The sequence below is a fragment of the Equus quagga genome, chromosome 2, assembly GCF_021613505.1.
Source record: "Equus quagga isolate Etosha38 chromosome 2, UCLA_HA_Equagga_1.0, whole genome shotgun sequence".
Taxonomy (NCBI): domain Eukaryota; kingdom Metazoa; phylum Chordata; class Mammalia; order Perissodactyla; family Equidae; genus Equus; species Equus quagga.
In genome coordinates, this window is record NC_060268.1 from 145,795,468 (window position 1) to 145,867,556 (window position 72,089).

Genomic DNA, 72,089 nt, shown 5'->3' on the forward strand with positions numbered 1-72,089 from the left:
GATGGCCAAGGTTTTAGGGCATCTCTGAAGAAGTAAGGGAAACAGAGGATGAGCAGTGTGCTTAAGTAAGCTGCAGGATGCTGAGCATAACCAGTATAAAGACCAGAATAGTGGTGTCTGGTGAACCGAAGAAGGGAAGCACTCTAGAGGCAAGGAGAGGTCAGAGCTGACTATTATAATCACTCTAATGTGTTGTCCCCGCTAGTCTGTAAAGTCCATGAAGGCAGGGACTGAGCTTATCCTGCTCTCTGGTATTCACAGGGCCTACCACAGTCAGTGGCACAAAGTAGGTACTCATAAATACTCGCTTAATTAAGGAAGATTGTGGGGATCCAGGCTTATGTTCAAAGGCCTCTTTCAAAGAAAGTGGAGTGGCCGGCCTCGTGGCGCAGCGGTTAAGTTCGCAAGTTCAACTTCTCGGTGGCCCAGGATTCGCCGGTTCGGATCCCGGGTGCAGACATGGCACCACTTGTCAAGCCATGCTGTGGTAGGCGTCCCACGTATAAAGTAGAGGAAAATAGGCACGGATGTCAGCTCAGGGCCAATCTTCCTCAGCAAAAAGAAGAGGATTGGTAGTAGTTAGCTCAGGGCTAATCTTCCTCAAAAAAGAGAATGAAAGTGGAAAATAATGTCCTTCTCTCAAACAACTTGCATTTCAGTTAGGAATGTGTGTCATGCCATACAAAGTCAAGTGCAGGCAATGCTAAGTAAGAGTAGGGTAGTTCAATTCCAAGTCAATAAAGATTTGTCTGAAGTGCAAATTTTTAAAAAGAGAGATAATTTTAACAAACTCCAAATAACAAAATCAGTCTCACTCACTCCTCAAAAGTGCTGAGACAGTTGTAAGTTTGGAAAGGTCGCGATGGGGTGAAGCAAGTCAGGGAAGGCTCTGAGTTTTTGATTTTGCCTTATATGGAAAGTGGGATTTGGATTGTCAAAGTGGACGAAGAGGGTCCTTTCACAGGGGCAGTTAGGTCCCTGAGAGATTTGGGACAGGGTGTCGGGAAGGCTGACTGCAAGGAAGTCAGCCTAGGCAAAGGCCAAAGACAAGACAGCACCAAAGAGGGAGTGGGGTCAGTTGACAGAGGGGTAAGTTAGGAGCCTCAAGACCTGTGTTCCAAACCCAGCTCTACCACACACACATGGGTTTGTGGTCACAGGAAAGTTACTTAAATTCAGCCAACGTAACATTCTTCATCCGTAAAATTAAGATAACATTAAATATTAAGATACACGAGGGTCAAAAGAGATTGGGCGTGCATAAAGCACTTTTCCAGTGCAGTTAAACCCTTGATAAATATTAGCAATGTGTTAATCATTGGGCTGGGAGAGGAATAGCTTTTTTTGGAAGGAATTGGCCAATACTTTATCCTTCATCATTGTGGTTTATGGACTTTTGCTATATTCATAACAAGAAAAGATAATAAATTTCATTTGAGGTGAGAGCTGGACTAGCATCCAAGGAAAAGAAAGCTAAATGAAGAGATGTGATCCTAGGGCGTGGGGAAGTACCAAAGGAAGGCAAGAAAGGGACATTTTCCAATTCGATGTAATGTCTACTTTGTTAACAGCACAACAAAGAGGTAGATGGGCAGGGGTGGGAGACAGGAAGAGGGAACTGTGAGTCAGGGGGAAGGAAAGGTGGAAGAAAGGGGGGAAAAAGTTAGGCAAGGTATTTAGACCCTTCCAGAAAGTGTCGCAGTCCCAGGTGGTATGTGTTGTAGGGTGTGCTCTGGGGAATACAAAGGTTTTAGATTGGCCCTCTATAAAAATAAAGCACTAGGCATAATGTCTCATTCACTAAAAAGGTAGGAGATATGAAGGTATTGTAAAGAACACAGGTTTTAGGGTCAGACAGAGCTGGGTCCATTACTTGCCTCAGGAACTTAATCCAGTTACCTATTTATGTGAATAAGAAAAGTTATTCTTTCCTCGTAGATGTGGGTATGAGAACTAAATGAGGTTGTACATGTAAAAGGGTCTGACACATAGTGAATCTCAACTAGCTAGTATATGCTGGTTCAGGAAGAGGGTGGCACATTGTTAAATGCAAGAAGCGATTGTTTGGTTCAAATATCAGCTCTACAACTTACTCACTATGTGACTAGTCCAAGATCCTTAACTACTTGGGGCCTCAGTTTTTGTATTTATATAGTGGGTACAAGAAGACTTACCTCATAGGATTTTTAAGAGCCTCAATGAAATCATGTTTTTTGTGGGGGTTTTTTCTTTTCTTTTTTTTTTTTGCTGAGCAAAATTTGGCCCAAGCTAACATCCTTGCCAATCTTCCTCTATTGTTTAGTATGTGGGCTGCCAGCACAGCACAGCATGGCCACTAACAGAGCAGTGTAGGTCCACACCCAGCACTGAACCCAGGCTGCTGAAGTGGAATGTGCTGAACTTAACCACTAGGCCACTGGGGCTGGCCCTGAAATCACATTTTTAAGGCCCTTAGAATAGTACCTAGCTCATCTTAAGTACTCTAAGTGTGTTGGATATCATTATTAAAAGGTAGTCAAAAGTTGCATGTGTATTCAGTTAATATAGTCTTTAACCTAAAAGACAATGGATTTTTAGATGAGCGATTCCACTGAACTTAAATTTTTCCTGAGAAGAAGAAAGTCAGACCGAAAAGGCAGAGTATGTACCACAGAACTGTAAGATACGTGTCCCCACGACAGAAATAAAGAAGGCAGAGATTCACTGAGGGGGGAATTCATGGACATTTATGGTCACGTTATTCTGATTGGCTGAGGGAATCAGCAGGCTTCTAGCCAGTTTTCTTTCTGTTCACCGAAATAAAAGCTCAGTGTGTTTGAAAATGAACTAAGTTTGCTTTTTCTTTTTCTTGATGGGAAGAATTTATTTATGTAGTCAAAACAGACTTGTTTCTGCAAAGTGAAAATTTGCCCTAAGTAGTATAATATTAAGCTAAATGGAAACTGGATAGAAATACGTTTATTATGACATTCTTTAGTTTGTTGATTTTTTTTACATTTCCCACTCAATACCACAGAGGAGATATTCAAATAATAATACAACTGGTCAAAATGTTAAAAGTAGAGTCAGCTCGTATTTATCTGCACAAGATCAAACTTGTTTGATGGATGGTTTCCTTGAGCTGGCTAGACCCTTACCAACTCAAGCATCCTTTCCAGACAGTGCCGTAGACATCACCTGGGAGAGTGTGAGAAATACAGAATCTCAGGCTCCTCTTCAGACCTACTGAGTCAGAATATGAATTTTAACAATATCTCCAGGTGATTTATCTCCATTTTAAGGTTTGGAAAGTACTGAGTTAGAGTGTGGAGTTATGGCCACACAATCTTAATTATTACAGTCTTTATTTCAATCCAATTTGCGTGGGCAAGAGCCATGATTCCTAGAAGGGAGAATGGATATAAACACAGCAAAATTTCTTAATAGAATTACTCAGTGCAATAAAAAGTTCCCTTAGCTCAAGAAATCTTAATAAACAAAGCCGGAAAGTTAAGAAAATAAAATGATAAAAAATATGACATTCATCAGTGGGAAACCATGTGTTCAACCGAACGACAAAACAATCAGGTTTTGTACTTCTTCAGGGAGTTTATGTTTTGATCCTAAGGCCGTTGATGTAACTTTCTTGAAGAGGAAGCAGATTCAGCATGAACTTCAGAAATTCACCTCTGCCACCTGGTAACCACCTGACTTTGGGCAAGTGGCTACAAGTTTCTCGTCTTTAAAATGGGATGGTAACAGGACCTACTTCATGGGGTAGCTAAGAGGCTTGGCTGAGTTAACAGGTGTGCAAAGAACACACAAATTCCCCCAGTACTGTATAAGCATTAGAGATTATTATTGATACTTTATTTTTGTCTGATTTCACAATTTCTATCTCCTTAAATGATTCCTCACAACGTATTTTCATGGTTTAAATAAAAATAAATTTGAAGAAAATGTTTAAAGAATTTTGATACACTCTTCGGATAACTTGGAAATTCCAAGCGGATTTCATGGCCAAGGGGGCGAGAAATGCCTGCTTTGTATCTCTCCTCAGTGTGGAGGCTGCTATGAAAGTCTCAATGTCCCCCAATTTACTATGGTCAGGGCGTCAGGCTGACTAGTTATCCTTGTCACCTGGATTAAAAAAAAAAACTCTTAAGATGCAGGTTTGTGAAGGGCTTGTGGGGTTTCCGATGGCAAAAATGTGTCTTCCAACCTAGGGTTGAGGAGAGCGTTACTATAGGCCATTATTCACAGGACTCTTCCAGTTCTGTTTATAAGTAGTGTTCTTTGCATAGCGGATGTTGAGTAAACACTTGTCAAACTACAGGAAGTTGTGACATCAGGGAAAACTTCTCACCAATGGAAAGTGTTCTAAAATGGAATGAGCCACTTTGGGAGGTAGTGGGAGCCCGCACTGGAAGACGATCTCAGGCTGGGGCTCGGCTCCTAGGGCTGTTGGAGAGCAGGCAGAGTCTGGTTTAAAGTGGGAGATGTTAATTCAGTGGTCCCAAAGTCTTTTCTACCCTAAGATTCAGTACTGTACATCAGGGGCTACGAGTAGTGGGTCAAAATGGCCCAGTCCTCACATCCATGAAGGACCTCAAATATCGATTTTTGACACCAGCCCCACATGAGATTCTGCATTGAAGTGTTAAGTGTTAAAAGTATCAATTTGCTAAATGAAGACACTTAGGACATCTCATAGTTTTTGCCAACCCAATTTGATATTTATGTTGATTTCCATTTGGCTTTAATGTACTAAAAAACCTTCAAAAGGTGGATGTGGCCCAAGTTCTCTGAGCCAAGTCTCTCTTGACCTCTGACAGGTCTTGCTGCAACTATACATAAATCTTTGGGGTCCACAGTCTCCTCACTCAAAGCTTCTGTTTGGCCTCTCCACCCTTCCACAAGAAATCCAATCCAACCAAGAGTATTGTGATTGTCCACAAAAAGAGGATCCGTCAAACAGGGCACAACACAGAGCATTTCTTCAGGAAAAAAAAAATTCCATCAGATGGGTCTTTCCTCAAGTCGTTCCTCCTGACCCCACATTGACATCACCTCCCCGGCTCCTGCCTTGACTCGCTCTGATGGCACCCAAAGATCCTCACCCCGGCTCTAAATCTCCCACCCCTTTCATATATGCAAAGCCTTTTTGCTCAGTCCCAGCCTCTCCAAACCAGCAGACTCATACCCACTCATGACCCTTAGGCATGTCTCCTAGAAGGTGGTGTGTATCTGGGAAGAGAGGATTCCTGCTTAGAAATTTAAAACAATTTAAAATCATATATCCACGCCATCCTCCCTTTTTTTGGCATTTCTCATTTTGGTTTTGAACTACTTTATAATCATTTAGGCACATCCCAAAGCAGGTTTTTAAGACCTTTGTTCTTTTCTTTGTCAATATCCATTTGGTGGAATTGAACCGGTAAATGAACCACAGATATAGCACAAACTGGCCAGGCAGTTTGCATTTAGTTACTCATGAAATCTTTGGGCCTGTCTAAATAACCAGTTCATGTACAAACAGAGAGAGAAACATCTCTTCACCTTCAGACCTGATCAGAGGCAATAACGGATGATCACTGAAATGAATAGCCTGATCCAATGATTCCTTTTAATTCTTTTCCAGTAAGTTTTAAAAATACTGCTTTCTTTGTGGAGAAGCCAAGACGATGGGCTGCAGGCAACGCTTACGCTCTCTAACCTAGCGAAGGAGGAAAGCAAGACAGATAAGTAAAAGGGCACTGATGTTGGCAACTATGGGCAGGGCCCACATAAATTATCACCTATGAAAGGTATGAGTGATTCATGTGGTCTTGAGGGGACCATTTGCAAATTGCAAAAATTAAATAAAATAAAATTACAAATTGCAAGACCAACTTCCAGGCAAATCATTATTACCAGGTGGGAAAATTGAGGCTGAGAGAGGTTAAACATTGTGCAAAGCTTCTCATAGCTAGTGAAGTAACTGAACTAAGATTTAAATCCAAGGGTCTATCCTTCTCCCTATTCTGTATTAGTTGACTAAGGCCATCTTCTGCAGAAGACCATCTACTTCTCCTTTCTATCCAAGAGCTCTGTGCTCTCAATTAGCCTCTGGCTCCCCTCCCCTCTCTCCTCCAATACCCGACTCCACATTCTCTCTCCAGCTCTGCAGGACTCACTGCAGTCCTCCCTGCTTCCCCGTCCGTCCATCCTCTCCCTTGAGCTGTGCCTCAGTCTGTCCTAATAGGGGAAGGCTGGTACCCTGGCAGGGGGTCCCCCTCAATCTCGGTCCTCCAGCCCTAGATGGGGCTTGAGAGACAATGACTGCCCCTCGCCTGGTGCTGGTCTGACATCTTCTCTTGCTCTTGCACATCAACTCCCTTCCAATCTCCCACGGAGGGCCTGAGGCCCAGGTTTGCTGGTCTTTTCTCCGGCAGTCATTTGCAGGCAGGGAGAAAGGCTAACACAGAGAGAAGGGGCTACTATGCCTTAAATCAACCTTTCCAGAAGTTCAGTACCCTTACCACTGATGGTCTGAAAAACAGTTTTTAGTGGTATGCAGGCAAATAGTTTGTTTCAATAGTTGTGTATTTTTATTTTTATGAATACCTTCTATCTTTGGTAAGGAATGCTGATTTTCCATTCATGGTTATAATGTAATGTTTTATTTTAAAAATAAAATTACTTAAGAAACAAAGTAAGTTGATTTAAAAATACATATTAGTTAAAAGGAAATACAAGTGGACCACAGAAACCGCAAAAGGGGGCCTGAGACTTAAGAAACATTGCCATTAACTAAGGCTTAAATCTCATCTGCCCCAGATCAGCCCTTCTTGAAAAGTGGTCTCTATCTTTTCACGCGTCAGTGCTGAACATCGGCAGTGCACACACTTCTCCTACGTGGATTCACAGAATATCTGTGCTTTCAGGGCTCTCAGAGGAGGAGTGCCCAGTCGGATTATGAAACCAGGGCCTACAGAAGAGCTGTTTTTTCCAGCCGCTTGCTGCCCAGAATGTCTCTGCCTCCTAGCTGCCACAGCCTACATGCACTTTAGTTCACTGTCTTCTCCAAGTTCTTGCTCAAGAGTAGGTTAGTATACCAGTTTTCACAGTGGGAGAAACTGAGAGATTGAATAACTTGTTCCACATCTCCACGGCCAAGCTTCCTGGCCTTCTTCAGCCAGGCTCCAAGCAATTTTCCTTAGGCTAGAACTTCAGGCACGTGAACACATTCATACGGGAAGTAGTACAGGAAAGGATTTGTAAGGTACTAAACTTGGCTTTCTTTCCACCTGACCTGGGACCTCAAATTAGCAACCTGTCCTGTGAAGGCACCTTATTCCGGGACAGTGATGCACAAGTAGTAACTAGTATTTATTGAGTGTGCTGGTTGCTTTGCATACCTCATTTCTTTAACCCTGTAAGAAATAACGTGTTCTCGGGGAGATAAAAATGTCTATCTGATCAGGCTCACAGATTATCCATCCAAATCAAAGCCCTCCCTCCTCTGTCTTCCCTTTCCCAAGAACCCAAATATTGTTCTAATTGACGTATTCAGTGTTGTCACTTAGCTGATGTGGTATTTGGTGCCCTCTAGTGATAGAAAAATTCTTTGGTGTCATGTGTCTATGTCTTGGGCCATCTCTACAGGCTTGTTTAAGTGATTATCCTTACTTGAGGCTGAAACTTTAATAGTTAATTTGTAACAACTAATTTTGATAACAGAGGATTTCTCACGCTGATCATAAGCTCTGATCATATATTAGTTAAGACTCTTTTAACTGTAAGAATCTGCCTTAAGCAAACATTGAGAATTTATTGACTTGGATGACTGTGGGTAGTCCAGGAATAGATTTCAGGACTAAATCAATCCAGGACTCAAGTGACACTACCAGGCTCTGCCTCTCTGCATGATTTCCTCTAGCTTGGGTTGATTCTGCCTTTGGGTCTTGCAGGCCCACAAGCTCTCTTTATGACCACATCAGTCCATACCTCACATATTCCCACTTCGAATCCAGTTGGAGAAGAAAACGAGTTTGTGTCCCACTGTTTCCAGTAAAGGTTGCAAGGTACTTCAGTTAAATGTAATGTGCTGATTGGCTTAAATAAGTGGAGTTCCTCATCTCCCTCCTCCTCCCACATACATACACACATAGGCCCTGAGATTGGTGTCAATGCCACTGTGATGGTTAATTTTATGTCAACTTGGCTAAACCATAGTACCCAAATATTTGGCATTATTCTAGATGTTTTTGTGAAGATATTTTTTGGATGGGATCAACATTTAAATCAGTAGAGTGTGAGTAAAGCAGTTGCCCTTTATAATGTGGGTGGGTCTTATCAAATCAGTTGAAGGCCTTAAGAATAAGATTGACCTCTCCTGAGAGAAAGGGAATTCTGCCAGCAGACTGCCTTTGGACTTGAATTGCAATTCTTCCTTGGGTCTCCAGCCTGCCAGCCTACACTGCAGATTTTGGATTTGCCAGCCTCCATAATCAGATAAACTAACTCCTTAAAATCTCTCTCTCTAGATATAGATTAGATAGATAGATAGATAGATAGATAGATAGATAGATAGATAATAGATAGATATAGCTACATCTACATACATTCTATTGGTTCTGTTTTTCTAGAGAACCTGTATTAATAGCCACCCACATCAAATAGTTAAGAAGAGGGAAAAGGAGCAATTTTTCCAAAAGCAACTTGGAAGTGCTATTACACGCAAGAAGAAGAAAAAATGGAGGATAAACAATTATGGATGCTCAGTATGGTTGGGAAACATTAAAATCAATTTATTGCTACTTAACAAGAGTAATTTGGTTGACAACAATTTTTAAAACATTAGGTCCATGGGGAGACGGAATAAAAGTAGTCTTGATGGTAAAAATGTATTGAAGGTTTTTTTCCTCTCAGCTTTTTACATAGTCAGATGGAGGGTTAAATGTTATACAGAATGAGATGTTCAGAGGCAAGGACATCTTTAAAGCAGAAGTAACAAGCTTTAACTTATATGGTATGGTTTGAGTGAAATCAGCGTGGTTGTCCAAAATACCTCCCCCATCTGGTAGACTGCCTGAAATTCTGTTATTAAAATTGTATTTTGGGGCTGGCCTGGTGGCGCACCGGTTAAGTGTGCATGTTCCACTTCAGTGGCCCGGGGTTCGCCCGTTCGGATCCCAGGTGCAGACATGGCACTTCTTGGCAAGCCATGCTGTGGTAGGCATCCCACATATAAAGTAGAGGAAGATGGGCACAGATATTAACCCAAGGCCAGTCTTCCTCAGCAAAAAGAGGAGGATTGGCAGCAGATGTTAGCTCAGGGCTAATCTTCCTCAAAAAAAAAAAAAAATTGTATTTCTTTGCCCTTGAAGGTTAGAGACTCTTAAGAATGTGTTGTTAAAATAAAAATAACCGTTAGAGATGTTTGAACTGTTTTCCCCAGAACACTAGCATTCATAAGGTGTTCATTAAATAGTTGTTGTTCAAAGGACTCCATAAAGAAGACAAAGAAATTTGGGGAACAGTATATATCACAGCCCCCTCTTAGATATTCACAATGCATATTAGCATATTAAAGCCTCTAAGAAGTCCCAGATTAAGAGATCTGATTAAATTAACTCATAATTTTCTAAAGTCGTTTGACCATGAAACACTTCTCTCCACAAAGCACCTATTACTATGTCATTGAACTTGAGGGTAATTAGGTGTTTGGGGGGCGAGGGGAGGTTAGAAAGAACAAGGGCTCAGGAGCAAGAATATCTAGATTTAATTCCTGCATCTGCTACTTAATAACTACCCAACTTTGTCAATACTGCTTAAACTTTTTGGGCTACAATTCTTTATTTGTAAAGTAAGTTCAATAATCTCCCACCTCACTGGGCTAAAATGATAAATATTAAGTAAGGAAGAACCATTTGTGAAAGTTGCTAGCTCATAATTCACACTCAAGAGATGCTGATTTTATCAATTATCCTCTCTCTCCCCTCCCCTTCTTCCCTTCCTGCATTCCTTCCCTTTTTTATGCTATTTTTTATTTCAATGAACTTTTTATTTTAGATTTACAGAAAAGTTGCAAAGATAATACACAGAACCCCCATATACCATCCCCCCTGCCCCTATTCACTTCTTTTTTTTCTATTGTGTGCCAGGAACGGTGGGAACAGGACTGGCACAGCTAGGGGCTTCTCCACAACGCTCTCTAACAATCTGCTGGAAGGTGAAGCAGAGACAAGCAAATCAGCACCCACAAGACAGGGCGATGGTGCAGTACAAAACACAAGGTGAGTGAAAGCACGCACTTAGGAGGGTGACCTAACCCTGACTTGGGGGCTTCCAGAAGAAAATGTCAACAAAGAGGGAGCCTGATGGATGAGCAGTGTGCCGGGTGAAGGGAGGAGCAGTGAGCCTTCCTAATGGGATGAAGCAAGCGAGGAAGGAAGAGGGGCAACAGAGTGAGGTGCAGAGCTTAGCGGAGGAAGCATCCACCTCCTCCAAAGAAATATCAACGACTTCACTGGTGCCCACCCTAGGAACTGCTTTCAGAATCATTAATGATGTCATTATACAAACTTCGCTCTTGTAACATTGTTGCAAATCTAAATAAATATCTACTTTTCCAAAACAACAGTGACTTTAAGCATAAGCAGTGTGAAAAAGAGCAGTAAAGAATTGTCTTTTTTTTTTCTTTTAAGACAATTGGCCAGGAAATAATGAGTCACAGGAGGGGAAGTAATTGTGAGCATATACTACAGCTGGAGCTGTGATCTGTCATGAGAGGTTAGCTTTGTTCTCTTCTTGAGAAATAAGAGCTATGGGGTCTTCCCTCTTCCAAATCCCTATAGCACAATATTGGAAACTTTTCGTTTGATAATTGTCACTTCATGCACTAGTCAGGGGCTCCCGTGAGCCTCTCATATCGCAGCCGCAATCTGGGGAGCTGAGGGAAGGCCAGCTCTTCCTTTGATTGTTCCCAGAAATTGTTCTGCACTCAGGCAGGACACGTAGACTTCCCAGCCTTCCCAGTTTGAATTACAGAAGCGCTTGGGAAGGACAGAGGCCCGCTCTCAGCGTCCTCGCCTGAACCGGGCATGCCACCGCCGCGGACACGCCCCGGCCTGGGGAATGCTCGTTTGCGCAGCAAACGCTGCCTCTCCCGCAAGTCTACCCGCCCCCGCCCGCGCAGGCCGAGTGGCTGATTTGAAGGCGGGCGTTCCCCAGCAAAACTTCCTCTCCCTCCCCTGGCCTCCAGGGCATATTGTCAGGTCGCCTCGAAACTGCTAGGCAAAGGTGTTCCAAGACGCTCTTAGAGAGGGAAGAAAGAGGCTTGAGAGTAATTTTTTGTGACCGCCCTTGGCGGGCCCGGGCGGGGAACCCGCTCCCAGGGGGCCGCAGATCGGGGAGGGGCCAGGCGGGGCTGTCACTCCTCCCCGGGTTGGGGCCGGCTCCGCTGGGAGTGGAGGCTCTTTAACCTCGCCGGATTGCTCCTCAGCCATGTCTAGGATGTGGCTTCTCCTGCTTCTGGTGAGTCCTCTGCTCCCCTGGAGGGGGTTTCTCCCGGCTCGGCCCCGGGGCAGGCGCTGCGGGAAGGGCGCCGGGCGCGCCCCGGGGCGGCCGCGGGGGATGCGCGCCGGGGGGCCCGGGGGCCGGGGGGCCGGGGGGCTGGAGGTCCAGGGGGCCGGGGCGGCCAGCCTTTGCCGGAGTGGCTCCCAGGGGCTCCAGGCAGGGTTAGGGAGCCGGGGAGCTCGTTTTCCTCGGGGCTCGACGTGCAGCGCCGAGCCCGCGCGGCAGGTGGAGTAGCTCCTGGCGCTCCCTGGGGACGGCTGTGCGCGCCGCAGGGAGAGGCGGGCGCTGGGGGCGAGCACTGGCCTTGGGGGTTTAAGGGTCGCTGGAGGGAGAGCCCGGCCGGCGAGGGAGGGGATCTTCCGGACAAGTCCTTACATGTCAAGCCCGGACTCCGCTTCTGCGCGTGGCTGTGCGCGCGCCCGAGCGCTGGGAGAACCTGCAGTCTGAATTTGGCACGTTTTCCCACAGTTCTCAAATTTAGGGAATAAATCAGCCCCGCGGCGGCAGTTAACCCTGAGGCTTCAGACCGCGCCGTCTCTTTCTTGAAAAAGTTATCTTGGGACTGGATGTGCCTCTAGAGGCTTGTTTGCCTTCTTATCGCTACACAGAAAAAGAAACTGTTTTGTTTCCCTTCCGGGAATTCCTTAAGACAGTAAGTGACTGTCTCAGGTGGGGGTTTTCTTCTTCTTTTTTTATTTCCTGCCCTCGATTTTTCTTGTTGTAATCTTTCTTAGCTTGCACTCCTACGGTAGTTTCTGAACTCTGGGGCGGAAGGGAACCCTGGCCTCGCTGCTCAGCGGTGGTACCTGCTCCCGCTGCGCATCCGGCCGCATGTACTTGGCGTAACCCCCCGCCCCGGAGCTGCAGCCACCTCGTTAGACTAGGAGAGTTCTTGTCTCAGAAATGTCAGCTGGATGATGGCTAATGGAAGAGACCTGGCCTCAAAGAGGTTCATTTGAGTTCCAAAGCCTCTGAAAGGCAATGGATTCTTATTTTGTTGGGCCCCACTGAAGTTCCAGGCACTATGACAGGAGTGTTTGTTTACAAATGTGATCTCAGTCATTTCTCAACAGCAGCTGTGTAGCGAGGAAGGCGCCCTCGTCTCCATTTTACAAATGGCGAAATGGGGTTCAGGAAGCTGAAGTAATTTAACTGAGCTCACACAGCTAGCAAGTGGCAGAGCTGGGATTTACCTTAGGTCCAATCCCAAAGCCCAGGCAGTTTGTTGATTGCACCTACTTTCAGATCACGCCAAGAGTTGAAAGGAAAAAGGCAGTGATGTCTGTAACCATCTTGTGATTGGGAAAAAAGTTCTCCTTGATCCTTTCAGAAATAATGTGCAATATTTGGGCTTTTTTAGAAACTTCCTTAGAGAAAATGTAATATTCAAAATTAAGAAACTATTTATACAACCTCAGACCACACTCTCCTCTTCCTTATCATTAACCACTGCATTATCGCAGTGGTGATTGCTTTGAAAATATCTCTTAGATCTTGGGACAGCAATACTAGTAAGTATAGCAAAGTTATCAAAGCCTGGAGCTATGCTTATTTGACTTTTATATTATAACATCTTTACCAGAGGTGCATATTTAAAGCACCAAGAAAACTTTGCTCTTCTGAAAGAATGCATTCACACCCATACACACGCGTGTGTATATATACATGCATTTATTTATATACACTTATTATGATGCTATCTCTAATATAAATTAAACATAATTTGTCTATCATATTTATGTATATTATATGGCCTAGGAAATTAAAGTTCATTAAATAAAATTTATAAATGCAGATGAGTAAAAAGAAGAAAATCTGACATAACTCTATCCCCTAGATAACCATTGTTCACATTATGTCGTATATGTTTTTCCTTTCTAACGTGACTCTTTTAAATTTAGTTACACAGTCCTGCCTTGCACTCACCACTTGCCCAACATCACATCTCTGTTCTTAAAGAAGTTTCCACAGTGTTGTGTCACCTTGTGTGTCTCCAGAAAATGCTTGATTTTATGCTTTTGCACGTAGTGGTGCTTACTTCGTAGGAGCAATAATGAATAAAATGGGGACGGGAATGCTGATTACGTGGAACACAGAAGCAGATTTTGTTAAATCACGTCAGTGGGTTGCAAGTAGATGGGAGGGATCTGCATTATTTTCTCTTTTCTTTCTTCCACTAGTCCTGTTGTCTCTATTGCTATCTATAGTCGGCAGAGATTCCCCATTCTTTATGTCTTTGCTTCTCTTCTCTTCTTTCCACCCTCTTGGAGTTAGTTTTTCTCTCCCCTAGTTTCTGGGTGTTGTTTCCATGGCACTTACAATAAATAAATTTGAAATCCCAAAACAATTTGCAGATATCCAAGAGGAACAGAAGAAGAGTGAAACTTGCTTTAGAAATTTGTGTGAGAAATAGCTGTGGGCACTGATTATTCTGGTTTGTTTTTTTTTTTAAATAGCACATGGCCATAGGTTTTGTCTTGCATTACTTAGATCTGTGTAATTTAGGACAATTGCTTGATAGCCGGCTACTTCTCCTGCATTTCTTTTCTTTTTTTTTTTTTAAAGATTTTATTTTTCCTTTTTCTCCCCAAAGCCCCCTGGTACATAGTTGTATATCTTAGTTGTGGGTCCTTCTAGTTGTGGCATGTGGGGCGCCGCCTCAGCATGGCCTGATGAGCGGTGCCACGTCCATGGCCGGGATCCAAACTGCTGAAACCCTGGGCCACCAAAATGGACTGCGAGAACTTAACCACTTGGCCACGGGGCCAGCCCCTTCTCCTGCATTTCTTAGAGCAGTTGTCTTAGAGCAAAATTATGGTTGAGGGAAAGGAAAGGGCATTTGAAAAAGAAACCAGCGTATTTATGTGTAATCATACAGAAGAATTTTGGCAAGAAAATAAAGAACAGTTGTTTAATTTGTAATTTAATAATTTTCCTTAAATCAACCTAATGTATTTCTATTTACTTTTGTTTTTAATGGGTGTTACTTATATCACAAAGGACTTAAAACTTTTTATGAAAAAAATTATGAAATGTAATTTATACATTAACAACCAGGATGGAAAAACACAAATTTATAAATGATGACAAGATTGGGAGGCAAAAATAAATTGATATATGGAGACCATCAGGGCCCCCACTGCTGTCTACCGTTAGATGAAGGAGAAATCTTATATTGTTTATCTCTGAAATACAATTACTATCCTTAGTGGCAAATTAGAGTTTAATTTAGAAAAGAAATTTTATTTCTTGCACTGAGGTTAGAGGACGGGAAGGTGAAATACTTAGAGACAAAGAGGACTCAGGATTTGCTTGTCGTCTCTGAGTAAGTCTCTTTGGGACACTAGGCAAGTAATTTACTTCTAAATAGTTCTGATAGAGGAAGTGTCAGTATTTCAAAGGAATCTCTCTGAAGGCTGCTGTAATTGTTTAGGGAAGCTGGGTCACTATAGCACACTGCCAGTTGGAGAGAATAACGGTTTCCTAAGAGGGTCAAAAACCTGAGTAAGGAAATCCCCCACTTGAAAACCCCTAGTGAATTAAGTGCCTTTGGGTAAATTATCTTGGGTCCCAAAAGTCCCTTGTTGAGCACATGTTTTGTATAGGTACTAAAGACTGTCTGTTGATGAGGAAAAATGACAAAAGGGCATAATTTAAATCTTGATCCATCAGACAAAAACAAGTGAACACCAAATTTAGGACACTGAATCCATCTCTTTCTTTTTAAATTGGTAGCTATCAAGAAATTGACTATATGATGTGAAACAAAAAGTAATTCTTGAAAAGATAAAGTCACTCATTATTTTAACATCCAATACAAGCGTTTTTTATTTTACCTTTAGCTTCCTAGCCTTGTCTACACACACACATAATTGCATGTTTATTCAGTGCTATTTATAGTCTGCTTTTTGTCACTTTTTTACATACACAAATCTTTTTCTACATAATCTTCATGTTGTAATTTTTATTAGGTGCATTATAGAGGGCTTTTATTAAATGACCCTGGATTACTATAATTCTTTTTATTTATTATTTTATTTATTACTTTTTTTATAATTTATTATTATAAAGAAAACATTTCTAAATGTACTGGGATCTATCTATCTTATTACCAAAAGATTATTTGTAGAACTATCGTAGGTACCTTAGTGTATAGTATTGTATTCTTTTTGTTATATGTGTGTATCTATTCACAGAAGCGGGAAAATAACAATTAACTACCTGATAAGTCCGTTTCATTTTTCTGGAAGACTCTTGCTTTAAAAAGAAAAATAAAGTGTCTTTAGCTCTTTAAATAGTTGGTCTCCTAACACCAATTAAGTATTTTCTGCGTTAAACAGGAACAAATAATTTGCCTGCCTTTATTTTCTTGGAAGTGAGAGTATGAGTAGTAAAGCCCAAATTAGAAAGAGGTTGATCATTGTAAGATGCTAACTTCACCTTCCCCAGAAGGAAATGAGCTAGTTCTCCCCTTTGATCTCAGCTCCCTTTCTGATTCGAAATGAACTTTGATGCAACCAACCCACTCCCACCTATGGGCGTTTTGAAACAACTGTCATAGCTATGTTGGACACCTGGCCTGAGTTCCACTAACTGGGGATGATAGTGAATTTATTGTGGAATTATGCATTTTGAGCAAGGCCACATCTGATACAAATTCACTCGGCAGATATACTCAGCCCAGCAGGTAAGCAAGCCTACTGTGGGTTTTGTTAAGCTGTGAACTGGGATAAACTTGCAAAATGAGAATAAACTTGGCATTGGAGTCATTAATGACAAGCTGTCCTTTAGTCAAGTCATGCAGCATTCTAGATTTATTCACCTCTGTGTTCTGGAACACCATGAAAATATAAGATGTGAGAAACATAAATACTTTTGATTTCTGAGGGCAAAGATCTTGGAAAAAGAGAGAGAAAGAGAATGAACTGAGAGCAAGTGCGTTAAGGCTCTTCCCCTTGCTGAGGGCTGAGCTTTGGCTTTTAGCCATTTTCACAAAGCTTTCTTGATCCCAGTAGACTGTTTTTTCACACGAGGGTCTGTATGCATTTAGGCCTGATTTCAAAAATCAGGGCCTACACCGCCTCCGTCTGTATTATGCTTATCCTGCGTGGTATTGACACATAGCGTATGTATGTATGTGTGTATATGTGTATGTATGTATTTTTAATATTAGTTGCCACCATTGGAATGTTGGAGAATTTTGGTTTCTCTTGAAAAATGAAAGATCTGGGCCCCACATACTGCATGGCCCCCACTCCCCTGGATCAGCGGCTGCCCCTTCGGTCCAAGTGGGCCTTTCCATTTTGACAAGTCCTTCCTACTCTTTGTTGTCTATTCCACCTGGATATTTTACTCCTGTGTTACCTCTGTGGCCCCTCTGGGCATTTAAGGCCCCTAGGGCTCTAGTTGAGAATTTTGTAGCCCTCCCATTATCTGTTTCCTCCACTGAAGATGACTTCTCTTATTTTCAGACTTATTTTTTGGAAGGGTCATTATTTCCCCATGAAAAGTAAAAATCTGATTTGCAAGTGCAGAACAAGATGCTGTTAGTCAATAAGACTCTTATCTTCTCACGTGTGTAAATATGGTAGCCTGCTGACCTCAGGTTTTGCTTTCTCCAGCCCAGTTGTTCTCCAGCTATGGTGAGCATCAATAACGGGGGTACTTGTTGAAGGAAATCATAAGGAGGGCCCCATTCTCAGAGATTCTGATTCTTTGGGTCTGTGTTGAGACCTAAGTATTATTACTTTTTAATGCATCACTACGTGATTCTGATGTTAGTCGGGATTTTGAGAACTATTTTTCTAACTGTAGCACTCGACTCAAAATGTAATCCCAGACGGAATTTTCTAAAGTTCCCTCATTTTATTTGATTCATTGCCTGATCAGTCAGGGGTCTAACCAGTCACTTACTCCTGCTGTCTCAACTCTCTCTCTCCTGATCTTCCCAGTAACTGTCCTTAACAAAGAAAAAACACATTACCAGGATAAGATTACCTTGTGTATTTTTATTTATACATTTTGAAAAAATAAGAACGAATGGAATCTTCGCTTATCTCTTTCATATAGAAAAATTTATTTTATTTATTTTTCAGTTTTTTAATAATGTACCTACTACGAAATGTCATTACTATTTCCTCGTTTTTTACATATTACATTACATCTTACAATACATTACCTATTTCCTCACTTTTTACATATTACATTACATTTTGCAATACATTACCTATTTCCTCATTTTTACATACATATATTAGAGATGCATTATATAACTGGAAATGGTGAACTGCTAATGGTCTTTTTAGAATTTCTTTCTTCTCAAGTGTTGATGAGTAACTAAAAGTCTGAAAAGCAAGTGAGCAGAATTAGTCAGCTGAGTTTCAGCTCTTGTTCAGTTTGTGTCCTCGGCTGCAGAGGACAGGGAGATTTTAACCCTCCCTAGTGGAGCCTGTGAGACTGAGAAGAAGCAGTTCAGGGGCCGATGGGAACCTTTAATTCCAGCTCTCAAGACCATTTGAAATCTCTTGTCTAAGTAGCTCAGTGATAGTTCAAGATGAACAATCTTCGTGTTCATTATGAGGGATCCCAAGTATGCGGGCATCACTGACATGCCTCAAAGGCGGAATCCGAGGGAATCAAGGGGCTGTAGTCTGGTCCTTTTATTCGTTTCCTGTGGCTGCGGTAACAAAGTGCCACAGACTGGGCGGCTTCAACAACCAAAATTTATTTTCTCACACTTCTGAAGGCTAGAAGTCTAAGATCAAGATGTCTTCAAGGTTAGTTTCTTCCCAGGGCCATGAGAGAAGGATCTGTCCCAGGCCTCTCTCCTTGACTTGCGGATGGCCTTCTCCTTGTATCTTCACATCCTTTTCCCTTTGTGTCTGTGTCTACATTTCCTCTTGTTATAGGAAGCGCAGTCATGTTGGATTAGGACACTCCCTACAGACTTCACTTTAACTTAATTACCTCTTTAAACCTCTATCTCCAAATTTGGTGACATTCCCGGACTCTCCAGGTTAGGACTTCAGCATAGGAATTTGGAGGTGGCGAGACACAATTCAGCCCATAACGGTCCTGAGTTAGCTGTAAGCCTTGGGCCAGTCACCACACCGGTTTGGGGCATAGCTTCTTCTATGAGATCAGATTTAGAGAATTTGGATTTCAACTACCTGAAAATTAGGTGTTAAATTGCCTGACTTTAAGAGGTCACTTCGTCTTCTGTGATCTTGTGAACTTTATTTCTCATTTTTCTGTGTCATCTTTGCCCACACTTTTACTGTTTCTCCTAGTTCAGCTCCATGGAGAGAAAATTTAGTTGTTCGGTAGTTGAGAAGTGCAACCACATATGGCTTTTTAGAGAATGAAAAAAAATCTCCAAACCCTGTGCCCACCTTCTAAACACACACACCCCCAAACGATCAGTCCTGTTTCTCTGGAAAACCGTGACTAATACACCTCACTTATGTATAAACTCTGAGAGCAGAGTCTTCCAGCTGTGCACTGCTCTGTTCCCAGGCATCTGTCTGCATATAGTAGGTACTCAACAAAGTATTTGTTCAATTAATTAGCTAACATTATTCCCTGCAGAATATGCAATTGAGGTCTCCTTGACTTTTTAATCTTTATGATGATGGAGATTTTAAATTATTTTTATTTCTCTCTTTTTTTTCCCCATTTTGTTCCCATTTACCTCAGTTTGTCCACATGTTGGACCTTTGATTTAACTCATTTTCTGACCTTTTCAGCTTTTCTGGAAAATTTTGAGTATTCAGATCATTTAGTTGTCTTTGGGTTTCCTGTCTTGTCACAGTCAAAATGCCCCAATTTCTGCCTGGAAAGTTTGGGTTAAATCTTTGCTTTCTACAAACGAGTTAATGCAAAAGTTCTTAAAAATACAAGCTTGTATGGAGTGCTGCCTATATCACATCATGTAAAAGTCACAACATGCTCTTCAGACCCATCTTTCTTTTTTCTCCTTGTCACAATTCTTTGATGCTGAACTAAGTAAGAAATGGTTCCAGAAATTCAACTCTGAAGCAGGTGTGATGAAGGATGAGATGAGGTTTCGTGCTGGTATCTGTGCTTCATGGCCAGAGGTATTTGTGCTTTCGCTGTTCTACTCCAGGTTTCACATTTTTCAAATTCTGAATGTATTTTGGACAGTGGATTTTGATTTCCACTCAAAACTTTCAAAACTAAAACAAAATGAATTAGAAAGTATATTTCTTTCAGACAGTTCCAAATAGTTGAATATACACACAGTTTTCCAGAAATAACACGAATGCAACAATCCAAAAATGTAAAATGTGCTGCTCCCCTGAGCACCTGATCCTTTAAACCAGGAAGTATAGACTTGCTCATAATATTGTCTCATGAATATTGGATGATATTAGCACACCAAGGAAGATAGCGCCCTATAGCCATAGGGGACACGCGCACACACACATACATACGTGCTATGGGGGATCATACTTTGAGTGCCTTTGATTTGTCACTTTTGACTAGCCCAGTCCCTATAGATCTCTTTGTGTTTAAATCTGTGTCATTTTTTTTCAGTTTCTGATGAGAAACCAGAATTGAAAGAGAAGGAGGGCAAGTAATATCTCACTGCTAGCTCCTTCCTCACAGCAGTGAAGGTGGCTGACAACAGAAAAGAACTGCTCCTACTCACTTGAGTTGCTTTGGTTCAGTTTTCCGTTATCTGTTGCAAACAAGACTTACTGATTTCTTCTAGCTCCAGAGAGATTTTTACGTTGGTTTGAAAACTTTCTTGTGCTGGCAATGTCTGGAATGTTAAATGGTTAGTGTATTTAATCCCTGACTGTCAAACAGAACAATGAAGTAGTTATAGAATAAGGATCCTAAACATTTGAATGATTTTCATTTGAAAGCTCTTCCCATCTTAGTAATTAACCCTTTGGTATGCTTTCAATCACATTATTATTTCCTAGAGTGCCCAATTCAGTTACTATTCATTAGCTATTGATTCTCTGATCTAGAAGAGGGACTAATTCTTTTCTTTTCTTTTCTTTTTTTTGGTGAGGAAGATTGGCCCTGAGCTAACATCTGTTGCCAATCTTCCTCTTTTTGCTTGAGGAAGATTGTCCCTGAGCTAACACCTGTGCCCGTCTTCCTCTATTTTGTATGTGGGATGCCACCACAGCATGGCTTGAGGAGCGATGTTTAGGTCCAGGCCCAGAATCCGAACCCATGAACCCCAGGCTGCCAAAACGGAGTGTGCAAACTTAATCACTACACCAGAGGGCCAGCTCCAAGAGGAACTCATATTAATAGGAGGACAGATGACATGTAGAGAAAGTAAGATGTAGGGAACTATCATCCTGAAAAGAGAAAATGATGCTAATAAAGATCTTTTGTCCAAAGCTGCACATTGTGCCTTAGAAAAAAAATCATAGATTCAAATGTGTTTTAACAAGTAAGAGTCATGCAAATATAAAGTGGTAAAACATCCCCCAAATTATTAATGTATTACAAATAACATGCCCATGTGCAAATCTGCTTTTGGAAACTTAATGTTCATTTTCAATTACAATCACTGTTACTCATCTTTGTATTCTCAGAACCTGGCACTTAGTAGGTGCTCAAGAAATGTCTGTTGGACTGAAGAGGCCGTGGTTTGATAGTGCAGCCAGCATATGTAGCATAATTCCTCTCATCTGCTTACCAGTTCCACTTGTTCCCTACATGGAACTGTTCATGTACAGAAAGTAAGCTATGTTCTATAAGCTCACCTGTTTCGGGTGCAGGGGAAAGAACACCATAGTAGGAGTCAGGAAACTTAGATAAGTCCTAGTTCTACCTTTTGCTAGCAAGTAACCCTGGACAAGTTATATTTTCTTGATATTTTAGTATCATTTTCCCTCTTGGAAGTCTGGATGTTAGAAATGCGTTTTTAAATACATCCATTCTAGCAGGAAACGTGGGCAAGCACATCTCCTTCATGCCTCCTTCCTTGGAGATCCCGTGGTATCCTGTGACCTGAAGGAGATATAGGCTTTGGTGACAAAGAGGGAAAGGCAGAAGGGAAGAGATGGGGACTCTGTGGCCATGATTATAAGTGTAGAATATTTAGTTCTCTTGACTCGGAAGATACCAGTATTATTACTATACTATAAGGCAGAAAGAAAAATAATATATACCATGAAAACTATGAAAAATGACCTTTAGGAAAAAATCCTCAGAACTAAGTTTACAATTTTTTGATGCTTGCAATAGAATTTACATATTCCATATAAGATGAGAGATTATTTTAATTTATGTTTAGAGAGAGACAAAAAATAAATACTTAGGAAACCAGAGAAAGGAATCAACCAGAGACTACCCCCAAATGCTTCTATACATTTTTGTGGGCTCATTTTTCGAAGGAACTGTAGTCTATAACTGACTAAGATAAATTTGACACAATGTCAATTAGGCTTATGGCAGAAAAAAGCAACCAAAAATAGGTTAAAGGTTTGTTCTCTAATAAGAGAAGTTCATTTTTCCTGAAGAAAGGTGAAGAAAATCCTGTTTGATTTATATTTATCATATGGTTGGATAATGAGGAAGAATCTGATCAAAACTGTTGATTCTGTGGCTGTGTCTAAAAAGGGAAGAAATAGAATGTGCTATGAGCTAAGTACCAGGTTGAGAGAAATTACCACGTTTTATCCCCACAATAACCCTTTAAGACAGAAAGTACTATTGTCATTTGCAGATCAGGAAATTGAAGACCAGTGAGGTTATGTAACTTATCACAGTGTTGGTAGCAGAGATGGCATTCGAACTACAGTCATTTTGAAATTTCATGTTTTTTACCACTCCCCTATGTTGCCCCTCACTGAAACTTTATGATAATTACAATAATAATAATGAATAACAATACTGCTTACTGGGCACCTATTTATTATGTGCCAGGAATTGTGCTAACAGCTGTAGGTGCATTATTCCATTTAATTATCACAACAAACCTATGAAGAAGAGATTATTTCCACTTTGTAGATAAAGAAACGGACAATCCGAGAATTTAAGTGACTTTACCCACAGTCACAGGGCTGTAAGTGGGAGTGTGTTCACCTTTTGACCTCAGAGCCCTGGCTCCTACCATCCGTGATGCTGTTTCTGGGGTAGTTTGGGGACCCTGAGGTCTAGGCTGTCATGCACTTGATCTCCTTTTTCGGAGATGAGTCAGCAGGAAGATGGAGCTGCACATTGATTTTGCCTGTGCACGGCAAATACAGCCATTTTGGGCAGTTTACACTTGTTTACCAAGTTGCTTAGTTCAGAAGTTAATAAAAATGCTCTTCCTGCTTTTCTTTTACAGATGCTTACCTCTATTGCTGGACCATTGTCGAAAGGTGATACAGCCCAAGTGACTGCTATCGACTCTGAGGCATTGAAATTGAGTGAAAATGTTAATGGGAAGAAATCTGAGTGCCAGGAGGGCCAGCATGGTGAGGCCTGCTGTCAGTCATGTCCTCCTGGTATGTTACACTAAACATCCGGTGCTTAGAATGAAAATCAGGGTGAGGAGAAGCATATAGTAATAATGAAGAAAGTATTTTTACAGCATTTGGTTCTTCTGTATTACAGCATTGTTGGGAAGAAAACTGTGAAATTATTCTCCCCAAACCGGTTCAATTCATCTTTATCACACTTATTTGGTGTGCGTATGAATAAATATAATTTCCAAATGACATGTGCCTCTGAAATGAGAGGATTTGTCTATTTAGCTCCATTTTTCAGTAGCAAAGGAAGACTCATTTGTAGATGTTAAAGCTTATCACATCAGAACTGATTAGAATGTATCATAATAATTGTGGAGCTCTGAAAGCAAGAGACTTCCACTCTTAAGAGAGGTGTTTCAGCACTTGCCTTCAACCAGAAGGTCTCTCAGCAAGCTGTTTGTCCTGGCACTGAAGCCTGCAAAATACATTTACATTTTGCAGCTGAATAACTAGATGAGCTAGAAAAGCAACAGACAAAAACCAACAATTTTTTAAAATCAGTATTTTGAAATGCAAACCAGTTTCAGATCAGAAATCCTTCAAACGCTGGCAAATTAGAAGCTAAGCAAAATGCAACTGTGCAAACTTTTTTTTTGACACGAGAAGAGTAGACTACTGTCTTGTACAGATAGGAATCTCTTTCAGCTGCTTGAAGTAAGTTACTATTGTGAAGTAAGACAGGAAGATAAAGGAAAACAACAGATGAGTTTATGCGATAAATTAATAAAAGCATAAAGGACTCTGCTAGTAGGTTTCGTAGTTGGCCTCCCAGGCTGCTAGCACTCAAGCTGCTAAACAGGCATGAGTCCTATTTATAAAAGATTCTACCACACTCTCTTGGCCTCCTGTCTGGGTTTTAATAACCCTTACAGAAAATCTCCCTTATAATACAACCCATTTATACGTAAGCCTATTTATATTTACTCTTCTCCAAATAGGAATAAAGGATAGTTTCCTGGCTTTTTTATAACTTGCCAAACACCATGTATTTGTCCTATGAATTAAGATCTTTACTAATATTTTTAGAACCTAAAGTGCAAATTACAACAAAGGTGATATGCTTTGCATATCAAACTGTCAAGCATATTTGTCTGTTTGCTTTTTTGTTTTGCTTTGTTTTATTTTCATTTAAGAAGCAATCTCAGCTCTGGTGAGCTAGTTTGTGAGATAAGAACTCACGTCGTATACCACTGTTGGACTGTAAATTGTTATAACCTTTTAAGAAAGAAATTTGGTTGTGTGGGTCAAAAACTTGAAAATACAGGGGCCGGCCTGGTGGTGCAGTGGGTTGGGTGCGCACGTTCCACTTCAGCAGCCCGGGGTTTGCCGGTTCGGATCCCAGGTGCAGACATGGCACCGCTTGGCACACCATGCTGTGGTAGGTGTCCCACATATAAGGTGGAGGAAGGTGGGTGCGGATGTTGGCTTGAGGCCAGGCTTCCTCATCAGGAAGAGGAGGATTGGCAGCAATCTTCCTCAAAATAAAATAAAATTTAAAATGCTTGAAAATACTTGTACCTACTGATACAGTAATAGATTTGTAGGAAAAAATCTTCAAATAGCCACAAATAAAGGGGCATATTGTACGCATGATAGTTCAATATGATACCCAATGATGTAGGATTGATTAAGTAAATTTTGAAGTATTCAAAGGCTGGATGGGATATTATGTATCAATCCAGTCATGTTTTCTGATATGTTTCTGATAGAAACCTCAATGTGTGTAAATTCCCTTAAGAAATTTCTAACTGATATACTGGCTGGATTAACTGATTCTCTCTGCTCCCTCCCTAAAATATGTTGGATGGTGTCCAACACGTGCTGAACGCTCTTTCCACTTCTATTTTTTCTTTTTGAATTTTAGGCCTATCCATATTCAAATTGCTTCCAAATCTGTTTATGCTCATTGCTGTTGTGATAGTAATGTGTAATTTAAGTAAATATTATATAAATCAATGATACATGAATATGGAGACAAGGCAGATTTTATTTCTGTGAAAACTAGTTTCAGTGTTTTGGAGATTTTCAGTATAATGACGAGTTGCTAAAAAATTATTGATGAATTAGGTGATGGCAAAATAAATGGAAAAATCACAAAAATCTTGAAAGCCTTTCATATGGATTATTGGTATTTTTAAGTTTTCTTTCTGTCAAAAAGAAGGAAGAAAGGAAAGAAGGAGGGAAGGGAGGAGGAAAGAAAGAAAGGAAGAGAGTGAAAGAAAACCAGGAAGTCATAGGTGATGTATTTTGGTTGTGACTTAAGTGAGAAAGAACCTGGAATTCCAATAACTTGTTTCTACATCACAAGACTGACAAATAATTATATGATTATACATTATAAATTAAAATATTTATAGTATTTTTTCAGTGATTCCCTATATGAACTGACTTGTTGATTAACTGATCAAAGCAGTCCTCATGACATCACCATATCAAATAAGAAGGATTCTGCCGTACACTACATACATTACATATATGTATATTTATATATGTAAATGCACACCCACACATATTACACATACATATAGTGACATGTGTGTGTCTTTACATGCATAGGAATGCACCAAAATGACAGCAGTGAATTTCTGTGCTTGATGTATAGTGCTTTTTATACTGTCCTAACTTTTCCAAATTTTCTACAAGGAGCATATGTACTATTGTACTCAGATACAAATGTATTTTAAAATCTTATTTTCAAGAAAACAACCACTCCTTTTTCATATTTTGATAAATTTAGGTTGTATTCGTTGGAGGAAGAGAAAACCTGTGATTTATTGTATCCCTCTCATGTCATAGGCATTGTGCTAGGCACATTCTGCAAGGTAGTTCGTAAAAGAAGTCAGTGCATTTAGAAACCAGTATAATACCACTGGCAAGCAAAGAAAATTATATTTTGGCTTAGTTTTCTTAAACATATTGCTACAATATTCTGTAGCCCTGATGTACTGTATTTGAATTTGATTCTGGGTTTCCACAATTTATTTTTTTCTATTGAAAAAGTATTGTCTTTGTTTACTAAAATATCATGTGTTTACGTTTCAGAATTTGTTTATAGAATAAGTAGTTTATTTTTTAGAAAGAATGCTTTGAGGTTATTAGGAAAGTCACATTCCTAGGAAAGACAGCGTAAATTATTTTTGCTGTACATGTGAGTAGCAGGTTAGACTTTGCCTATTCTTTTTAATGAGTTATGTCATTAATAGAGTCACTAGTCATGCTTTTCTCTTAGATTTCCCTTTATATTTTCTGTCTCTTTCTTCATTTTCTATCCCCTTGCCCTAAGCCAGGTTTCACCGTAGCACTTAGCACCACTTGACACCATATATTTATTTGTGCCTTGCCTGCTCTACCCTGAGAGCATGAAGTCCTTGGAGACCAAGGCTTTGTCTCATCCTCTGCAGTATCTCCAGCTCCTAGAAAGTGCCTAGCACACAATAGGCATTTAATAAACACGTTAAATAAATGAATTTTCCGGAAGAAGGTGTAGTTGTGTAATGCTTACTAATAGCAAGACAATGACTCATTTTAGTTTTAAAGTAAATTAAAGCAAATGTGAACATTATTTAAAATTGTGTGTAGTAAGATAACAAACCTGATAATAAACTTTGTTATAAATGTGTTCATGCCTGCCCATCAAAATGTACTCTGTACCTTAATGGCAAAGGAATAGAAAGAAAGAGGAGAGAAAAGAGAACTGTGAGCACTTATGAAGCAGGTCCTACGCAGTTCTGATAGCAGCGCAGAAGTGTCGTTATCTCCATCATATACATGAAGAAATTAATGCTTAGAGAGATTGAGCACTTTGTTAAAGATCTTGTGGCTCCTAAGGATGTGACCAAGGCCTTTAGAACTTTAAATGTTCTTTCCCTTACACTATACTATCTCTTATCAGGATTTGTGGACTTTGGAAAGTGAAATGAGAAACCAGAGCAAGGTGAATTCTTTAGATAATCTCAGTGGCCAGTGACAGTCATCTCTACCATGAATATATACCTACCAACCTCTTCTGTCTCCCCAAAAAGTTGGGAAAGGCATTTCTTCCAGTGCATTTGGTCATTCCAACCTCTGTTTTTAAATATGCTCCTCTTGTTAATCATCCTATTTCTGTAGGCATATTCCTTCAGTTACTCTTTTAACTTTTGTCTTGGGAGACTTTCTGTCTCTTCACATGATTTTTACAATAACCTTCTCCCTTGTTGTATTTATATATCATTAAAACTCCCCCGTTGTAGCAGTGTCTTATTGTTATCCCTGCATACTCCCCTTGATGTTGCATGACCACTTTGCATTCAAACACTTGCCCCATTTTTTTCTTGGGCAGGCACGAGGAGAGCTACTGATTGTGATGCCGAACCAGGTACGTTTTGCCCATGGCGTGAAATGTCAATCACCAAGACGACGAGTTTGCAGCAGAAAAAGTGTTTATTCACAAGGCAACCAAGCAGGGAGAGAGGAGTACAAATCTCAAATCCTCCTCCCTGAGAAATGGGAACTAGGGCTATTTATGGGGTAGAGGGGCAGGGTGGTCTGAAGTGTGGGCATAGATGATTGGAGGTAAGGAGAGGTGATGTTGTTGACGATCTGTGCAAGTGTAGTCAAGCTTCATGGCTCTTCATAGGACACATGTTCTCAAAATGGTGGCATTAACATGATCTGAGGGTGGAGTTTTTGGCTCTCTGACATCAGGAGGTCGCCTATCGGACACTTGCACGGGCCCAGGTGGTGGGTTGGAAGTCTCAACCAGCCTGAACCAGACAGGGGTCAACTCTTAGTTCCTGAAAAACAGCTCAGGCATCCACTACCAGGGGGACCCAAGCATCAGGGAGATGTTATCTATGAGGAACCTAATGGAAGTAAGATAACATATTGCCTATCTACATGACTTTTAAAAATAAGCAGGACAGCTAACAATGAGTAGGTGAACAACTAAAGACTACAATTAATAATCACAAAAAACTTTAGTTACTAGCTACCGAATCATTAATGGCAAACTGTCCACTGGTTTCAATTGCACAGCCAAGAGGAACATAACAGACTGTGTGCCTTGCTCAGAAGGGAAGGACTACACAGACAAGCCACATCGTAGTTCTAAATGCCGAAGATGTAAAATTTGTGATGAAGAACTGGGTAAGTGTCTTAAAAAGCAACTGAAAGGCATCCATCGTGGTACTCCATGTAGAAGCATTTATAATGCAGTTTGAAGTTGGGACCAACTCTGGTGCTATGTTGTTATAGAGGAAGGGACAGGATGGGGCTGGCTGCAGTGAAACAGGACCAGATACTGAGCTAATCACGGGTCTAGACATTTATGGGTTAAGCCTAGACAATTCTCCCAGATGTAAGAGAACGACTAAATATGAGGCCTGTGAACAGAGTTCACCAGCTCCAGCCAAAACTGCAGAAACGTTTTTTTTCCTGCCTTGATTTATGCTCTGTAATGGCTCTTGTTCGTGGCCAGAAGGATCTCAGAAGCCTTCAGATACAAGGACAGAGGAATCCGAGAGTTGGGTGGGATGCTCCCCATTCTTTGGAGATCTGATTTGTCTTGATAATTCCAACTGGGACCCTGAATTTTCATGATATATCCCAATCTATTCTGAGGGCCCAGATTAAAATATAACAGAAGTACTCCCAGTTTTGTTTGACATCAGAAATCTCTGGACATAGCTTTTCTTGTCCCTATTAATAGTCTGCAAATTGGTTTTCTAGGTCTAGAAGTGGAAAAAAATTGCACCACGACCCAGGATACCAAGTGCAGATGTAAATCAAACTTTTTTTGTAGTGTTCCTCCATGTGAACACTGTGACCCTTGCATTACGTAAGTTTTAGTTTGTTTTCTGATTAAAACACTAGATATATATAGAGAGAGAATGTCTTCCTAGAGGTAGCAACAAGTGCTGAGTCAATAATTTGGGTTCTAGTGTTGCTTTGCCTTCAAACAACTAGGTAACCATTTGCTCATTCAAACATCCAGTCTCCAAACATTTATTGAACACCTCCTGTGTGCTTGACACTGTGCTGGCTGCTTAAGCCAACAATGTGAGCAACACATTCCTGGCATCAAAGCTCTCAGGCTGGAGGCAGAGAGAGTCAAGAAAAGCAATGGTTATTGTGTCAACACCATGTGGCAAGCATTAGAAGAGAGTTGTGCTCAAGTTGTTACAAGTTATACAAGAGAACCTTTCAACTCTGCCTGGGGAGAAGTGGTAAAGATATGACACATGGCTTGAGTCTTGAAGGAAGGAAAGAAAGAATTCCCAGGTGTACCTGGATGGAAAGGACGTTTCAGGCAGGGAAGAACACATGCAAAGAGACTGAGGAAGCTCCGGAGAACAGGGTACCTGACCAGACTGTAGGAAAGACTGAGAAGGAGGCAGGGCTAAATCGTGAAGGGCCTTGTCTTTCATGCTAAAGAGCTTGGTTTTGACCCCAAATTAGAAAACCTGATTATGTAGCTCACTTTTCTGCTGATTAACTGCGTGAGTTTGAGCAGATCACTTAACCTCTCTGAGCTTCAGTTTCCTCACTCATAGGATGCAAATAGTATTCACTTGTCCTATTGGCCGCATTTCTGTGAAGATCAGACTAAATAATATTGTTGTAAAAATAGCTTTTGCTTTGTAAGATATTGTTTTGTATAAATATAAACCATTAGAATTATATTCATGTGCTTCTCCTTAAACTTGTAATTGATCTGGGGAAACTTTCAGGAATTCAACCTGGTAGACTTGAAAAGTCTGGACGTGATGCTTTATGTCTCTTATTTACTAAAAAATTTTCAATGATGTGCAGTTAACCTGGCCTCTCTCTTCTAGCCCCAAACGTCTGAGAGTGCCCTCATGATGACAGGATAAGTAGGGACTAGGGAGGAGGAACTAACTTAATCAAATAATAACAGGAGTTCTAAATGCTTCCTGATCTCAATTTAATTTTATTCTCACCAGAATGCTTTGAGGCGGTTAATATTGTCTCTTGGTTATTGATGAGAAAACAGGCTCATAGTGGTTAAGTGACTTGCCAGGCTCACCTAGTTAGGTGATGGGCAGAATCAGGCTATAATTCAGACAATCTGTCAATGTTGGGCTGTCCGAAGAAAATCCTACAGGAGCCTCTTGAGCATCCTAATCAGTACTTGATGCTAAAAGGAGAAACCTCTAGGGCCAGCTGAGTGGTTCCCTAAGCAGCATCATGGGCAGTGGCCATTGTCTGGCCATTTCATTTTTCTATGGGACTGTTTTGAAATTGCTTTAGGCACTTTATGATTTGAACAGCACAGTTTATTATCAATTTTAAGATTATTTTTGTGTCTATTTCATCCTTTTTCCTGTATGTCCATATTTTCTTACCTTCCTTTAACTCTTGATATTTTAAAACGTAGTTATTCTTTAGGATATTTTTCATCCAAACATCCAAATTATGTTATGAATTTGTACCAACTTTAGGTGCTAATCTAGAAATATTTGAGGGAATATGTTTGCAAGAGATGCAAAGATGAGTAAAGTGGCTCTGGATTTGTAGTGTATCATTGAAAATGATCAAGGAATCAGTCCACCAGGCTTTTTGAATTTCCTCTGTCTTTTTTCCAGGTGCGAACATGGGATCATTGAGAATTGCACACCAACTAACGACGCTAAATGCAGAGAAGGTTATTATTTCTTTTTATGATTATATTCTCCTTTCTCCCATCCCCACTGTAAAATAGGGAAAAAAATCCACTCTCTTTTGATTCTTTGCTACTACTTTGTTTTATCTTAAAGCTTGGTTATTTTCATATGCAATGTCCAATATTCTAATCTACAGGATCCGGATCTAACTTATACTGGTTGTTTTGCCTCCTGTTCCTGTTACTGATTGCAGTATTTTTACTAAAACGTTACGGTAAGTTCTTACTTTGTTCAAACTGCAGGTTGAAATAACTTGGGAAGTAGTTGTTCACAAGAATTCCCCTCTATCTTCTACCTCTAAGAAAGCTCCTACCAGGCATGGAACTCTGTGAAACTGCTAAATTCTTGCCGCTACATGTACTCCTGAGAGCTGATAAGAACAGATGATATTATTCCTCAGCTGCTGTTTTTGAGCAACCGTTTGGGGGCACTGAGTGGGTCTTCCTATCCTCCCTGTGAACAAGGATGTTCTCATCCAGGCAGCAGCTGAGTTGGCCAGGAATCAGAAGTGATCCTTCGCTCTTCGAGATTGCCGCATGCATAAAGAGAACACGAGAAACAAGGGCCTCCCCAGGAAAGGCATTGCAGGGAACACTTGCTAAATTCCTCCCTCTCTGTGCCTTCTCTCCCTCGTCCAAACTTCCTAATTTTTAATTATTTCTCCCCCTTAACTTAAAATACTGTGGCAATATATTTTATGTAAGAGATACTTAATAAATTCAGCAGGTAAGCCAAAATTGGTATAGTCATAATTACTCTAGAAAAATCCCTTTAACTCATTCATAAAACATAGAGTGGTACCAACTTTCAATACTCTGAAGCATCCAATTTTTCCTTGTTTCTGGACCAACTCATTGTTTCTCCAGTTCAGCTGAAGATAAAGACATTGCCTTGCCTTTAGAAGTTGTTTAGCTAAAAATATATACTGAATATTTAAACACTTAGAGACTTACAGATTCTTTTCTTCCATCTCATACTGGCTTCAAGGCATACACTCACTGAGTGTGTATACTTGAGTTATTTGTGAGTGTGTGTACTTGGATTTCTGGGCATTGAATGCCACTCCATGGCAACTTGATGTCACCTTTCCATATCCTATGCTTCTGTGCCCTGCTGTAGCCATGCTACCCGAGTCCAAGCTGGTGAGGGGGAGTGGTGATGGTGATATGGTAAATCAGAATCCAGCTTCAGGCTAAGCCCGTGTGTGGTAATTGGATGGCCCAATTAAGATGTGGCATATCTCTAGAACACTTGACCTGGTCAGGTTGGATTGTCCAGAATCAGGACAATGCTGTCTTTGTGGTGTTTGGTCACTTTAAGTTTCAATGAATTTCTCCTTCTTTCTTCTCACACTTCTCTTAGTGTGACAGTATGTTCTCACATGCTTCCTACAAGGCTGAGACTTGAGTCTGATAGAAATTTCTTTGACTTTCAGGGTTGAAAAGAAGGTGCAGGAATGAAGAGGATGATTACCGTGTATGTGGAGACTCAAATACTGTAGGTGTTGAAATGTGCATCAGCTTTCTTAAAAAAACACAGAAAGTAGTAATTCATCTTTTTATTTGTTACTTTATTTTAAACATTTGTTGTGTTTGTGTGTGCATGGATTAGAGGGGCATAAAAAATGAAATAAGATATGGTGCCCAGTTTGTAAGTAAGCTTCTACACAGATAACATAAGAATTAACAAAGGGCGTAAGTGAGAGTGTGCTCAATGTGAGCTGAAAAAAAGAATGTGGGGCCAGCTCTGGTGGCCTAGTGGCTAAGTTCACTGTGTTCTGCTTCAGCGGCCTGGATTCCGTTCCGGGGTGTGGACCTACACCACTCATCTGTGAGTGGCCATGCTGTGGTGGCAGCTCACATACAAAAAGAGGAAGATTGGCAGTGGGTGTTAGCTCAGGGCGAATCTTCCTCAGCCAAAAAAAAGGGAAAAGGATGTGGCCAAGCTTCCATGTTCCACGTTAGTGTTATCCCTGCACTGAAACTGTGGAGAGATATCCTTCACCAGAGCATGGATTCAGTATCCAACCTCAGGCACAGAGATGGCTCTTAAAGCCCATTATAAAGGCACAGCTCAGCTCTCTCTGGCCACTTGTTGCCTTATCTCTCATCATTATCTTTTTCCAACATGGGATCAAAGAATTTCAAATAGCAAAAGATACACTGGGAAGAAAAACCAGTCCACTTGATGAATAACAATTTTCTCATTTGGGGTGGGGGGCTCATTGGGAGTTAGAGCTCTTCAAATCAGCATGGTACAAACAAGTCAATATTCCTTAGTTTCTGACAAGACTGGAACCTTGCAGAATGAAAATTTGAATGGTGAAAGAATTCTTCTTAATCACTTAGTCTAGCTAATTTTATACATCACGCAACTGATTGTACTCCCTTCAGTATTAAGGAAGAATTCGAAGATTACATTTAGAATATTCTAAATATATTTTTATTTATCTCTCTCCTACCCTCCTTTTTTTTTCTTCCCAGGAAATGGAGCAAAGGAATCTCCCAGGTAAAGCTTTTATCATTTTATTTCCTAGAGATGGCTTCCTTAGGAGTAACAGGCCAACTTTAGCCACGATAATGTTGCTAATTCCAGTGACATATGGTGGGGTCTTGTTCTTCCTTGAGTTTACACTTCTTCCTACTTAGTATCAAGGTTTATCAGGCAGTTTGTTTAAATTTATAATTAATACTCTTAGTTAAAAATAAATGAGGTGGGGCTGTCCTGGTGGCATAGTGGTTAGGTTTGCATGCTCTGCTTCAGTGGCCCAGGGTTCGCTGGATCAGATCCCAGGGTGCAAACCTGTGCACCACTTATCAAGCCATGCTGTGGTAGGCATCCCACCTATAGAGTAGAGGAAGATGGGCATGGATGGTAGCTCAGGGCCAATCTTCCTCACCAAAAAGAGGAGGGTTGGTGCGGATATTAGTTCAAAGCTAATCTTCCTCAAGAAAAGCAATCAATCAATCAATCAATCAATCAGGTAGCAATGAGACACTACATTCTGAGGCTTAAGAAAGTTTTCCTTCACCAGCAATTAGGTGTATTATAGAACTCCTGCCTGAATTGACTTAGAGGTGGATCTGACTTGTAGACTCAGTTATTATTGGTGTATCCTTGCTCTGTAACAGCATCCACGATTCTACCCAGTTCTGTTCTTTGACCTGTGATTCAGAGATAAGACGCTCATAATTTTTTTGCCTGCCTTTTAAGTTTGTGGGTCATTGATCCTCAGATCCGTAAGGGATGTTAGAGGTGATCTTTTCCAACCCTCTTATTTTATAGATGAGAAAAGATGATACAGAGGTGTTATGTATGTTTAGGTCATAGAGTAAATTCCTGGGAACATCGGAGGAATTGGGATTAGAACTCAAGTTTGCTTCTATTTTTGTTTTTCCCCATCAGCTCTTGAGATCTTTAGGACTTAGCTGTATTCTTAGGTACTGTAAAAGGAGAAATAGTCATGGTTTTTAGTAATAGGAATTTCATTTAGAAAAACAAAGTTTCATAGACTATTGTCTATTTTTCAGACATTGACTTGAGTAAATATATTAGTAGTATTGCTGAACAAATGGAACTGAATCAAGTTAAAGAATTTGCTCGGAAGAATGGTATCGAAGAAGCCAAAATTGATGAGATTGAGAATGACAATCCCAACAACACTGCTGAGAAGAAAGTCCAGTTGCTCCGTTGTTGGTATCAACGTCATGGGAAGAAAGGTGCATATGACACTTTGATTAAAAGCCTCAAAAAAATCAATCTTTGTGTTCTGGCAGAGAAAATTCAAAATATAATCCAGAAGGACAATGCTAGTGAAAATGAAAATGCAAACTTCAATAATGAAAATGAAACACACAGCTTGGTCTAAAGGGAAAAACAACTCACTCACTTCTGAGTATAGACAAGAAAAAGTAGTGTTTGAGTAAGTTTTTAATAGCTGTAAGAGTAAATACTGCTTGGCTTTTTACTAGGTGTGTTTTCTTTTTTCGTTTCTTAGGTTTGTAGAGCTAATATATTTACAAGTTTCAAGATCTTGTGTGTGACTCTGCCTTCAAGGATGTTTAAATAATCTGGTTGGGAAGACGGAAATGGTTAAGAGTAAATGCAGTGGCATGTTAAGTACACAGATAAGAGTGTATTTAAAGGACAAAAGGTTGGGATCATGCTCTGTAGCTAGGAATATAATTAGTGTATTTGAATACAAATGTCTATCCACAGGTTGACTGCATTCCAAGAGTCAATAGAAACTAACCTTTTGTTACAATGTCACAATCACTAGAAAGACTACTTTGTCTGCAAATTACCTCCCCAACTCCCTGAAGATTCTAGAGGTTTTACCATATTTGTAAACTTTGTTTGCAACTCTGAGAGGAGCATATTAACAAAAGCTCATGTATACATCTGAATGCAGAATTTAAAGGTTCTACCTCAAAGATCGTTGCCTAGATTATTGGCATTTCATTGTAAAATATTTCAATTTTGAATTCACACAGAAAATGTCGACTAAATTGATGCAGGGTCAGTGAGCCGAGGAGTCAAAAGAAAGATTTCTTAGACTCTCAAGATCTGGCAGTAGTGCTCTTTTATTTAGAGAATAGTGTGGAATAGCATGGGGACAGGACCCATGGGCAGTCAGAGCTTCTGCTGCCCCCGCTGGCATGGGGACAGAGCCCATGGGCAGGCAGAGCAGCTGCTGCTGCCCCCGCTGGCATGGGGACAGGACCCATGGGGAGGCAGAGCTGGTGCGTGGGTCAGGACCCACGGGCAGTCAGAGCTCCTGCTGCTGCCCTGAGTTGAGGGTTAGGGCTAATTTTATAAGGCATGGGTACGTGACTTATTTTTACTGGAGAAAAGAAAAGATGATGTAAAAAGTCATTAAATGATTTCAGTGCAGATGGGGTCTGGTTATTGTGCGGTCATATTGATGCGGGATCGGTGAGCCGAGGAGTCGAAAGAAAGATTTCTTAGACTCTCAAGATCTGGCATTAGTGCTCTTTTATTTAGAGAATAGTGTGGAATAGCATGGGGACAGGACCCATGGGCAGTCGGAGCTTCTGCTGCTGCCGCTGCCCCGAACTGAGGGTTGGGGCCAATATTTAAGGCATAGGTGTGTGAGTTATCTCTTTATTAGTGCCCGTTTGGTCTGGCCATTTGGCGGTCCCACAACTTTTAGATAAGAATCAAACCGGATTGAGTAAATGGCAGAAGTCACCGCTCAAATATTATCCTCGGCTAAAGACAAAGGAGGATTTTGGGGTGGGGGGTCAGTTACATGAGGTTGCCAGACAGTTTCCAGAGATAAGGCCATCCCCCCTTCCTCCTGGCTCAGAGAGGGAGGCATCTTCACAGATAGAGGTTTCCCTTAGAAATGTAAATGTTTTCCCAACAAGGGGCAAACAAATTCCAGAGAGGGAGGCATGGAGATTTCCTTTACAAATGCAATTGTCTCTGATCAAAGGGCAAACAAATTCCACTCCTTGGAGCCTGCTTCTTATCTGTAGTTTTAAAAGTAACCAGCCTAAAAATCCTCATCATAAACCGTTTTAAAATTAAGCAGCCTAAAAATCCCCATCAATATAACTTTAGATACGAATCTGGCCATATAGATCGGCATGTAGGTGAGGATGCCCTGGGCTTCTCTCCCTAGGGCGGTCCTAATTCATACCATAAAAAAGTCCACTGGGTCGTATAGTTTGGCATGTAGGCCAGGTCACCTTGGGCTTCTCTAGCTGGGGCAGCCTTAATCCACATCATAAATTACAATACTTGAGCATTTTATATTTGTATGCCGTTTTACTGGATCAAAGTAATCTACCTCTTTCTCAAGTGTCAAAACATTTGGATCAGGAAAGTATTAGTAGGGCGTTACCACTCTCCATTTTCTCCTTGATGTGCATCTTGATAGCCTGTACCTCCCCAAATCTAGAAGTATTACCAAAGAAATGCTTCATGATCCACTAAAGGCCAGTGCTGGCCTTAGAAACTTTTAGCCCGGTTTAAGGACTTGCTGCTCTTACAGACAGTAGCTTTGTGGCATATTATGAACCAATGTCTACCGTTAAAGCTGATGATGTGGATTCTTATTTTGCTGTGTTCCCTGCAAAATGTTCAATGACCTCCCATGTGTTCTTTCTTCTACAAATGCAGCTTATACACAGCAAAGGTGAAATCACTGTCAGGTTTTAGGAATTGGTCCTGTTATTTCCTGCAGGTTCCTAAACAAACAAGCCCCTCTCCTCGCTACCACATCTTCATTCTACATTTAAACACTTGTAAACTTTGTATGAAATGTGAATTTTAATAACTACTATTTATGTTTATATAGATGTAAACTAGAGATAGTTATTAACTGAAGCAAATATTTAGAACTACGTAAACAGCTTCCATTGACGGAAGATTTTTTTCCCTTGTTTGGAAATACAAAATATAGGTAAACATATTTAATTAAAATAATGTTTTTTCGTATTTCTGGTTCTCTCTTTTTTGATGGGAGCTTGCTTTTTGTTATTGTTTCCCTTTTCTCTACTAAATGTAACCTGTGTATGAATCTTTAATGCTTTCTTTGGTCTCTCAGAAGGTAATTCCTTTTTAAAGCCTTTTTAGTAGTTAAATAATTCCCTCCGGAGAATGTTACTGCCAAGAATATGCCTCCCAAACAACGCAGGGTTATTTATTATGTGAGGATTTATTATGACAAGATTATATGTCAGGCACTGGAATGTGGATAAGAAAGTTAATATTTTAAAGGGTAGGTTTTATTGATAAGAAAGCTAAATGGGGATTTTGAAATTGTTCTTTCCTACCTACTTTCCATCCTGGCTACTTGGTGACCACACTGGACTAGCTCTCTTTAAAAATTTAATTTTAATAATAATAATTTATTAACCCATTATTCCCCAAGGATTGTTACTTTAACATGTAATCAATGTAAAAACTATTAGTGTGATAGTTTACATTCTTTTTTCCATACTAATGTTCAAAATCTGGTTTGTATTTTAGTTATACTTACAAGCACATCTCAGTTTGAACTGGCCACATTTCAAAGATCAGTAGTCATATGTGGCTAGTGGCTACCTTATTAGGTAGTTCAGGTCTGTATCTTTGTTAGGACAGGTCTAGCAACCTTAACTCTAAGGCTGGTTTAGCCCTACTACTAAAGTCCAGTACTTCCTTGGGCTGTTCAGTGAGGCCTCTGCACTCTGGTTGGTTGGAATATCGATATCTCCCATCGCTATGTCAGCTTTGGGAATGGTTCCACTTCCAACACCCCATAGTTGTTCTTTGCCTGATCTTGGAGTCTTACATCTGCGTGTGTACATAGTATTCAGGCAAAGACTCTAGAGAACCTCTGTACAGATTTCTGGAGCTGTTTTTCTTCATAGCTCCCTTCTTTCCAGCACTCTGTTCTTTAAAGGCTGGTGGCCTCCACCTGCTGAACTCCAATCTTTGCTCCTCAACTCAACAAGATAACTGTGCTCTGCTTAGTGTCTCCTCCTGTGCTAGGGTCTGGAAAGTGCCTCTGGGCATCAAGTGCAAGTGATCATAGGGCTCACTTCATTAGTTTCTCTTCTCTGAGAGAATGGGTAGCCTGTGCTACCCATTATCCAGTTTTCTGGTTGTAGACAGTAGAGGGGCAAGTCTGGTACCAGTTATTCATGGCCAGAAGCAGAGGTCTTACTTTGCAAGATGAGGTCGAGTTAGAGAACATTCTGTGCCCACTCTGATGAGTTCCAGCCAAGAACTTCAAGTGCCTTTGGGAGGAGGAGGGAAGTTGAGAAGGTCTTTGGACTTGTGGTGTGGCTCTTTCCTCCACAGTTTCACCTGAGCATGACTGCCCGCATGTCAACAATCACAGCCATGTTCGCAAGTTTGAGGTGGCCACTTGGTTCAAAATCACCCTTCTGGGGCTGGCCCAGTGGTGTAGTGGTTAAGTTCGCAAACTCCACTTCGGCAGCCTGGGGTTCACAGGTTTGGATCCCAGGCGTGAACATAGCACTGCTGGTCAAAACATGCTGAGGTGGCATCCCACATAAAATGGAAGATGACTGGCACAGATGTTAGCTCAGTGATAATCTTCCTCAAGCAAAAAGAGGAAGATTGGCAGTGGATGTTAGCTCTGAGCCAATCTTCCTCAAAAAAAAAATAAAATCACCCTTATTCTGGAGAACCTGGTCTGGTCCTCTTTGCAGTGAGCATCCTAGGTAAGAGTGTCACTTGAAAGTCACCCGTGTGCTGCATGAAAAAAGGCTATTTGTAGAAGGAGGACACAGATCATATGGTGAGCCTTGCTTACTGGAACATCTTGGTTTTCCTCCTTGGCCTGCACATGGAGTTCTCCCATCTCTTATTTGATCAGACATTCTTTAGCTATTGAATCATCAGTTTCTGTACAACTATCTGGACAAGTCATACAATCAATGCAATTTAGAATTGTTTTCCACCCTCATTACTGAATGGTACTTTATCTGGGTATAGAATTTTATACCAGGGTGCTTGTAATTTTCCCTCAGCACTTTCAGAAAGTTAATCTACTGTCTTCTTACATCTATTGCTGCTGATGAGTTGTCTGCTGTTGGTCTAAATATCATTCCTTTGTAGATAATCTTTTTAACTGATAATTTTTAAAGATTCCTCTACCCTTTTCCTTGGTGTTCTGGAGTTTTACTACAATGAGCTTTGAAGTGAATTTGTTTTTACTTAACCTATTTAATAAGAGTAAATTTTCAATCATAAAGACAAGACTGAAAGGTTTCATCATTTCTGGAAAATTGTTAGCTATTTTCTTTTTCAGAAGAGTTTCTTCTGAAACTCTTAGTGTTATCTGGTGAAGCTTCTTGAGTTAGTCTTCAGATCTCTTATTTTTATTTTTTAGTATAATTGTCTCTATATGTTGCATTTTTGGGAATTCCTCATCACTCTCTTCAAGTGAACTAGTGTCTTTCTTACTAAGTCAGGCTAGAGTATTCTATCCACTGAGTTATGTATTTTGTTGTCTATGTTTTTCAGTCTTAACATTTCTAATTGCTGCTTTCACATTTTCACTGTACCTATTTTATTTCTGCTTAGTTTTCATTGACAATTTATTAATAGATTTTTTTCACCATTTATCTCTGAGGATCTTACACATAGGTATTTTAAAGTCCTTTTTAGAATTAAGTGCAGCAATTTCATGCTGATTTTGTAGTTTGGCTTTTCTCGTGTGATTTTTCTCTTGAGGTTGGGTCCAGGTCTTCCCAGCTCCTTAGGCCCGAGCTTCCTACGAGCCATAGTTGTAGGCAGTGTTTGGGAGTGTAGCTTTGTTTTAGTCATCTTTCACAAGTCAGAAAGCTCTCCCTAAGTCCCTGGTTTTAAGAAGGGACCCTGGATCCTGAATTCTGCCCTCAGGGAGGGTGTATTTATTCTCTACTACACCCAGGAGGAAGCTCTGCTTTTCTTCCAGGCATTGAACCAACAAAGCTGGTGCCCAAGTCATCATCTTGCAGTTTTTTCCGTTCTCATAGCAAGGAAGGATTTATCTTATTCTTTAGCTTGGCTTTGCCTTTTTATTTATTTATTTTTAAGTACTTTATGTTTCATTGCTATTTGTTCAGACAGGGAGGAAGTGGCCCTCAAGAAATGAATTTACAAGTTTATATTAACACTGAGGCCCCCTGTTGGTCATTAGATCAGAAACAGTGTTTTATTTTGTTTTACTTTTTTTTTTCTTTTTTGGGGAAGGGGAAGACGTGAGGAAGATTGGCCCTGAGCCAACATCTGTTGCCAATCTTCCTCTTTTTGCTTGAGGAAGATTGCTGGTGAGCTAACATCTGTGCCAATCTTCCTCTACTTTATGTGGGATGCCACCACAGCATGGCTCAATGAGCAGTGCCAGGCCTGCACCATGGATCTGAACCCATGAACCCCGGGCTTCGGAACCCAACCACTACACCACCGAGTTGGCCCCTTGTTTTACATTTTTAAGTTATGTCTAACACTCAAGTTGTTTTCAGTTATGTGGAGCCCTTTGACAGGAATCAAGAGAGAAGAACAGAGACTATGAGGTTTCCCATGTGGTCCTGAGTTTTATTATAGTGGTGAATCTAGATCCACACAGATCGGGGAATAAATACTATTTTTTCCATAATGGTAGAAACAAGTGGTTTAATCTCTTTGAGCCCTGGTTTCCCCATCTATAACATGGGAAAATTGTTTCAACATTTTTGTTTTTTTTAAGGATTAAATAGAGTGTATATGGAGTATATACCACAGTGACTGGCTCTGTATCTTCACGGAGAGTAACAAAAAACCAACTCAGATGCTTAAGCAAAATGTAAATTGACTGGCATATTTTACCGGAAGTTCAGAGATAGGGTGGGTTTACAGACTAACCTAATCCAGTGTCTCCAGTCGTGATCCTTGTGATTCTCCTGGATGTACACTCTTCATATATCTACTTCTTGTATAAATGTTACTATATCTCCTCGTCAGACTGATAGTGACAAGGTGCCCACAACTAGTCTGGACCTGTCTGCATAAACAACATCCAGAAGAGACAAGTTATGTCAGAGGAAGAGGACATGCTGATTGGCAAAATCCACAAGCCCCATTCTTTGAGCTTGGGGTAGGATGAGGCTCCCCTGAATTACAAAGGATGTAAGTGGGAGGAGCACTTGTGTTAAGAGGGTGAAAGTGGTCTCTGGGTAGGAGTGCCAGGATGTTTTTGGGTACCCAGCTCAAACTGGTGTAAACAATAGAAACATGTATTACTTCATATGACAGGCAGTCCAAAGGTATGGCTCAGCTCACAAGAGTCAATTGTTGGATACTCAAGAATTTTGTAAGTCAGTTGTTAAACTGTTGGTAGCTTGATAGTGTCATGGTCAGAGCAATTACTTTGCTTAGAGAATGCTGACTTTGTATTTTTAAAGTAGAAGGAATCAGTTTCTTCAGTCTAGTGAACGTAAGGGGACTTTTGCAGGTATTGCTTCCAGCCTTTAAAGTCCTACATTTAATTTCTAGCCACCAAGCTAAGCTTCTGTCTGGAGACATTTACCATCAATAAAGTTAAGACCACTCTCCATCTTCTTTTCTTCCATAAGAATGCTTTAAGGGAGCGATTGACTTCCTGGCACCAATAGTAGTCATTTTTTAGTTGTTTTTTACTGAGAGGACATAAATCTTGCTGGTAACGTCAGCCCCCTTGGGAGATGCCTCCAGTCATCAACTGTCAGCTCCTATGGGAGCCACAAACCCAGAAACATGGAAGCTAGGTACCTGGGTGCTGCCAAACCAGGAGAGTACAGACTCCCTTCTTTCCATCCTACTCTCCCTCACCTCCTCAACTCCCTCCTCCTCGTCCCCCTCTCCCACAGGACCAGTGTGAAGTCATGTCTCTCGTGCCCTCCACTCTCTTCAACTCCATCTCTCCTTCCTTTTTCTTCTCTTTTTCTCCACCTCATGCTTCTGTTGTGTACTTTCCTTCTCTCTCTCTTTCGAATTTTCTTAGGAAGGGAGGCCTTGGTGAGAGGGAGTGTGATTCTTCCTCCTCTCCACATCCAGTGTGTCACCAGGTCCTGTTGATTTGACTTCCTAAATACTCTTGAATCCATCCAGTTTTGTCTGTGCATTCAAGACCGTTACCCTGTTCCTGGCCACATGCTCACCTTGGATTATTGCAGCAGCTTCTTAACTGGTCTTGTTTTCACTCTTGTGCCTCCAATCCACACTCCAGACAGCAGCCAGCATGATCTTTCTCAATGGAAAATTTGATTATGTTGCTTCCCTGCTTAAAATCCTCCCATGGCTTCCTATGCTCTTAGAGTAGAGTCTACACTGGGTTTATAAGGCCCTCTGAGACCTGGGCATATGCACCTTTCTAGTTCCCTTTCTGAACACTTTTCCCTCTCCCACTCTAAAGCCCCAGCCATGTCAAACCACTTTTTGTCCCTCAAAGCTGCTCGGCTATCCTTCCTTGCCTCCGAGTTTTTCTCTTCTTGCTTCTTCCTCCCATTTTGCCTTGCTACCACCAATTTATCCTTGAGGTCTCAGCTTTAAATATCACTTTTTATGGAATTCGTATCCTGATGCTGTCTAAACCATACACCTCTGACGTGTTCACATACAATGCCATTTTATAGATAGTTGTTTAACTGTCTCTCCCTTGCTAAAATCAGGAAATCATGATTAACACAGAGTAGGTATTCTTTCAATCAACATTTCTTAAGCGAATCCATTAATGAAGGAATAAATGTATGCCCAAGTCATTTGTGTGTCTTTGTGACCAGCATTTGGTAGGAGTTATAGTGAATGCTAGAAAGGCTGATGTTTTTTCTTAAAAAATGATCATGTTGTTAAATTATCAGAGTATCCAAAGCCCTTCAAGATTCTTCCCCTCCCTCTGTGTCATTCCAACCCTCTTTCTCACTGCTTCCTCAATGTCCCCCACCTTCTTGTTTCTAACACCATTACACTCAGTAGAAATCTTGCCCTGACTGCTTGTATGTACCCTGTGCTCCCCACCAAAAAGAACATCTAGCCAAATTCCACCCCTCCTCAAAGGCCCAGGGAAAGAACTCCTTCAAGAGGCCCTCACTAAGTCTCTGTAAGCCTCAATTCTCTTCTGAAGTCATCCGTGACTGCCTTTAGGAACACCCCTGGCATTCCAGCAAGCACCTTATACTACTTGATTTGTCATGTGTATGTTGATATGTCGTGTATATCTTGTCCCCCTATATACGCTGTAAGGTCCTTCAGGGCAAGAAACAAACCAAAAAGAAGTGATTAAGAGGACCAGCTCTGAAGACAGTGCATTTGGATCTCTGCCATCCCTTGATTTGAGAGCTTGCCACCTTGGGCAAGTCACTTAACCTCTCTGAGCCTCAGTTTCCTGACTTCTAGAAGAGAGATGATAATAATAATATCTTCCATGTAGTTTTGCTCTGAGGATTAAATGAGATACTCCCACTGGAGTACCTGGAAGGCGGCTGACACATGGTAAGTGCTAAATATAACTTTCCTATAACTACACTGATCTCCCAGGTTCCACAGGCCCAGCCCAGCACTGGCACATGAGTGATACTGTCATGTAACCCATGAAGTTGGATGTCTGAGGAGACCACACATAAAGCTAGTGTTGTTTGGCTGTACATCAGCTTTCACATAAAGCTTTGGACTTGACTTTGTCAGCCACAGGATTCTTTTGGCTACCTGCTTTAGAAATTAAAAATATACTGCACAGCCAACAGGCACATGAAAAAATGTTCAACATCACTAATTATTAGGAAAATGTAAATCAGAACTCCAACGAGATATCACCTCACACTCATCAGAATGGCTATAATTAATAAGACAAGAAACAACAAGTGTTGGAGAGACTTTGGAGAAAAGGGAACCCTCCATACACTGCTAGTCGGAATGTAAACTGGTGCAACCACTATGGAAAACAGTATGAAGATTTCTCCAAAAACTAAAATTAGAAATACCATATGATCTAGCTATTCTACTACTGGGTGTTTATCCAAAGAACATGAAATCAACAATTCAAAGAAATTTTTGCATCCCTGTGTTCATTGCAGCATTATTCGTAATATCCAAGATGTGGAAGCAACCCAAGTGCCCAGCTACAGATGAATGGATAAAGAAGATGTGGTATATATACACAATGGAATACTACTCGGCCATAAGAAATGATGAAATTGTGCCATTTGTGACAACGTGGATGGACCCTGAGAGTATTATGCTAAGTGAAATAAGTCAGACAGAGAAAGCCAAATACCATATGATTTCACTCATATGTGGAAGATAAACAAACACCTGGATAAGAAGAACAGATTAGTGGGTACCAGAGGAAAAGGGGGTGGAGGGAGGGTGGAAGGGGTAGAGGGGCGCATGTGTATGGTGATGGATAAAAACTAGACTATTGGTGGTGAACACGATGCAGTCTATACAGAAACTGAAATATAATATTGTACACCTGAAATTTACACAATGTTAAAAGCCAATATGACCTCAATAAAAAAAAATGGAGTAAAAAAATACAAGTATGCAGTAGAACATAGTGAAATGGCCATGAGGGGGCAGTCAAAGATTGTGAAAAATGAAATGGTCATGTGGAAAAGGATAAGACTCCCCTCATTTCATGTTTTCCTTTTGCCCCGTTCTTATGATACTGTAACAAATGTGATGGGAAGGAAAGGCCATCAATGCAAGCAACATGTTCTAGCCACCCAAGCAAATGACACTGAAGTGAGAGTAGAAAGAAAGCATTTCTTTTCCTATGTGGCATCCCCCTACCACCCACCACAAACTCCTCTGTCTGAAGTATACAGCTCAGACTCTGCGTTGCAGGAACTTTAGATTTGTCTCCTCCATCTGGCACCCAACGCTCTCTCCTCAGTCAGCTCCCAACCTAGCTTATCTCATTTGAAATTCTTCCCAACAATTTCAACAAACTAAACAGTCCTGCCACCGGACTTAATGATTGCCATTCCTTAGACTCCTTTTGACCTGGAATTCTCTTCTCCCCATCCACAAAGGTCAAATACACCCCTCTTTTGAGGCTTTGTTAGAGGCCACATCTTTCATGAAGCCCTCCCTGATGTCTCAGTCTAAAGACACCTTTCTTACTCTAGCATCCTTGGAGCTTGGCTTCATCTGTTTATCAGGGCTAATGTGCCTCCTTTATTTTTCGGAGATTTGATTAGAGATGATGGTGTAAAGTACATCACAAAGTGCCTGGCTCACTCGAACATGACTCTATTATAATCTTCACTCTCATTGTAATTAACCATGTACAAAGCTTATCACCCTGAAAGCAGGAGAGTACGGGTTATGTCTGACTAATCTTGTCATGTAAGTATTCAAGAAAAGTTTGCTGCACAAATAACCATGCAAATTAGTGAGCCTGTAAGTTCCTAATTCATCCCTGAAACAACATAGGGGGCACATGACTCCTTGTGTTTTTGTGATTATGATTCTGAAGTACAGCCCAGAAAATATAGTCACTGTTTTTTCCCCTAATTATGAAGCCATTACACAGTCATTTAGAAAATTCAAGCAACACAGAAAAGTTTAGAAAAGAAAGCACAAATTAACCCAATCTCACTGAGCAGAAGTAACCACTCTCAGTAATTTCCAGATATCTATGTACACACACAAACACAGTTAAAAATGACCTACCGTATGTGCTTTATAATCTGCTTTTTACTCAACAGTGGGTCATGGATTTTTTTCCATATTAATAAATATAGATAATTCCTTTTTAATATTTCTTCAAAATGTTACATCCCTTTTAGGTACTTAGTATTTCACCATTTTGAGGTACCATGCTTTGTTAAAATACAAATGTTATCATAATTTATGTTGCTAAAATTAAATGCTATAAAGGAATGCAGAGACATTGACCACTGTGGCTGTTAACACATTAGTTCTTACCTGCCTCGTTTAACCATAAACTAAAGACTTGGTGGGGAAGTGCAAGGAGGCTGTGCCCAGAACTTGGGCACCGCTGGGGTGTCGGCCCGGTACACACCGTGTCTCTAGTGGCTGAGGGATGGAGAGGGCCTGGACAAAGATCAAGTTGTGGCTGAAAATGGAGTTTTCTGGGGTTAAGAAAAGCCATATCTGGGGTTTGGTGCCTCACTAACTCTCAACTCTCAATACAATCCTGAGGCAATTTCAAAGATGCAGGGTCTGGAGCTGCGCCCAGCAGAACGAGACTGTTTCCACAATACTCAATGCTGGCCAACCAGCTAACCAGGAAGTTAAGAGGAGGAGGAAAATACAAAGAAAGTAGTTAAAGAGGGAGGAATTAACTTTATTGAGTGCTTACTATGTGCCATGCTATATGCTTGTGTGAAAATGCATTTGACAATTTCAGCATCTATTCATAATGAAATTTTCAAAAAATTAGGAATAGAAGGGAATTTCCTCAACCTGGTGGGGGACATTTAGGAAAAACCTATGACTGACATCATACTTGATGGGGAGGAGTTAGATGTACACTCTCTGGCTACTCCATCCAACGGTCCTGTTATCCCCGTTTCACTGATGAAGTAGGTAAGAGTTTAAAAGCTCAATGAACTTGTCTAAAGTCAAACCACGAGTAAGAGTCAGAGGATTCTAAGAAATCATCATGCTGTTATCCAGCAAAATTGCAACCTTTCAAGGTCTTACTAGAACTCTAAAATTGTGTCTAACCTCTCCCTACCTTGAAGTTTGGGTTTAGATAAACAGGATTTAAGCAGCAACTTTGAGCTATCTGGCACCAAACAATCTCACAAAGATTCAGTTTGGGAGAAGTGACTCGAGAGGGGAAAGGATGAGCTTTTTGGGCGAGGATTAACCTCCCTTAGTTGTTAATTAATTAATTAATTCATTCATTCATTCAATAAAGGCCTATTGCACTTCTACTCTGTACCAAGCACTCTGCTAAGCTCTGGCCTATAAACAGTGTTCCTTCTGGAGCCTCTGGTCTAGAGGCAGATATTAAAGGGAAGTGACACAGTCAAGTGCTAAATTACAACTTTGACAGATGTCATTAGAAGAAAAGGTAGAGGCCGCATGACAGGAGGCTTTGATCTAGGGTGTGAGGTCAGGAAAATGACCGATGATCTGAAATCGGAAGGAAGAAAAAGCGTGCAAAAGGCTCAGCTGGCAGGAGGGAGCAAGAGGAGGGGAGAGATTGAAGGAAGAGAAGTGTTATCCAGCAGGGGACCAAGAGTGGCCTGGAGCCCAGGCAGGTGGGCAGAGGTCACCGAGCAGCAGCTTCGGAAGTTTGTCATTTGAGGCAGAGGAAGCACGTGTGAAGATTTCTAAAACTGAGTGAGCGGTAACGGACAGTTTGCACAGATGCCTGGGGTCTCTTACACAGACTTTTTGTTACCTTGGAGGCTGTTTCATGTCTACCTGACGAGATAACACTGGCTGTTTTGCGGGTTATCTGGATAGTTCTGTGGTCTGTATGAAGTATCTGCCTAATGACAGCGCCCTATGATGATTTCCACATGATCTTGCAGAGGTCAATGTGCTGGAGTTGAAGAGAGGAGAGGAGTCCCTCATCTCTGTATACTCCCAGGAGAGGGAGAGCGGGTCCTACTCCCCAACACTGAGAGCACACTTTGGTTTCGTCAGGAAGATTTTGCAACCATGGCAAAACATTTTTTAAAAATTAAAATAAAAAGACTAGGGATCTGGAGACCTAAGATATGTTGCCTCCCAAAAGTATTTCACCAGGGTCTCTTGGATCTACCGGTTATGATGATCTTGTGGTCCTTTCCCTAAATGAGTAAATTAACTTCAGCTAGGAGAAAGAAAACAAAAGGCCAAAGACCAAAGGAGCAGTCAACTGGCCCTTCAAATGCATCAATGGAGAGGGAGGATCGCTCAACCCAAGTCCATCAATGAAAGATGCACGGAGGTGAGCAAGAGGAAATGATCCCGTTCAATAACAAAGGCTAAGCTTTGCTTTCAGATGGCCACAAGATGGCAGTGTTTCTCCAGCACTAACTTTGTCCCTGCTTGCATAAAGGACTATATCCCAGTCATTTCACGTTTTGATACTTTTTTTTTTCCCCAACAGAGGAGCATACAGCATGAAGTAGGTCAAGGATTAGATCCGGAATCAGGAAAATCCAGGTTCAAACTTTAGCTCTGCCACGAATTAACTGCGTGTCCTTGGATTTAACATCTCTGAGTTTGCGTTTCCCCCTCTATAAATGAAGGCAAATCTCAATCTGCCCTTCTTATAATTGTTAGGAATAAGAAGAAAATAAATGAATTATAACGCACGATGACACTGGTTCTTAACCATTAATGTGCATAAGAATCACCTGAGGAAATTTTTTAAATGCTTGTTCCCAGGTCCGGCTCACAGGGATACGTCCAGCGCTGTGCCCGGGAATCTGCATATTACAAAGCACCCTCGATAACTGTGATGCTGAAGCCCCTTGGACCACATTTTAAGAAACTGTACTATGCAAATACGTACCAATGCAAGGAGAGAGGTTAAGGCACAGAAGTTATTCTTAGCTTCCCTTATAATGGCATTTATTATTTTCTATTTTAAATAGAAGTTTCACAAAATCTCCACTACTCATAGATGAGCTAATGAGGGCAGAAACGTGTATTTTGTTCATCCTCCTGCATTATAGCAAGTACTTGGGAATATTTCTTGGGTGATAATCAGACCAGGAGCAGTCTGTAGAGCATCGCTAGAAGTTTTACCCCATTAATGGGTATATTTGGGTAACAGGACTTGGCAGACTCAATAGAATTGTCTAGAGCTTTGCCTTTGGACCCCCAGGGGCTCATCCTTGCTTCCAGATAAGTGACCCAGTGCCTTCTGGTAATGGCTGAATGGTAGACTTACCCTGCTGAAACAGGTAGTTGTGTAGGAAGTTTAGCAATGCAGTTCCACAAGCCTGGAGTTCTCTGTCACTATGACTATCACAGACTGCTAGGGGTTTCTGACCAGCACTGGCAGGATTTTTACAATTTCTGAGCAAAAAGACTACCCTCCCCCCCCCCCCCCACCCCCGCCGAGGGTGCTCCCCCGTTGCCCCAGCAGAGAAGGTCTGATTCAAAGAGTGAATATAGCAGGAGCAATACACAGCCTGGCCCCTTGGGCCTGAGGCCAGGGTGGAATAGCTTGGGTGTGATGACCCCAGCACCTGGGTGGGGGGGTTCCTACTCTCATCTTGAGTAACAGCTGACAGGGCTGTTAATAACATTTTCAGAAAGGGCTGCGGAAACTTGCTTCACGTGGACTGTGTTCAAACTTCACACTGATGGAGAAAGGAAAATACTTAAATGGAGCGATAGGATTGTTAATCTTTCCGCAAATATTTATTGAACAATTACTATTTTTGAGCCATGCACCATTCTAGGCCTTTCACTAAAATGTTAACAAAATAGCCAAAGACTCTGCCATTATGGAGCTGAGATTCTCACAGCAGGAGACACACAACAAAAAATAAATAGACTTGTTTGTGCTTTGGAGGGCTGGCCGAGCCCCTCTGTTGAACCAGCAGAACTCTGAATCACAGGGGTGGTCTCGGTGCAGCACTGTCCACACCCCACCCTGCCAGCTCCTCCCTGTGCCAAGCACACTCTGTCCGAGGGCATTTTCTCCTCCTCTCCAGCTCTCGACTTTTCCTGTGATTGACCTACGCCTCACACCTTACTCATCCTTTCACTGAGAAAGGACTTTCTTAAGAACTTGGAATTTGGAAAGTCCCTGTCTGCCCCCTCCCCCTTTTTGTTCTAATTGAGATAAAATTCACATAACATACAATTACCCATTTTAAAGTGTACAGTTCAGTGGTATTTAGTATACTCACAATGTTGTGCAACCACCAGCTCTATCTAGTTCCAAAACATATCCATCACCCCAGAGAAAACCCTGTGTCCATTAAGCTGTCACTTCTCACTCTCCCCTCCCCTCAGCCCCTGGAAATCACCAATCTGCTTTCCGTCTCTAGGAGTTTAACTCTTTCAGACATTTCATAGAAGTGGAATCGTAGAACATGTGGTCTTACATGTCTGGCTTCGGTCACAAAAGTGCATTTCTTAGCACTAAAAACATTCAAGTGCAGATTTTAATTACTGCACAGTCAGAAAAGGAAATGCAAAGGCAGCTAGTTATTGTCTGATGGTAGCAATCAAAGGCTTTTCTGATTTCCTCAGCTCCAGAAGGTGACGAGAAGAAAATGAAGCATATATAATGCTTGTCAGACTTGTACTCCCTAGGGCTGGTTTGCTTTGGATAGAGATCCTGAAGACCGATGACAACAGTAACAGCTTTGATGGATCACCTCAGCCTTGCCTCAGTTTCACCCTTACTGTCAATAAGAGCAAGTATCTGAGCAGGGAAGTTTCCTGAGGTGGTTTCCTGCGGGGAGTGGGGATGGAGCGCAGGGAGGGTCTCAGGTGTGAAGAGGTTTGAAGTAGTCTTACTTCTCCCTTTATGCAGTATGATCATTGGCCCATGCAAGAACCCTTTTTAATTTTATTTTCATCAGTGCATTTTATTCCCAGACGTTGAGGTCGATATTATTACGCCCATTTTAAAGATGAAGAAACTGAGGGTCCAAGAAGACAAAGGATTATACAAACTCATACATCTTTCTGCTGACGACTCAGTTTTTTGTACTCCAGAGAGATTTCTAAAACAATGAGTGATGTCACTCGTAGGAACGCTTAGTCATGCCCTCACTGGAAGCCCAATGAACTTTCACTGAAAACCAACATGGGTCTGGCATGAGATCTAGAGTTAGATGAGGGGTTCCTGTCCCTACCTAGAGAAGATTCTCAGTTGACACTTAATAAAGATGACCAGACCAGGCTCAATTCAGCTAGATATCTTCTACGCCTCATATCACTTTTCGTAAACTGTGTGTGTATGTGTGTGTGAATTCTTTGTTCTGTTTCAAGTATACAAAATGCAGTGGTTCCTAATAAGAGCTACAGGATCATCCTTTATTTCCACTTCTTTCGTGATTCTTTCATGATTGCACTTAACAAAATAATTGAGATTGCAGCTAACTGGCTTTAGAAGCACACACACACAGAACCTTAATATTACATTTTTTAGCTCAAGAAATATGTATTGAATGTTTGTCCAACTATGTCCCTGACGCTCAGTTAAATGCTAGAAATATAGCAAAGACTAAGATAGACACTGTTCTTACCTCACTGAGTTTATCTCACGGTGGACAGAGGTAGCAGAAAACATCTATAGTGATTAAATAATTTCTTCTCTAACAAAGGATAGCAAGAAAAAGTACAGGTGCTACGAATTGGTGTAACAGGGAAACTTAATCTAGACTAGGGTGGGGGGAGAAGATCAGGGAAGGGCTTCTCAAGCAAATGACATCAAACTGGGATCCTTCCACGTCTAAATGTATCTCTAGGTAGATAGGAACAGTCAGGAAAACAGGCAGTGGACATTGTGATTATGTGGGAGTATTCTTTTTCTTCGAGATATATGTATCTATAGATATGTATAGATATCGATATCTACAGCTATATATCTCCACAAAAGTTACTTTTTAAAGGCATTTCCTATGCAGATAAAGTACATACACATTTGTTGAAAGTTAGACTTAAGCACAATCAAATCAAATCTATAGCTGGGTTAAACTTTGTTGATTTTATATCTCTGACTCTGTAGCTTTGATTCAATAAGGAGCTGTTTAATATTCACAGAGGGACTTAGGGAACTCAGATGTTTGATTTTTCCGAGAAATGGATTGCAAAATATTCATTACAAACTCAAATACAGTGTCTGCTGGACCTCAACTGAAGTCATTACATGAGGCTAATTTCCCTGTAACACCAGGCAGTTAAGCTCCTTCATGGAGCATCCTCTCAGGTCAGAGCACCTCTCCTGTATGGGTGTGCAAGGAAGACTTGGGCAGGGGGAGCTCGCTGTCTAGTGGGAAAGATAAGCCAAGCACACAAAAGCACATTCTGAGTGCACATGGGCTGCATTCTCTTATTCCTGTGAATAACCCAGAACATCAGGCAGGACATTTTGACTGTGGTTGTTTAATCTCTCCAGCAGCAAGTGCATATGACTCACCTGGCAGGATAAGTTTAAAATGTGAGGACTATTCTCATGCTCAGAGATCCTAATGCAGAAGCACAGAACAGAAATCTGAATTCCTAAGTTATTTCTCCAGTAATGAATTCCAGTGATGACCCTTTGAGAAGCATTGACCTAGAGGACCTGTAGATGGTCTTCAGGGGGACTTGAAATTTCTAAAATTATATATTGAGTTTTCATGTAAATTTGTTTAGACACAGTCCATTCTGTTCATCAGTGTCTCTAAAATCTGTATTGAAGATGGCTTAAAAATTGCCTCCTTGGCTGGGCCAGCCCCATGATGTAGTGCTTAAGTTTGGTGCACTCCACTTTGGCAGGCTGGGATCAAGGGTTTGGATCCCAGGCGTGGACCTGCACTGCTTGTCAGCCAGGCCCTGGTGGCGACCCACATATAAAAGTGGAGGAAGGTTGTCATGGATGCTAGCTCAGGGCTAATCTTCCTCAGGAAAAAAAAAATCACCTCCTTGGAGAGTGAATATTGCTGTGCACTTCCCTATTGCCAGGTTTTCATCTGGGCAGTTTGCATACATCATTTTATTCCAGTGAAAACCTGTGAACTAAGTATTTTACAAATGACGAAACTGAAACTTAGAGAAGTTAAATACTCCCTCTTCATCATCAACACCCTCATACCATTTGCCCACTTAAAGTGCACAGTTCAATGGTTTTTAGTCTATTCATAGAACTGTGCAGCCATCACCATAATCTAAATTTAGGACATTTTCATCACCTCCTCCAAAAAACCCATATCCATTTCCAGTGAGACCCCATTTCCCACTCCTAGCCTTAGGCAACCACCAATCTGCTTTCTGTCTCACTATTCTGGACATTGTGTATCAATGGAATCATTCAATATGTTGCCTTTTGTGACTGGCTTTTTTCACTTAGCATAGTATTTTCAAAGTTCATCCATGTTGTACTATGTATCAGTACTTCATTCCTTTTTATGGGCAAATAATATTTCACCGTATGGGCATATCACATTTTATTTGTCAGGTGATGGACATTTGGGTAGTTTACACTTCCTGGATATTATGAATAATGCTGCTATGAACATTTGTGTACTAGTTTTTGTGTGGACATACGTTTTCATTTCTCTTGGGTGTATACCTAGGGGTAAGTAGAATTACTGGATCATATGGTAACTATGTTTCACATTTTGATGAACTGTCACACTTTTCTGCAAAGTGGCTGCACCACTTTACATTTCCAGCAGCAATGAGTGTGGATTCCAATTTCTCCACATTCTTCCTGACACCTGCTGCTGTCTGTCTTTTTGATTATAGTCATCCTAAGCGGATGTGAAGTGGTATCTCACTGTGGTTTTGACTTGCATCTCCCTAATGGCTGATGACGTTGAACACCATTTTATGTGTTTATCGGCCATTTGTACATCTTCTCTGGAGAAAGGTCTATTTGTACATCTTTTTTGGAGAAACGTCTGTTCAAATTTTTTTAATTGGCTTGTCTTTTTATTATCGAATTGTAAGAGTTCTTTACGTGTTCAGGATACAAGTCACTTAGATATAAGATTTGCAATATTTCTGCTATTCTGTGGGTTGTCTTTTCATTTTCTTAATGATTTCATTTGCAGCACAAAAGCTTTTAATTTAATCCGTGTTATCTATTTTTTATTCCCTTGTCACATTTGCTTTTGGTATTACATCTAAGAGTCTATTGTTTAACCCAAGGTCACAAAGATTTATTTCTATGTTTTCTTCTATGACTTCCATAGTTTTGTATCTTACATTTAGGTCCATATTCTATTTTGAGTTAATTTTTGTATATAGTGTGAGATAGGAGTTCGACTTCATTTGTATGTGGACATCCAGTTGTCCCAGCACCATTGTTGAACAGACTGTTCTTCCCCCCATTAAATTGCCTTGGCTCTGTCAAAAACCAACTGGTGACAAATATAAGGGTTTATGTATGAACTCTTAATTCTATTCCATTAATCTAAATATCTATCTTAAGTCAGTACTACACTGTCTTGATTCTAGTATGTTTTGAAGTAAGGAAATATGAGTCTTCTAGTTTTGTTCTTCTTTTTCAAGATTGTTTTGGCTATTTGGGGTCTTTTGTATTTCTATATAAATTTTAGAATCAGCCTGTCAATTTGGGGGACAAAAAGCCATGTAACCGTAAAGCACATTTTACGCTTTATCTCCTTTTTCTTTCTTGATATTAGACTCAAAATATATGTCATTGGCAGACATATATATTATTCAAGATGCCATATTATTGAATAAATGCTTCCATATTCAATTTTCTCCAGGCTAGCATCAAACAAAAACCTACCAAAAACAGTCAAAGATGAAAAACTCAAAATATCTGTCATAGTATGGATTTTCAAAGCTTTTGGAGCTTAATTACTTACCAAGTGTTGTGCTCCAAAGCTTTTGTGCTATTTTGCTGACTGATTACTGCATGGGAATCTAAGACTTGAGATTAAAAAGTCAATTGGTTTATTGTTAAAATTCTATTAATTTGTTTTTAAATGATGAAATAGGGATTCCAGTCTGCTCTCAGGGAGCACTTTTTCACAAATAATATATTGTAGGTGAGAAAAGTATTCTTACCAATGAAAAATCAGGTTGTATGCAATTAGGACTCTCTTTTTTCTTTTAAATTATATTTTTTAGCTTTCGAAAGGTGCCTGGAGTCCTGTGATTTTGAATAACTACAAAACAGGGAAGTTAAGAAAGAATTGCATATGCAATATTTTTTCTAGTAAAGGATGTCTTATTTATTAAATTCGTTTAAGCGATGCTAATTGAACACACACAGTGAGGCCGACACTGTGTCCATCTGTGGGAACACAGTGGGGATGAAACAGACAGAGACTCTACTCAATGATCCTGACAGTCAAGTCGAGGAGAGACTTCCTTCCAAGCCTACCAATTTAGTACTATGACCGGTAAATTCCTTCTAAATCTGTCTGCATTCCTAGCAGTGTGACCTTGGCCAACACATGTAACCTTTCTGAGTCGTAATTTCCTCGCATGTGAAATGCGTATAGGGTTGTGAAGATTAGATGGTGTGAACCAAGCACCTAGTATGAAATTCCCTCTCCTCCCTCTTCCCTTACAGGACAGTTTCTCCTTCCCACGCAAATGGAGAATACTTAAGTAGATACACCTGCTGAGGGTTCTCTGTGTCTTTTCACGACCTGTCATGGAGCAGTAGATAGCATTGTTCTTGATGGCTTCGTATCCTTCCTTGCCAGGAATTCTCAGATACACATTTCAGCAGAATTCAGGTCTAAATTTTATCGCCATTACTTCCTTTCTTGGTAAGACTTTTTTTCATACGGATATTAGACAAGAGATAACTAAGCCCTATGACGCAAACATTGATAAACTAATAGAAAACTCATGCCTTGAACGTAAGCCCAATGTTCCTGGAAGTCTCTTTTGCAGAAGATCAGGCTCTCTGGAAAGCTGGAAATGGTAACACAAGAAAAGAAACATCCCAGTTGTTTGTTCCATCTTAATGAGGAATCGTTGAAGCTAGAAAACTCAGGCATCCTCACCTTCTTTTTCTCTCTCACTTTCCTCATCCATGCTGGGCAATGGAGCTTACTAATATTTTTTAACCCCTTCCTTGCTCTTTGTCCCATTATCAAATTGTTCAGACTCTACTAACCACTCTTCTTGACAAAACTCTCAGAACTGCTGGTCAGCCAGCCTCCAGTCTCACCCCATTTCAACCCTTCTTCAAAGTGCTACCAGATCAGTCTTTCTAAAGTATAAGGCAGATTGCTTTGCTCCTCTGCTTACAAATCCTCAACACCCCCTCACTGCCTTTAGAAAAAGCCTTCAGGTTAAACTCATTCCCCTCCGCCACCAGTACAGAGTAATTACAAAACAGTATGATAAATACTGAGGAGAGAAACCCTAAGGCTATGAGAACAGGAGGGAAACAATCTTACGCTACAGCTGAGGTGGTGGGCAACATTTTGAGAGAGGTGTTGATATTGAGCAATGTCTTTTCTGAAATTAGATTTATAAAGTGTCCAAACCATTGACTCTTTTACTGTTCTTTCTCCTGTATAAGGATGTTCACTCTGGTGGATCACAACCTTGTTCAGCATACGCCCCGTTACTCCCTGTGGAGTGTTATGCATGCACGAGTAGGTGTGACTTGTCCTGTGACTTGTGCTCCTCTTTGCAGAAGGGTTATACTTTCCTGCCCAGTTTGAATTGACATCAGCCTTGGCCACATAACTTCTTCCTCCACTGAAACGTGAGTGGAAATGTGTGCCTCTTGCAAATAGAAGCTTTAGAGCAGTAGCATGGTTCCTTCATTTTCTTTTTCCCTTTACTATGAGATCATCATGTTGTAGATAGCGGCTGCCCTTTGGCCTGGCTCCAGAACAAAGAGTATTTGGAGTAGAACTGAAGTTGACCCATAATGGACAAGAGATATGAGTGAGAAATAAACAGTTGCTGTTGTAAGTCTCTGAGATTTGCGGGTTGATTGTTACTGTAATAAAGCCTAGTGTAAGCTGATTCATACGTCCACTTACAAAGTGTTCCAGTTACCCATTGCTGCTGACAGTCCACCCCAAAATTAGTGGCTTAAAATAACAATCATTTAGTTTGCTTACAAATCTGCAACTTAGGCAGGATTGGAGGGTGGAGGGACTTGCAGACAGCTTCTCTCAGCTCCATGAATCATTAACTAGTGCAGTTTAGTGGCTGAGGGCTGGAACCATAAAATCGCTCACTCTTCTCTCACTCACGCACTCACTCACTCACTCATTCACGTGTCTGGTGGTTGAGTCTGGCTGTCACCTGGGATCTCAGCTCGACTGTGGCCAGAACACCAACGTGCAGTGGTCTCATTTGGCTGTTTATCTTCCTCACAGCATTGCGGATGTGTCTTCACAGCAAGCACCCCAAAAGAAGCAAGCAGAAGCTCCGTCGCTTGTACGACGTAGCCTTAGAAGTCACATAAGTCATTTCTACGTAATAGCTCAAATCCTCAAAAAAAATAGTCTGTTGGTCAGAGTTCTCCAGAGAAACAGAATCAATAGGATACACATAATGAGAGAGAGAGTTTTAAGGAAGTGGCTCATGCAGTTGTGGGGGCTGGCGTGTCTGAAACCTGCAGGGCAGGTAGGCAGGAATCTATGTCCCAGATTTGAGTCTGACAGCAATCTAGAGGCAGAATTCTTTTAGATTTAAGCCAGATGTTGCAAATTCCCCAGAAGAAATACAGCTCTAACCACACAAGAGGGATTATCAGTTCTTTTTGTGGCTCAAAAACAACAAAAAATCCGTTCACAGGCATTAGTGAAAAGCAGCTATTTTACAAAAAACTTCATAGGCAGGTGGAGCAGTGGAGGTTTATAATGCACATTTAACTGAAGATACTCCAGTCACAATAAATAAATCAAATCAATTTCATGGGAAAGAAAATAAAATTCTTGCAGAATGTAGAGGTAAGGGAAAAAGTGATTTGAAAAGTTGAAAGGAGAAGATAAATATTTGTCACTAAAATAACCTTAGAGTTGTGGTTAATATACTCAGACATTAAATAATAATTTATTTAATTATTTATATAATATATATTTTATTACATATAATTAATAAATATATTTCTATATTTAATAACTAAATTTATTTAATCCAATCATTTAATAAAACAACCTAGGTAGGAATTACAGAGTATCGTCTAACCATATCATGTGACAAATTTGAAAGAAGTTCAGAAAGATATGAGGATATACTTGAACCCAGAGTTTAGGGTTTTAAAGCTAAACCCATAGGGTGAATATTAATTTGGAATCTTCCATTGTCTTCATAATTAGTCAAAAAGAATGTGTGTGTGTTGGGGGGAGGAGTGTTAGTGTTTCTGTCCGTGGCTCAAGGAGACTCACCTTGGAATTGTGTAGTCCCCAGTTCTTCACACTGGTCCCAAACTTTTGACTGATAAATAACTGCACTAAAGTCATCAATTGTCAACCCAGAAAGTGCAGCTTGTGGAGATGGTAACTTCAATTCACCTTGAAGGTAAACTCAGTTCATCCTGTCGTGTAACCTCATTTTAGTTTCCTTCCTTCCTTACTTTCTCCCTCCCTCTCTCCTCTACCTCTCTCCTCTCCTTCTTTATCTCTCTCTCCTCTTTCTCTCTTGTCAGATCCTGACTCAGGTTTTTTTGTACAAATAGCACAGGAGGACACCAGCCCCACGCAGCTGGCAGCCCAGGGGTCATACCTTCTATCCTCACATCAGCAGACCGAGACCTCTGCTCTGGAGCTTGGGCACCTTTGGGAGGCTGAGCTGGAGCCAGAAGTGGGACTGGAGCTACAACTGCAGCCTGGGTCTTGATTTGGGCCTTGGCCTTGGCCTTTGGCCGGCAGAGCCTGAGACCCTTGGTGACGTAGGCAGAGCACACTTCCCGAGCTTCAGGTGGCTAATGTAGGCAAGTTGATTGAACTTGTGACAGACACCCTTTGGATCATGAGCTTCACCTTGTTGGGCTCTAACAGGGCCTTGACAGCCTCAGCATGCACACTCATGGCCTTGAAGTTGTTGGCCTGCATCTTCTTCAGACCCTTCTTCTGAGGGTTCTGGTTTTCTTAATGCAAATAATTTTTTATCCCTTGAAAATTAATTCTAAAGTATAAATTGAATATGTGAACTTACTACTTGTGTGTTGGGTTTTAGAATAAGTTTTGTAATCAGTAGACTAGCCTCCCAGCATTTGAATGTAAAGTGTTTGCAGTGTTTAAGAGATTCTGACAAATAAGCCTGCATAGATTCCTAATAAATTGTGTAATTGATTTTAGAGTTTTGGACTTAAGTTGAAAGTTGTAAAATAATTTGCCCAAATATTTAAACTGTCTTGGTAATTTGTTTAAGGTATTTTGAAATTAACTATGTTTTTAAGTTAATTCATTAGGCATATGATTGTTTCAGTACTTGGGAAAAACTTGATAGTTGGGGTTGCAAATTTTAAAGTTTTTGTAAGAGAACTGAACATAATACTTATAAATGCACTTAAATATTTAAATAACTTAATTTACTGTTTGTAAATAGTTTAATATGTTTGAATTGAGGTTATCAAACATTAATCAAAGGCTCTCCCAGAGGTAGTGGTTCTTATTTTACGTAACATGCACTTGGTTGATAAATTTACAAGACTGACAAAAGATGGAAAGGCTTACAGTAAACTAGGTTTCTGAATTTTTACTTTAGTAAATGGAATATTAATTTACAACCCAAGTAGCTTTAAGCAGCTTATTTAAACTTGAAATTCTCCCATGAAGACAGAAATTGACATTGATAATCAGGAGACCAGAGACTAAATTTCCAATTTAACAAGTATAAGAATGATTCCAAGTCAGAAACCATTACAATTGGAATCAAAGTTACATCACACATGACTGAATTAAACTCTCCCAAGTTGGATAAATAGTTGAAATGTAGGACTAGCCATGTTCAGAAGTTTTTCTTCTATTTCTGCTTTATTCTCAGTGCTGAAAATGTGTTTCTGGCACTACATGCTTCATTCCAGTCGTTGGTTAGAATCCCTTACCGTTTTTTGAGTATAACTTGTAATAATCCTCCTGGCGATACTCTATCAAGTAAGTCTCTATCAACAGTAGCTTAGCTCTATACATAACCTCAGGTACTGGTCTGTATGATTACAAAGAAGACATGTATAATTTTAATTGCCAAAGAACTTGCAAAATTATTTTTATAACAAAAAAGTTGTATTGATTTGAGTCATGGATCACCTTATTTCCTTTTTTAATTGTCAAGAAACTAATAAAACATTTAGAGAGAAATATTCTCCTTCATCAAGGTCTTTTCTATATTGTGTCCCTTTGAAGACCAAAGAATGTGTTAAGTAAGCTTAAATTATCAGTAATATCTTTAAATATGCATATAAAAAATATATGGTAATGTGCTAAAATGTTAACTCTGAGTAGAATATTCTGTGTAATTTAGCTTTTTATGCATTTTGTATTATTGTTGAAATTATCTCATAAATGTATATTTTCATAATCTGAACAAATTAACATTTAAAAAATTGATGTATACAATGTTCTAAATGTGATATGAGACAAACATACTTACATAAAAATATATGACCAAAAGGAACCAACTAAAAGAGCTCCCAATGGCCAAAGCTGGAATGACTTGAGCAACAAAGTAATGTAGTACTGGATTCTAATCCAAAATATAAAATAAATATCCACAGGTCCATACTGATATAAACAAATGATTGAATAAATTAATAAATAGTGGAGAAGAGATCAGTCTTCTGTGCAGAAAAGTCCCAAATTATTGATGTAGTCACTCCCCACTCCTTAAGTGTGAGCTGTGCGTGGTGACTTGCTTCCGAAGAGTGGGGTGTGGTATTGGGGGATCATGTTTGCAGTGGAGAAACTAGACAATCACTGTCTCAGGTGGGTGATCAAGGTCAACATCATGGTCATTAAGGATGTTGATAGTATGTAACCTTGATGTGATGTGATAAAAATGGCACTTTACCTATATGATCTTCCTCCCTCAAATCCATAATCCCATCTAACATCAGACAATATCAGACAAATCCCAACTGAGAGGCATCCTGCAAAATACCTGACTAGTCTTCCTCAAAACTCTCAGGGTTATTTAAAAAATGATAATAATAATAAAAATAAAGAAAAGAAATTCTGAGAAACTGTCACAGCCCAGAGGAGCCTAAGGAGACACGAGTAAATGTAATGTGGTGTCCTGGATGGGATCCTGGAACAGAATAAAGACATCAGGTAAAAACTAAGGAAATCTGAATAAAGTGTGGAGTTTAGTTAGTAATAATGTATGAATATTGCTTCATTAATGGTAACAAATATACCATACTTATATAAGATGTTGAGATGGATAAGATGTTAATAATAAGGGAAACTGAGTGCTGGGTGTTTGGGAACTTTCTGTATTATCTTCTCAAGTTTTCTGTAAATCTGTTTTAAAAAACAAAGTCTTTTTTTTTTTTTTTTTTTTTGAAGAAGATTAGCCCTGAGCTAACATCTGCTGTCAATCTTCCTTTTTTTGTTGAGGAAGACTGGCCCTGAGCTCACATCCGTGCCCATCTTCCTCTGCTTTATATGTGGGATGCCTACTACAACATGGCTTGCTAAGTGGTGCCATGGTCGTACCTGGGGTCCGATCCAGCGAACCCCAGGCCACCGAAGCAGAATGTGTGCACTTAACCGCTGCACCACCAGGCAGGCCCCAACAAAGTCTATTTTTAAAAAAGATTTCCTTGTCCTCCAAACACAAAACTTCCAAAAATGGAAACACTTCCATCAACTGTTCTGATGGGAGTGTAGGTCCAACTGCTCAAATAGGAGAACTTATGTGCTATGATTTGAGAGTGACTTTCACCGATGAAGCCAGTCACTTTATTTCCTGAGTTCCTACAGGCTTCTCTGAACTTGAGATATAAATGCCTCCCTGAGGATCTATGCCTTGTGTGTTTGGAAGGTTTAGGGGAGGGAGAGAAGAGCACTAACAGAAAGTATTGAGCTATACTATTTCTTTTTGTCCCCTGGATGGTGCATTTCACCTGTGCAACAATGTGATTTTGTCAAACTGAAGTTAAAGCTTTGCCTTTTCTTTTATACCAAAACAGTTTTGTAACTGTCAGCCCAAGTTGGTCTTTTTCACCTTCCTCCTTCTTGCTGTGTTGGGCTTAAGTTAGCCTGGGATTTGCATCATTTGTTGATGCTGGATGTTGGGTTGTAGCTGTGTCCAGAAATCCTGGTGCCAAGAATTTGGGAGTACTGTCACTGAGGAAAAGTTTTGTCTCTATTTTGAAAATTTTAAACATAATGCAATACTATATGTGTTTCATATATATTGTATATATAAATATACTATAACATTATACAATAATAGAACATTTATGTACTTACTATCCAAGTATAACAAATATTAGTAGTTTGTCATATTTGTTCCAGATTTTTTAATGAAAGAAATAAAAAATTTAAAAATATATTCCAAAAAAATCCACTAGAAAAATACACAAAAAGCATCCATTCTAAGAATTTTTTATTGTACTTAGAATCAAGTAGGAACTTAAGATGTACAATCTCAGGAAAAGAAAAATAAAAATTACAGTACAATGCTCTCAGAAATAGGAAATTAATGGACATCTGTACTCTTAAGAGGAGGGAAAAATATCAGACAAGTTTCCTCTTATAGCGTCAGGAAATAATTTACTTCAAAAAAACACAAAAAGACTAAAACACAACCTTGAGTCTATGTTTCCTGGAAAAATACAATTGTTGCCGCACGCGCGCGCACACACACACACACACACACACACACTGCTGCTAATTTGCTCCAGTGTTTTTTCTTTCTGGAATTTCCAAATCACCAAGAGGTCAAATTTACTTTGCTTCTGATTTCTTTGTCTCTTGCTGTCTTAGCAACCACCACCTTATCACTTACTATCATACTCCTTGATTTTAACAGTTGAGCAGTCTATTACACAACGACATAGTGCTTAGATTTTATCACTAATCATTTTACTTATTTATTTACTCATTTTATTTTATTTATTTTTAGTTAATTTTTTTCCCTCCCCAAAGCCCCAGTGCATGGTTGTATATCTTAGTTGTAAGTCACTCTAGTTCTTATATGTGAGCCGCCACCACAGCACGGCAACTGACAGACAGGTGGTGTGGTTCCACAACCGGGAAGTGAAACTGGGCCACCAAAGCAGTGAGTATTGAACTTTAACACCTAGGCCATCAGAGCTGGCTCTATCACTGATAATTTTATGATTACATATCTTCTCTCTCCAACTGGGCCATATATTGTTTAATAAGAGATTGTTATAATTTTAGAGCCCCAGAGCTCAGTGATTTGAGAAGTCATGCACATTGTAAATCATCAATAAATACATATTGCTTGATTGAATTAACTGATATTCTTAATGTATATAATCAGTAGTTGGTTTGTTTAACTTTCTATATTAACTCAGAGCAAATGTCCTCTATTCCTGAGATCATCACTAAATTCTATTAATATTTGAAAGCCCATCTTGAGTCCATACTTCTGTAAGAAGCCTTTTAGGCTCACCAAACCACAGAACTTGACATTTTAAATCCATACAATTCATTTGGAAATTTACCATGTACTTTTTGGGGATAATTCATATTTTAATTTATGTAGTGCATTGTATTTGCATTTGAGTTACCTTGTAACTTACATTTTCACATTTGTACATTTTGCAACCATACTATGAGCAAATAGACAGCAGAGATCCTTCATCCTGAAGTCAGAAGCGAGACACTGACTGATTCTAGGACCCTGATGCCATGCCTGTGAGTGCTCCCTAGATGTTTGTGAAACAAACAAAGAACTTACACCCTCCAATCCTCAGTTACTTCATCTATAGATAGATGTAACTGTATCTAACCTAGAGGAATATTGTGAGGACTGATAGACATAACATGTTAAATGTAATCATTTATAATGTAAAATGTTTATTTCAGGATATGTCATTGGCATTTGCCTCCCTTTTAGTTTCCCACAGATTTAGTGTATTTTCTTTGTTGGGATTCCCAAGACATCTTTCTTTTGGTCTTTGAAGGAAAATAAACCAAATTCATCTTTTATTCCTTTTCTCACTGTACCCCATTTATTTCCTTCATGGCACTTGCCGTGATGCATAGTTTTTGGTGTGCCCACCACTTTACTGTTAGTATCATTCTCTAGACATCCGAGCACACTGTACATTGTTCACCTCTATGATCCATGTGTACCTTGCAGTAAGCCTGACAACCCGTTTAGACCTTCTTCTGAGGATATCACATTAGAGCTGCATAAACGTAGCCTGCACTCCTGGGTCACTTGCGTGAGTCACTCTCAGGACAAAAGGAAACAATCTCTGCTCCCTAGCTCCAACCCTAATGGTGAAAGAAAGACAATGAATTATTCTTAATAATTCATTAAGAATTATTGAATTCTTAATTTCCTCTGAATTCCTCAGTGGAAAGAGAAGGAATTGTTCTTTCCTCTGAGGGGTGTTGGAGGGGCAGGGGCAGGAATAGGTGGGAAATTCCTCCCCTGGGCTGGGATGGGCATTGGCTCCTTCGAGAGGTCTATTAACTCCTTCAGGACAAGAGGACACATTTCTTAAGGACCTTCTTAAGTAGGAGTTTTCTAATATTTGAGTGCATAAAAATATTTGAGTGCATAAAAATCACTGAAGGAGTTTGTTAAAAATGCAGATTTCCCAGCCCCACCTGCTGGGAGATGAATTTGTTAGGGTTAGTGCCCAGGAATCTGCATTTTAGTCACAACTTTTCCCCTCCCCATTATGTTGATGCGGATGCTCCTCTGGCCCCAGTTCAGGAACCATTATTAGGCTACCAAGAATTCTTTTCTTCCAATTGGTCAACACCTTCCTTGGCAGGGCCAGGCCAGTTCAAAAGCCACATCTAGTACAAATGGGCTAGTGGGATGATACCTTTACTGCTCAGTTGGTTGTTTTGGCAACATTAATTCTAGTAGGACCAGAAGCAATCAATAGATTTAGTCATTTAGATCCTCAGGAATTTAAAGATGGACTCAAGACCCAAAAACTCTGTCCAGTTTACAGAGTGTTCCAAGAAATGTGTGGAAGAAGATCAAGATGGTGAAGGATTTAAAAACCATGACATACGCAAAGTGGCTGAAAGACCTGATGGCTCTGAAGGACATGGGAAAGGAGCTACAGCATTGTTTTCATAATCTGGGGTGAGCAGAGGGGCATTCATTCTGTATGGCTCCAGAAGATAAAATATATGTTTATCCCAGCAGAGTGTGCCCTGATCTATACCCCACCATCCAGTGCTTTCAACTCAATTATTTGTCTCACAAACATCACTGTTGATCATGATGACATCAATTTTTATAGCAAAAATAAATTTAAATAGTGATCAACATTTGGTTAAATCTTTGAAGCAGAGAACAATACTTTACTCTCTAGTAATTCCAAATTATCCATCTACTTTCCTCATTCTATCTCCAACTCTTTGCTCATTGAGTTTCCACTCTTTAAAGTGTCTTTCCTCCTACTTCTCTAACTCGTGACATTATATTTATTCTTAAAATTAGACAACTCTTCTAGGAAGCCCTCCTTGATTTGCAGGCAGAGCTAATTCTCCATGGGGCTCTTGTGATTCTACAAGTCTTGTGAGTGAGGAACTAACTGTCCTTCTGTTTCTGGCTGTCCTTTCAAGGATGGTTATATAGTGAGCAGCTTTGAAAGATAGATATAGTGTCTCCCTCTGAAGGACATAGAAAACTTCCTTACTGCTTAGTATGAAAGATTCAGGTTCCCTAAACTCACGGGTGCTCAGCTGTGAAGCAAGCCCACTGCTTGTGCAACATCCATTTGGATCCCTCTCCATCACCCTTGTGGGAATTGCTGGGCAAAGGAAAGTGATGCAAACATGACACTCATGCTTGTGTTGTGAGTCATAGAATTCTTTGTCTTTGATCCAGAAGTCTAGTGTCTTCTGCCAGCTTCCATCAAACTGAATTAGAATAATTTGTTAGCTTGCAAAATGGGTAAAATCTCAAATCCTTCACAGTTCTTGATACGTGGTCCCCCAGTTGATTGCTTTTATCATAGTATTATTCATCTTCTATACGATTAATTCAGCATAGAAAGAATAAGTAAGAGAAGTAGGCAACTGTTCCTTGTTCATCTTTGCTTTCCCAGTGTCCGGCACATGGTAAGCACTCTCACAGAAGAGCTTCTACTTAAGAACAAGTGAAGCTTCTAAGCCTATATATATATATATATATATATATATATATATATATATATATAAGGCTATTTGCTTCAAAGTTTAAAATGACACTATTTAGCGAAAGATAACAGTATCTGTTAGTGGTGGAAAGAGTCAATGTGCTTTTGCTTGTAGGGGTACCTTTTGTTTATCAGCAATCGTTTACAAATTTAAAAATTTATAATTAGAGAAATTTGGTTAACTTCAACTGAGCTGAGCACTCAGTAAATTGCTTGGATTAAATTAAATCTTTATTATTTGCAATTCCTTCCTCTAAATGCACTTATTGAAAGCAAAGAAAACTTCTTAGAAGAGACAAGAGCAGTAGGGGTGAAAGTGAGGGTGAAGTTATGAAAAAATCAGGAGCAATGTAAGGACACGTAGTTAGGGCTGGGAGAAAGGTCTCTCAGGGGATGAGAAATGGGTTGGTTCATGGGAACATTGTTAGGCCCATTTAGCCAAGGTGCCAATCAGGAGCTCTCTGCTAATCTTTTCCAACTAATTTTTACCTCTAGTTGTTTCCTAATGATCATTATCATCAACTTCTTATACCTTCCATAATTTAGCACCACAAGCAGTACAAACATATGACCCAGAATCAGAAATATACTTCCCCCATGCACATTCTAAATGAATGTTGATAAGCCATCCTAGCATTCTTTTCTTCTAAAACAGGAATCTCTTTCTCTACCTAGTTCTCCAGCTACCCATTACCAATTAAGAGGAGCTGATACATGCATTTTATGTGCAATCGAGGACAAATCCCTCTGGAATAATTTTTTGGAATGAGATGTAAATAAATGATAAATCTTCCCAGAAGAGTAGCCCTGAACAAATGATAAACATAGTCCACCCGGCCCTGAAGAAGTGCAATCGACAGTAACTTTTAGGATCAAGAATCCAGCTCCCGCAGAGATGAGCACCAGATTTTATACAAAGCCGGACACACTTGACCACAGCAGCCCTACATCTCTTTGGCTCACCCGCTTTCTCTGCCCTCCCCACTGCTTTTTCCTCACAGAGAGAAGAGGAACAGCAGAAAGAAGAGCGTGGATAGGAGGGAAGTTCTTATAATATGAGAAACACACTAGAAGAAAAATCACTGTGAAGCAACGTGTCCTCAATGCCTTCTGTGGCACAGTATATACCACTTCTAAAGCTTCTGAGATCCTTGGGGAAATGCACTGTATATCTTTGGGGAAAACCACCAAATGTGGTGGCAACCATTCGGTGTTAGTGAAGATGGGAGAAATGAGGGAGCTGTGCTGTTTTCCAGATGGCCTTTCGTATCATGGTGTTCTTGCCCACCAGCACCACAGCTTTCCCATAGAGAAACATACAGATCTGCTGCTTCTACTTGGAGCCTACATTGTCTGCTCCAACATAAAGCATTTTGGATAATCATCCAATAGTTGGACAATCTGAAGGAAGGAGTTGTACTTCCAGGTCACCCTATCTTCCCTGGGCATCCTGGTAGTGCATCAGGGATTGCCACATGGGTTTAAAGATGAGGCACGAGGATGCCTATTGAGAGGAGGCCCAACATTTTCAGACAATCTTGGTAGTTAGGCATAAAACCAAATATTTATTTACAAAAATGTTTGCTCCACTATGACTCAGAATAGAAAAAGATCTTAAATTACCAATAATAGGGGCTTTGTAAATAGTTTATTTGATGCCAATACATTGGAATCGTACTATTGAGTTATTTAAAAAATCTTAAGTGGAAATCTATTCAAGCGAGAAAATATCTCTAAAATGTTGTCAAGAGACAAAGAAAGACATAGTAGAATGTGTATAATATGATCTCCATTTTATGGCATATATGGAAAATATTTATACAAAAGTATTCATGTGATTATACTAGATGGTTGAGATCATGAATGAGTTATTGATTTTCTCTCCTCTTTTTGTAATTTAAAATTTTTTTACATTAAATAATTATTATTTATGCAATCAGAAAAAGTGTATATTAACAAAATAGTGACAAATAAAATCTCTTGGGAAGGATGGTGTGGCCTTTTTGAGAAATACAAGCAAGTTTGGGAGAAAGCTAGAAGACTAATAAAACACGTACTACGTGAATGGCTAAAATGAAAGACAAGCAACTCCATGTGTTGGTGATATTGTAGATTAATCAGAACCCTCCTGTGCTCACAGTGGGAGTATGTGTTAGTTTAAGTACTTCGGCATATTATTTGGCAGTATCTAGTAAAACTGAACATGAGCACTCTCTAAGACCCAGTAATTTCACTTGTGAAAATACCCCTAGAAGAAATGCATACAGATAGTCCCCATAAAATATGTATAAAAATGTACATGACAGAATTATTTGTGATAGTCCCAAACTGAAACCAACTCAAATATGCATCAGGAGTAAAATGAATATATAAATCATGGTGTTTTCATACAACAGTGAAACAATGCTATATACAACAATGTGGATGATTTTCACAAATATAATATTGAGCAAAAGAAGCCAATATATACTGTATTATTCTATTTATATAACATTAAAAAAACAAGGAAAAGTCATCTATGTGTTATATATCGAGATAGCAGTTACTTTTAGAAGGGTAATGCCTGCCACGGGGCATGAAGTGGTTGGTAATGTTTCATTTCTTGATTTGGGCGCTGCTTACATGGTTTCTGGACTTGTAAAAAAAAAAAAAACCATTAAACTGAACACTTGTACATGTGTTACACTTTGATGAAATGTGTACTTTAAGAAAAGTTGCTAAAGAAACCATTTATGTATGTTATATTAAGTTATCTGGTGGAAGGCTGAGTTAGAACACGATTTAAAAAGAAAAAGATTAAAGGTAAACCTAGTTGCCAGAAAACCCAACTTGGTCTCAAACTTCTATGTGTGTTGGTTGAAGTCTCCTAGGCAGGACACAGGTTCCAAACATGTTTTCCTCTTTGAATTTCCTGAGCTCTGACTTGGCTCTTCCAGTAAGTTCTTGACTTGGCCCCTCTTGGTAGCTGTCTGATCTTGGTGTTCCAGACCTCGGCTTCCTGCCTGACTCCAGCTTGGCTTAGCCACATGTGTGACCCCAGGTCCCCACCCCGTGGACTGACTTCATGTCCAATCTATGGCTTCATCCCCTCAATTTTCGCCCCCACATCAGCAGTCTCTGAGAAGCTTACAAGCTGAGTTGATGAAATCACTATTCAGATAAACCTTTTCAGGAAAAATAAAAATATTAAAGAAGATTTACTTGGTAGACAAAAATAATTGTCTCTCTCTGTTATGGCTTTTGTAAAGCTACCAGAAACAAAAAGTCTAGAACTCTCCATCGCAGAAAAAAGACAGTAAGGTAAGAGTTGTAAATGCAAATGCCCAAAGGAGCCAGGCAGATAAAAAATGATTAAATTTTTGTAAAAAATTTCTTTTTCTATTAAAAGAAAAGCATATCCTCTTTTCTATTTTTTCTAAAATTATTCAACTCCCAGTCTAAATTTGTGGTACAGAGAAATAGGTGTTTGCTATATCTATGAAGACTAACCTTGCAAATAAAATCATTAAATGCAACTCTTCTTGGGGCAGACATGTACTGTAGTAAAGTGTAGGGCTCACGGCTTGTCTACAGTAGGGAGCTGATATTCTGTTCCACCTGTCTGATGCTGCGGAAAAATGTAGACCCTGTGTAAGAAGAGACAGAACCTACATTTTTAGGTAAAATCTCCAGACTTATAAATTTTAGTTAAAAAAAATTAAAAGACTGTGAAAGTCAAATAAAAACTATATGGGGCTGGGTTTGGCTCATGGGTCACTAGTTGATAACCCTTCCTACAAGCTAGTTGTGTATTCATTACATTCATCCCTTCATGAAAGAAATTCCAGAGGAATACTTGTAATGAAAAAAACTAGGAATCCTAGTTTTTGTATGCAGAAAACTTATATGCAAAAAACTGCATACAAGTTTTGGACCAAGCAAGGAAGAGTCAATGTCAACCACTTTTTCTCAGATTCAGAGACAGAATCAGGTTTAGGTAGTAAGCCAATTCACTCATTTATTCATTCTTTCAATGAACATTTATTGGTCAGCTGCTCCCCAGATGTTCTTCAATTTGGTTCAGTTAGAATTATATAATTATGTTTAAATGGACAACAAAATGTAATCAAATTCACAAACCAAGAAAGCTTTCAGTGGAATGATAGGCCAGGACTTAAGATTCAGAACCCATGACCCCTCTCTGGGAAAATTTTTTGGCATCAGCTTTTATGGTTACTCAAGGGTTAGTCATGGAGTCTAGAAGAAAATTAAAGACCACTGAAGGCTGACTTTTTAACCAAAGTCTTGTCATTGCTCAATTCAAATTCAAGACAGAGATGCAGAAGATAGAGCAAAGGCTTCCTAGACACAAGCAATTAAATAAATTAATTCATGCTGAACCATATTTGGAAGTGGAAATGGCAGTTTGGACTAAGATTCTAAGAGCTAAGGAGAGGCCCAAGGGCAAAATTTCATACATTCCTAAGTGGTCCTGCTATTCAACTTCTCAGTTTATTTTTGTTCTAAAAGGAAAGGCGCAAAGAAGAAAATGAAATGTCTGTCATCCCAATTACCCTTTTTTTGTTTTCTCCTTTCCCTAATAGGAGGAGAGTTGAGGTCACTACTCTTTTTTTGTTGTTGTTGTTACTGTCTCTGGAGTCTAGATATTCCTTACCTATACAAGCCAATCTTTAATAAATATTTTTCTTCTCACTATACCACCCAAAGAACCCAAATACTAATTCTTTCAAATGACACTAATTACCCTTTTATGCAACATGAGTTCTCCAAGCTACTCAGGGACTTCCCAGAGAAGATGCTGAAGCTGCCAATTTAACCCACATTGGGTGCAGAGCCAAAGTGAATCCTTTCCTGTAACCAAAGGGCGTCTTCTGAACTTTGTTTACAGAATTCAATTTCTTCTCTCTTCAGAGTTTGTGACAAAGAAATATGAAAATATTCTTTAGCGTTCCCAAGGTCAAGATCATAGAACAAAAGGGCCTTGTGGTTTGTTCCTTCTTATCAACATTTTGTGCAGATGAAAAAGAACCGCTAAATTTCCCTAAATTAAGGTAGTCAAAATTGTGTCTGATTTAGGAAAAAAGAAAAAAACTTGGACTAGATTTGTTTGCCTAGCCCTCATCCTCAATAGAAAGGGAAGGAAATGTTTGGCAAACTCTCCCTGTCTGCCCGTAAACTTCCCAGGCCCATATTCCTTTCTCTGTACCTCCTTCTTCTGGCCTGACATTTGCTGATTTTGAGGCATAGGATGGTGCCTTGGTGAGCACAGCACAATGCTCCTGTCTCGCAGATTGCTCTGCAGTGACCTTCTCTAGAAGAAGACAGTCTCTGAGGGTCACTAGTATGATGGAAAAGTCCTAGATTTGGGCTCAGAATTCTACCTAGACAAGTCAATCTCAATAGCTTCAGTTTTCTTGTCTGTATGATGGGGATAAATATTCATATCACATTGTTGCAATAAAAACTAAATTAAATTAAGAGTATGAAATATCCAGAATGGTACCTTGTACAAAGGAAGTTCCCAATAAATGATGATTGCATTTAAATTCCTAAGAGAAATGGCATCTGGAACACTGATCATAAGGTTGTGTATTATTCGCAAAGCTCCAAGAGAACAGGCAACCTGAATTATTTATCAACATGTCTCTTTTCTTGGTTTGAAAAAGCCTGAAAGCTCTAAAATTTTACTAAACTAAACACATATTATTTCTTCAGAACAGACACAGGCTCCAAGTTGTGCTACTAGGAACACCATCAGAGGAGAACTCAAACACATTTTTCTCCCCTAAATGAACACTTAAAAGTTTCACAATTCCAAATCCAACTATCCAGAAAATTAATATAAAGGTTAAACAGGGCAAATGTTTTTAGTTGGAAATCCTGTTTATTTTTCTTAATCCAAACATTTTACAAATCTGAAAAACAGATTGATTATACTCTAAATATTCACTTTGTTGTATTTGGTTTCATTTGGTTAAAGGGCTGTGG

The 72,089-nt window shown here is 40.0% G+C and overlaps 1 protein-coding gene across 4 annotated transcripts; it reads left to right on the forward strand.

Annotated features, from left to right (window-relative positions):
• Positions 1-6,940: 6,940 nt before the first annotated feature.
• Positions 6,941-35,335, forward strand: FAS (Fas cell surface death receptor). 4 transcript variants are annotated; one of them, XM_046651797.1, is made up of 11 exons: positions 6,941-7,066; positions 10,128-10,259; positions 22,865-23,024; positions 27,370-27,405; positions 28,065-28,175; positions 28,758-28,866; positions 30,635-30,693; positions 30,849-30,926; positions 32,148-32,209; positions 33,196-33,220; positions 34,243-34,679. In XM_046651797.1, the coding sequence occupies exons 3-11, from the start codon at positions 22,865-22,867 to the stop codon at positions 34,578-34,580; spliced, it is 978 nt and encodes a 325-aa protein (XP_046507753.1). In that variant the 5' UTR covers positions 6,941-7,066; positions 10,128-10,259; the 3' UTR covers positions 34,581-34,679. The 4 variants fall into 4 exon arrangements, with proteins under 4 accessions (XP_046507753.1, XP_046507758.1, XP_046507764.1 ...); XM_046651808.1 differs by lacking the exons at positions 6,941-7,066; positions 10,128-10,259 and adding exons at positions 11,209-11,499; positions 34,710-35,335 and having other exon boundaries at positions 34,243-34,431; XM_046651802.1 differs by lacking the exons at positions 6,941-7,066; positions 10,128-10,259 and adding an exon at positions 11,208-11,499 and having other exon boundaries at positions 22,865-22,994.
• Positions 35,336-72,089: the final 36,754 nt, after the last annotated feature.

Excerpts from the sequence above, each read along its gene's own strand:
- FAS (XM_046651791.1), top strand. The coding sequence starts at position 11,470 with ATGTCTAGGATGTGGCTTCTCCTGCTTCTG. Across the intron at positions 23,025-27,369 it reads CTGTCAGTCATGTCCTCCTG|GCACGAGGAGAGCTACTGAT; the intron begins GTATGTTACACT and ends TTTCTTGGGCAG. Across the intron at positions 30,927-32,147 it reads ATTTTTACTAAAACGTTACG|GGTTGAAAAGAAGGTGCAGG; the intron begins GTAAGTTCTTAC and ends TTTGACTTTCAG.